Source organism: Vigna umbellata, chromosome 8 (assembly GCF_029865625.1).
Source record: "Vigna umbellata cultivar VRB3 chromosome 8, Vumbellata_1.0, whole genome shotgun sequence".
Taxonomy (NCBI): domain Eukaryota; kingdom Viridiplantae; phylum Streptophyta; class Magnoliopsida; order Fabales; family Fabaceae; genus Vigna; species Vigna umbellata.
Window position 1 is genome coordinate 23,172,359 of NC_142172.1, and position 55,553 is coordinate 23,227,911.

The 55,553-nt window shown below is 36.1% G+C and overlaps 4 protein-coding genes and 2 pseudogenes across 5 annotated transcripts; 3 read left to right on the top strand and 3 right to left on the bottom strand.

Moving 5' to 3' along the window:
* The first annotated feature begins 2,563 nt into the window (after positions 1 to 2,563).
* On the top strand, positions 2,564 to 2,914 carry LOC148194293 (uncharacterized). Its single transcript, XM_088097175.1, has one exon. It carries the CDS (start codon positions 2,564 to 2,566, stop codon positions 2,912 to 2,914), a length of 351 nt encoding a protein of 116 aa, XP_087953301.1.
* A 12,740-nt stretch (positions 2,915 to 15,654) lies between these two features.
* LOC148194294 (uncharacterized) lies at positions 15,655 to 18,245 on the bottom strand. The gene is made up of 7 exons (XM_088097913.1): positions 18,057 to 18,245; positions 17,727 to 17,977; positions 17,481 to 17,648; positions 17,297 to 17,404; positions 17,131 to 17,206; positions 15,819 to 15,914; positions 15,655 to 15,744 (listed from the first exon to the last, which is right to left on the bottom strand). The coding sequence occupies exons 1-7, from the start codon at positions 18,243 to 18,245 to the stop codon at positions 15,655 to 15,657; spliced, it is 978 nt and encodes a 325-aa protein (XP_087954039.1).
* Positions 16,233 to 16,742, top strand: LOC124841161 (caffeoyl-CoA O-methyltransferase pseudogene; annotated as a pseudogene). The gene is made up of 3 exons (XR_015781570.1): positions 16,233 to 16,322; positions 16,406 to 16,485; positions 16,607 to 16,742. The product of XR_015781570.1 is annotated as a caffeoyl-CoA O-methyltransferase pseudogene (transcript).
* A 68-nt stretch (positions 18,246 to 18,313) lies between the features above and the next one.
* On the bottom strand, positions 18,314 to 19,763 carry LOC148194295 (uncharacterized). Its single transcript, XM_088097176.1, has 4 exons — positions 19,512 to 19,763; positions 19,224 to 19,430; positions 18,906 to 19,148; positions 18,314 to 18,835 (listed from the first exon to the last, which is right to left on the bottom strand). The coding sequence occupies exons 1-4, from the start codon at positions 19,761 to 19,763 to the stop codon at positions 18,314 to 18,316; spliced, it is 1,224 nt and encodes a 407-aa protein (XP_087953302.1).
* Positions 19,764 to 19,906: 143 nt separating this feature from the next.
* Positions 19,907 to 26,087, bottom strand: LOC148194296 (uncharacterized; annotated as a pseudogene).
* A 12,553-nt stretch (positions 26,088 to 38,640) lies between these two features.
* On the top strand, positions 38,641 to 39,535 carry LOC124839765 (histone H1-like). The gene is made up of 2 exons (XM_047315680.2): positions 38,641 to 38,801; positions 38,869 to 39,535. The coding sequence occupies exons 1-2, from the start codon at positions 38,742 to 38,744 to the stop codon at positions 39,337 to 39,339; spliced, it is 531 nt and encodes a 176-aa protein (XP_047171636.2). The 5' UTR covers positions 38,641 to 38,741; the 3' UTR covers positions 39,340 to 39,535.
* The last annotated feature ends 16,018 nt before the right edge of the window (positions 39,536 to 55,553 follow it).

The window sequence follows — 55,553 nt, forward strand, 5'->3', positions numbered from 1 at the left end:
ATTGTTCAAAGAGGCCCAACCGGTGGCCCAAAAGAAGAGAAGACTAGGGGAAGAAAAGAGATCGGCAGTGGCAGTTGAGGTGAAAAAGTTGTTAGAAGCAGATTTCATCCGTGAACCCAAGTACACAACTTGGCTGGCGAACGTTGTGATGGTGAAGAAGCCGAGCGGGCAATGGAGAATGTGTACGGACTTCACGGATCTAAACAAAGCTTGCCCCAAGGACTCTTATCCGCTACCAAGTATTGATGCGTTAGTGGATGGGGCTTCGGGGTTCCATGTGCTAAGCTTCCTGGATGCATATTCAGGGTATAATCAGATTCCTATGTTCCCCCCGGACAACGATAAAATAGCTTTCATCACCGAGCGGGCTAACTATTGTTATGAGGTTACGCCGTTCGGGTTGAAGAATGCGGGGGCCACTTACCAACGGCTGATGGATAGGGTTTTTTCTGACCAGATAGGCAGATGCATGGAGGTTTACGTGGATGACATGGTGGTGAGGAGTCGTTCGGTAGAAGACCATGTGAGGGATCTTGCGGAGGTTTTCCATCAGGTTCGCAAGTACAACATGCGCCTTAATCCGGCCAAGTGCACTTTCTTGGTACCGGCGGGAAAGTTTCTAGGATTCCTGCTAACAACTAGAGGCATAGAGGTGAACCCCGACAAGTGCAGAACAATACTGGAAATGAGAAGTCCTCAGAAGCTGAAGGAAGGTCAGAGGTTGGTAGGGAGGCTGACTTCATTATCTCGCTTTATTCCAAAGCTAGCCGAGCGGATAAAGCCGATGGTGAGAATTATGAAGAAGAATGCGGGTACTGATTGGGACGACCAGTGTGACCAAGCCTTTAACGAAGTTAAACGCATACTGGTCAGCCCACCGGTCATGAGACGACTTGATTCGGGGCATGCGTTACAACTGTTCCTGGCGGTCTCGGAGGACACGGTCAGCTCGGCTTTGGTGCAAGAGCAACCTGAGTTTAAACTCGTGTACTTCGTCAGTCGAACGTTGCAGCCAGCGGAAACAAGATACAAACGAGTCGAGAAGATCGCTTTGGCACTGGTGATGGCAGCACGACGCCTAAGGCCGTCAAGTGCAGAACAATACTGGAAATGAGAAGTCCTCAGAAGCTGAAGGAAGTTCAGAGGTTGGTAGGGAGGCTGACTTCATTATCTCGCTTTATTCCAAAGCTAGCCGAGCGGATAAAGCCGATGGTGAGAATTATGAAGAAGAATGCGGGTACTGATTGGGACGACCAGTGTGAGCAAGCCTTTAACGAAGTTAAACGCATACTGGTCAGCCCACCGGTCATGACACGACCTGATTCGGGGCATGCGTTACAACTGTTCCTAGCGGTCTCGGAGGACACGGTCATCTCGGCTTTGGTGCAAGAGCAACCTGAGTTTAAACTCGTGTACTTCGTCAGTCGAACGTTGCAGCCAGCGGAAACAAGATACAAACGAGTCGAGAATATCGCTTTGGCATTGGTGATGGCAGCACGACGCCTAAGGCCGTCAAGTGCAGAACAATACTGGAAATGAGAAGTCCTCAGAAGCTGAAGGAAGTTCAGAGGTTGGTAGGGAGACTGACTTCATTATCTCGCTTTATTCCAAAGCTAGCCAAGCGGATAAAGCCGATGGTGAGAATTATGAAGAAGAATGCGGGTACTGATTGGGACGACTAGTGTGAGCAAGCCTTTAACGAAGTTAAATGCATACTGGTCAGCCCACCGGTCATGACACGACCTGATTCGGGGCATGCGTTACAACTGTTCCTAGCGGTCTCGGAGGACACGGTCATCTCGGCTTTGGTGCAAGAGCAACCTGAGTTTAAACTCGTGTACTTCGTCAGTCGAGCTTTGCAGCCAGCGGAAACAAGATACAAGCGAGTCGAGAAGATCGCTTTGGCACTGGTGATGGCAGCACGGCGCCTAAGGCCGTACTTCCAGAGTCATCAGGTGATAGTTCGAACAGATCACCCGATCGCGAAAATCCTGCACAAACCAGACCTGGCCGGGAGAATTGTAGGATGGTCCGTGGAGTTGTCTGAATTTGGGCTATAGTTTGAACTAAGAGGGTCAATCCGAGGGCAACATTTGGCCGACTTTGCGGTCGAGTTACCGTGGGAAGAAGAATGCCACCAAGAGTGGACCCTTTATGTGGATGGCTCTTCTGAGCGGTCCGGTGGTGGAGCAGGAATTGTGTTGGAGGGACTGGACGACTTTGTCGTGGAACAGGCAATCGTCTTTCGGTTCAAGATAAATAACAATCAGGACGAGTACGAAGCAGTAATAGCCGGGCTCGAACTGGCTAAGGACTTGGAGGCGGTTTCGATCAAATGCCGAACAGATTCCCAATTGGTAGTAGGGCAGTTGACTGAGAGCTTAAAGACCAAAGATGATCAGTCCTTCGTTATTTTCATAAAGTAAAGGAGTTGGTGAAACAATTCCGGACGGTGGAATTTAAGCATGTGCCGAGGGAGCAGAATGCGAGGCCTGATGTCTTATCTAAGCTCGCCAACAGTAAGGGGAAGGATCACTTGTCGTCGGTCATAAGGCAGGTTATGATGAACCCTTCGGTGGATTATCTGGCGGTCCACGAGGTCTCCGATCGACCTGATTGGAGGAAAGCCATAAGAGAAATTATTCAGAGGCAGGAGAGTGGCTTGCACGTCCGGGCAACTGAGGCAAAGAAGGTCGCTCGGTACTTATTAATAGGGGAGGATTTGTATAAGAGAGGATTCTCCTCACCCTTACTAAAATGTGTATCTTTGGAGGAAGCTGAGTATGTGATAAGGGAGCTGCACGAGGGGGCATGTGGAATGCATACAGGGCAACCAGCTTTGCGTGCTAAGGTGATAAGAGCGGGCTATTTCTGGCCGACGGTGAAAAAGGACTGCAAAGAGTTTGTGCAGTAATGTTTGAAGTGTCAGGAGCATGGCAAGAATCTCAATCTACCACCGGTAGAATTGCACAGCTTGATGTCCCCTTGGTCGTTCGCACAATGGGGAATAGATATTGTTGGACCCTTCCCAGTGGGCCGAGCTCAAAAGAAATTCCTACTAGTAGCGATTGATTATTTCACTAAGTGGGTGGAAGCAGAGCCGCTCGCAACGATCACGGCCGCGAGGGTTCAAAAGTTTGTATGGACGCTTATATGCAGATTTGGAATACCCAAAGTCATCATTACGAACAATGGGGGCAGTTCATTGATAAATGCTTCGGAGAATTCTACAAGAAATTGGGAATTAAGCATGTCACAAGCTCGGTAGAGCACCCATAGGCGAACGACCATGTAGAAGCGGCCAACAAAGTCATTGTTGCAGAGCTGAAGAAAAGGCTGGGAGATGCCAAAGGAGTCTAGGTAGATGAACTTCAGGAAGTCCTGTGGGGTACCGCTGCACACCGCACGGTACAACGGGGGAAACCCCGTTCAACCTTACATATGAAATGGACGCAATGTTACTGGTCGAAGTATGAGAACCCATCATACGAAGGGGAATTCAAAGTCTGCAAGATAACAATGATGAGCTTCGGGTGGAGCTAGACACTCTGGATGAACGAAGAGAGGTGGCAATGATCCGAACGGAGGCTCGAAAAAGGCTGCTTGCGAGGCGTTACAACACCAAGGTCAGGCCTCGATAATTTACTGAAGGATACCTCGTGTGGAGAAAAACGGCTGAAGCCCGACGAAACCGATCGGCGGGAAAATTAGCCGCAAACTGGGAAGGCCCCTTCAGGGTGGTGGAAAACTTACAAAATGGAGCATACCGCCTGGAGCATCCGACGGGAAAGGCTATACCCAATACATCTAACGCATCCCATTTAAAATTTTATTTCAGCTAAGAGCTTTGTACTTATTATTCCATATCAATAATATCATTATGTTTATCACATGAAATCTTCGTCATGTCTTAACAGCCGAGCGGGTGAGGCAGATTTCTTTTGTGAACTCTCACCTTGGTCTTAGGGCACACTTCTAGAGAGCTCCTAAAACCTAAACCGAGCGGGTGGGGCAGATTTCTTTTGTGAACTCTCACCTTGGTCTTAGGGCACGCTTCTAGAGAGCTCCTAAGACCTAAACCGAGCGGGTGAGGCAGATTTCTTTTGTGAACTCTCACCTTGGTCTTAGGGCACGCTTCTAGAGAGCTCCTAAAACCTAAATCGAGCAGGTGAGGAAGATTTCTTTTGTGAACTCTCACCTTGGTCATAGGGCCCGCTTCTAGAGAGCTCCTAAGACCTAAACTGAGCAGGTGAGACAGATTTCTTTTGTGAAATCTCACCTTGGTTTTAGGGCACGCTTCTAGAGAGCTCCTAAGACCTAAACCGAGCGGGTGAGGTAGATTTCTTTTGTGAACTCTCACCTTGGTCTTAGGGCACGCTTCTAGAGAGCTCCCAAGACCTAAACCGAGCGGGTGAGGCAGATTTCTTTTGTGAACTCTCACCTTGGTCTTAGGGCATGCTTCTAGAGAGCTCCTAAGACCTAAACCGAGTGGGTGAGGCATATTTCTTTTGTGAACTCTCACCTTGGTCTTAGGGCACGCTTCTAGAGAGCTCCTAAGACCTAAACCCAGCGGGTGAGGCAGATTTCTTTTGTGAACTCTCACCTTGGTCTTAGGGCACGCTTCTAGAGAGCTCCTAAGACCTAAACCCAGCGGGTGAGGCAGATTTCTTTTGTGAACTCTCACCTTGGTCTTAGGGCACGCTTCTAGAGAGCTCCTAAGACCTAAACCAAGCAGGTGAGACAGATTTCTCTTGTGAACTCTCACCTTGGTCTTAGGGCACGCTTCTAGAGAGCTCCTAAGACCTAAACCGAGCGGATGAGGCAAATTTCTTTTGTGAACTCTCACCTTGGTCTTAGGGCACGCTTCTAGAGACCTCCTAAGGCCTAAATCGAGCGGAACACCTTGGAGGTAAACCGACCACGAAGCGAAAGGCTATGCGCGAAAAGTTGATAAGTAAAACAGGAAAGTACAAGAGATGTGTAGGAAACAAAGTCTCAAAAGGCGTATATTCATTAAATTCAAAAGTCTGTTACAGGATAAAGTTGAAATACAAAAAGCAGTAAAATCCTATGTCTAAGACCTAGGCTTGGACATCAACTCCACCGTTCTCTTCAACCACTTCGACAGCAGCGTCGACATTTTGGATGGCCGGAGGAGAGGAGGGAGGCACATGGATCAGAACTAGCTTATTGTCCACCACCATCATACTTACATCAAGGCGGGGATCGTCGGTAGGCACTTGGAAAAGGAGATTGCACTGGGCGAGAGCTTTGTCAAACCCGAGCAGATGCTCGTTTACCACCTCATCGCCCAAAAGCTTGTTTTCTGCCTCCAACTTCGTCACCTGATCCTGGAGAGAATCCCGCTCGGCCATCACCTTCGTGTTGGAAGAGGTGGCTTTTTGGAGGTCGAGTTTAGCATCATCCAAAGACTGTTGCATACGACGCTGAGTAGCACGAGCCTCGACCAACAGAGTGCTGGCTTTCTTCTTGTCCTCTGCCGCTATTCGCTTAGTCTCGGCCAGGCGAAGGGTCAGGTCCTGGTTGGCCTCGAAGGTGGCATCGAACTTCTCTTGAAGAGCCTGAAGCTTTGAGGAAGTTGCAGCTCTCTTCTGGGAGGCATAGGCCAAGCACATGGCCGACCGAGCGGTTAACTCAGAGCCATGTTGGAGACCTCTTCCTTGGTCATCTCGCTAACCAAAGCCTTTTCCTCAGCGAAAAGGTCAAAGTGGATGTGTTTTGCCACCCATGAGTCTGGACTAAGTAGCCCAGAAAGAGGAGGCCCGACAGGCAGACTCCTCTTGGCATGCTTAGACTTCGCTGAAGCCTCTCGAACGGCCTTTCGTTTCCCCTTCTTCTTCGAAGCGGACTCTGGTGGGGGAGCCTGATCGGTCACAACCTCGACCGGGGGCGGGGGAATGGATGCCTTCGGGATTGGAAGGGATGTTGCTGGAGCGACGACAGTGGACGGGGCATGGGATGAGCTCCTGCCTGGTTTCCTTACTTCGCCCCCCCTCTGAGCGAACAGGCGGGCGAATGTGCTAGTCTTTGATGGATCCATTTTGGACAGATAATCTGCAGGGTGGAAGAAAATTTAGATAAGTTACAAATTGCTGCTCAACGAATGGCGGTCAAAAATAGCTTACCGAACACATTAGATGGAAGATTTTTGTTGCCCAGAAAATCGATCAGAACACGGCAAGAAGACTTAGGGGGCAGCTAACAGAGCTGATTTATCAAGTCCAGATCCTCGGGAGTCATCCGGGGTTTGGGCCAGGAAATGACCTTCTGAGGGTCCCTGGTCCAGTAGAAGGGGAACTTGGCCTCTCTGGTCGGGGAGCAGAAGCTCTGATACCCAGTTTCCGTGGGCACGACTTTAAAGAAGTGTCCTTTAAAGTCTTTGTACGAGCTATTGTAAAGGGTCAGCAGGTGCTTGTTCCCGATCGTACAAAGGGAAACCCAAGGCTTGGATGGATGTGGCTGAACATGGAAAAAATAAAGGAAAGCTGCAGGTGTCGGGTTAAGAGCTAGGCCAGAGCAGATGGTGGAGAACGCTTGCATGAAAGCCCAACCGTTCGGGTGAAGCTGCGTGGGAGCCACGTTGAGCGTTCTCAGGACGCCCATTTGGAAGTCAGAGAAGGGGAGAAGAACCTTCAAATCTTTGAACATAGTGGCATAAACGTAGAAGAAGTCGGTGGGGTAGTTACCTCGATCATGGCAGACACGCTCGGTCATCTGGCAGAGGGCTAGTTTGAAATGCCTAGCGTCGGCGGCCGCCTTGACCAAAGAGATGTGGTCGATTAAATCCTTGAATGGGCGGCGATGGTGAAAGGAGGAGGAAATTTGCCTAACCTCATGAGGAACCTAGTCGTAGCCGGGGACAATTGGCCAAACTCTGGGTTTCCCATCCCAGGTGCCGGTGGAGTCCACATGGATGGCAACTTCTTCAGGAGTGTTACTGTCTACTTAGAGATCGGAGGAATTCCCTGAAGGAGAAGCCCTAGCGTCGTGACCTGTAATGGCACCCAAGGAGGAGGATGGACTGTCAATGTCATTGTCGGCGTACCCCCTACCCTCGTCGCCGGAGAAGTCAGAAGACATGGTTACTTGAGAAGTTGAAGACGAGGACAAAAAGGAGGCAGTGAAATGGAAGATGATGGCGACGGCGAGGAGACTTTAGTAAGAAATTAGGGTAAAAGTATGGGTATTTATACAAAGATAAAAACCGACTCAACTGGCACATTTGAAGCGTCAAACGCCAAAAGATCTGACAGTCCAAGCGACTTGACGTTTCAGTGATAGAAAGATCTGACGACTCAAGCGATCTGACGTTTCGTTTTTTACATTTCTCGCCTAAAGTGTACAGTCAGGACTTTACGATTCTCGCCAGAGCAAGTGTCAACAGGTTAAAGGCTTCGACAAGGAAAGAGGAGAACCGAACGGAGACCACTTCAAAACCCTACGCAAAAAGGTACTTTTGCTAGGGCTTGGGGGACTTGTGTTACTACCGAGGGCGGAGTAACCGACCGGGAGTGTTCAGATAATACCGAGCAGGTAGAAACAAGCCTAATATGTCCGATCGGGCCTCTAAAACTGTTTGCTGGAGACAACGGTTGAATGCTCATGAATGCGTAGTTAATGAGGTAACGGTCGTTGTCGAGTATTTAAGATCAGCACTGAAAGCCATTAAGAGGTAAATTAATGGGTAATATTCTCTGAAATCATATAAATAACAATCGAAGGAGAAGGTAAATTCTCTGTTTTTTCCTACAATTATATAGACTTGCAAAGACCAATTCTGACTTGAGCGTCGGAGCGTTTCCTGCAGGTCACCCAATTTATACTGAGAACGAGCGTAAGGAAGACGAAAGGCGAAGGACCGATCGGTAGAGGAGGAGTGTTTCCGGGCGGAGGCAGCAAGAATTTTCCCCGGTCCCATTCACAAGAAAACATATATATATATATATATATATATATATATATATATATATATATATATATATATATATATATATATAATATATTAATATAATATAATACTTAACTACATTAATCTCTGCACCTAATCCAATTAAGATCGCTGTTTTTCTTCACAATACGGGACACCAGAAATATACTTTTGACCCTTTTTAATAAAAGAACAAAGCTTCCAATTTTCTTTACTTCAAAAGCTCTTGGACGTGTCTTCTCTCTTCCATGCAAAACATGAATTTTATTATTGCACGAAACTCGAGTCTATTCTATCCACTTTCTTCCTCTGTCCAATTACTTCCTCCTTCCCTTTAACAAAACAAAATATCAAAGCTCTCCCTTACTCACGCAGAACCACCCCTGTTGAGATTCTAAAACACTATACTTCCTCATCTTCCTTTCTTTTCTTAATACAAACTACCCAACACCCAAACCCTCATTTTTCATTCCTCTGTCTCACTAGCCATGAGCCTTCACGCCTATCCTTCCCTTCCAATATACTCACTCTCAAACCACACCTCATGCATTCCTCTACTTTCCAAACCCTAGATAGAATAAACTCTTCTCCATTCTCTTTTCTTACACAAAACATACTCCACTCCTCCTTTCTTCTTCACATTAAAACATCTCTGCATCAGAAAAACCACTACACCTTCCTTTATTCACGAACAACCCACTTCCTGGAACTCCTCCCAATTCTTTCTCTCTTTAATACTCACCACACCTATCTCTTCCTACTACTCCACACTCACTGTCATCTCCATTTAAAAAAGAAATGTGTAGAGTTATTTTTTTATTTAAAATCTTATTAAACAGAATCTTGTTTTATGCTGTTATTAAACAGATCTAGCTCTACTCTGTAAGTTTTTCTATACTTGGGAAAATTAACTAGGATTTGAAGGCTATGTTAGAGAAATTTCTTTTGTTCATGAAGCATAAATTAGCGTACAAGTGCACCATGATTCAGATAATGCTTAGATTGCTTTCTTTCAAGCATTCGCATGTAATCTTTAGGCATCTTGCCCTGCACAAGAACCCAACCTTTCATGCAAAGATTTATAGCAAAATTCTAAAAGATAGAAGGCAGATGGCCACTTGTTCAAAGAACTCAATTTAACTTTTATTTTCATTTTCATCTACTAAGCTGGTGGAGATGTTTCACAAACACCAAAATCATAAGATATATATCTCTGTAGTCAAATCAATGAAGTAATAGAAAAATAAAAAATTTAGTGTACCCAAATAACCGTAAGGTGCAGGCTCTGAGATAATGGTATGGCCGTAGAGCAGTTACAGTATAATGCAAAGCCATGCTAATTAATGACAACAGAGAATATGATGCTTTTGTCTAAAACCCTCATTAGAAATTGCACCTAATATACTATAAACTACTAAAAAATCCTGAACACGAAACCACAGAATGGATCCAGACCGAAGTATGAAACAAAAAGAAATGGACGTGATCTGATTGTAACACTCACTGCATTCTGTTCCAAAGGGAGCACCTCGAGGTACAAATCAAGGATGTCACTGTTCACAGAGTCGTTCACAAAACGTGAAAGCGCTCTAACCGCAAAAGTACGCACCACAGGGATCTTGTCTCGTACCCTCACCATCATCCACTCAATCACCTCATCCCATATCTCATTGCTCACTTCTGCGTCATCTATCCCATATCTCATTGCTCACTTCTGCGTCATCTGGAAGCCGCGATATTATCTAAAATTCAACAAATCCGAGATATTAGCTCTAATTTTAACAATCTTCCGTGCAATCATAAATCCTGTAAGCATTTTTCACCTCAGTATCACACTTCATAAAACTATTAATCGTTGTAAAAGAATTTATCTTTTTTATAATATTGTCATTATATCTTTTTTTATATCAGATAATTTTGAATTATATAAACAGTAGTTATAAAAAGTCTAATTTACATCAGTATAAAAATAAAAATTAAATCATACAAAATTGAAAATTAGACCAAATTTTCGAAATTTTCAAACTTTGAAGCCTAGAATTTTAGATAAATTTAAAAAAAAACAGCAATTTTATAACTTAACCTAATTAAAATCCAATGTTAGATTGTGAACCAAAAAAGATCAATATTAATAAACTATTAACCCTTCTTTTTAAGAGAACAATTCTCAATTCCCCTAAAAACATAATTCATGGTAATTAAAAACAATATAGGCTAGTATATGATTAGTATCTCATCTTTTATATAGGTTCATTTTATCATTTTCTCTTGGGAATAAAGAGAAAGGAACATAGATAATTGTAGGTGTTCACAAATGATGATCATAATGTAATCTTTGTTGATTATTTTTTCTTTTATTTTAATATTTTAATTTGGATCTTCACAAACTAAATTGTTACTTATAGTCTCCACACAATAAATCTTTATTGGCATATATATATATCCTTATTCAGAACTAATTAATCAAATCACTTTAATAAATTAATTAATAAAATACAATAATCTTAATTTATTTAATGATTTTTTTATGATCCAAATTATTAACAAACTTTTATTGAATACAAATATATATATATATATATATATATATATATATATATATATATGCCAAATTTGAGAAAAATTATATTCACTATACCCAGCTTTACATAAAAAAATCATTTCGTAAGCTTATATTTGGACCAAGTTCATTAAGTTATCAATGAAAAAAAAAAAAGCAGCATAGTATTGTAATTATATAAGTAAATTCAAGCCATGTGTAATTATAACTTGTGCACACACCATAAAAATAACATAGTTAATGAATGAGAGAAAATTGTATCTAAGGTTTGAAAAATTTAACCCAAAAATAAAAATCGAACCTCTTTCCTCCCAACTTGGACGTAAAAGTGATTTATTACATTTTTTTTATGAAAATTTATATTAAAAAAATTAGTAAAAATTCAATAACGATATTAATTTATGACATTTATTTAGTTTATATTAAGTCAATATTAAGATATAATAATGAAAATAAATTTAGGTGTGTAAGATATTATAAATGATTGCGGTAGAGGTTGATATAATCAACACAAATTTGTAAATTGTAGGGATTTATTTTTTATTAGACATGTGAGATTGATGTTAACAGTTTTCCAAACTTGGTTTGTCTAATTTCTTGTTCAAATAAGTGTTTGTCCTTTACTTCACTCAAGTTGTCATTCGGTTTCATTCGAGTCGTCGATTGAACAAAGAAATTATTTGTAGGAAAATACTTTGATATCAAATCATTCTTAATCTAAATTTTTATTTAAAGTTAACCATTCGGTTTATGTTACTTGATCGTCCGCTTCACTAGGTGTTCTTAGCTATTGGGATTATGATCCTTATTTGACCGGACAAACATACATTATGAATTACATTTTATTTCAATATTATTTTATTATTTTATTATTTTAACTTTTATTATTATTTCAAATAATAAATCATATCTCATTTTAATATAATTTACAGTTTTTATATTTTATTTTAATTACTTTTATAATAAAAGTAATATGATAATTTTCTAATTTTAACAATGTTTTAATTTATGAAACTTATCAAATTATTCATACATAAACTTTTATGAAGTTTAAATCCTTTCATTTCTTAGATATTTTACTTGACAACTCATCCTTTCATAAAAACTATGAATCATAGGATGAATACAAAAATCATCTTACTCAATTACGTATACAGCTGGCTAGCGATCGAGCAAGAGTTGCTGCAATAATTTAAACGTTTTTCTTTTTACAATATTCTCTAAAATTGCAAGCGATAAGAAAAAAGCGATGTATATGCATGCAACCAATAAACCTGTAAAAATATCTTACAAAAGCCAATGCATGTCATTCTCTGAGTTTTGTCCATCTCTTTTGTGTGAAAATGTGAAAAGATCACGACGAGACAATAGAAGATAAAACACCGACAAATGGTGCGGCCATCAACACAACCTCGTAAAAACCTTTCATTCTCTTTGTTCTTCTTCTCTTTATCCTTGTTTCTTCAGCTTCACTCCCTCTGAAACAAACCATTTCCAGCTCAACAACATGGCTCGTCTTCCTCTTCTCTTCTCCTTCTCCTCCATTATTTGTCTCCTATCATTAACTGCATCAGCCACCACCACCCAAACTACCTCAACGTTGGGAAAAGACCAAGTTCCAAGCATAATGTGCAATGAGTGCGAGCTTCCACCTCCACCCCCTGTCCGACCCCCAGAAAAAAAATGTCCACCGCCACCCTCACCTCCGCCGCCACCCTCACCTCCACCGCCACCCTCACCTCCACCGCCATCACCTCCACCACCTGTTGTTGAATGCCCACCACCGCCATTACCTTTACCACCGGTTGTTGAATGCCCACCGCCGCCACCGCCAAAGCCACCGTGTGGAGACGGAGTTATTCACTGCTTGCTACCTCCTGTACTGGGGACACCAGACGAACCGAACTACTTATTGCCGCCGCATATTCCGTACCCTCCGTTAACTTCAGATCTTGACTACATTGTCAACGGTGCAAAGATGATACGTTTTTCGAACCCTAATTATTTCTCTTTGCAATCCTTCATTTTTCTCATCCTTCTTTGCCTTCCCTATTACTTGTTTATCTGATTCATGCATTTGTGTTTCCATAATTCTTCTCCTCTCTCAGTGAATTATTTGCACGAGGAAAACAAACTGTGAAATGAAGAGGGTAGAAAATGAAAAACAAAACAAGTCTCTTCAGGCTGAAGCGTCAATTTGTTGTTTAGTTTAAGGTTTATGCATGTCTTTGATTACATTCGAATCATGTACAATTAAAAAAACCATTAGTGTAACTTGTTCAGAGGTTAATATGTATGTTAAATTCCAGAATTATTTCTCTTCCTCATATCTTCCATCCCCATTTATTGTTTGTCTTCTGACAGAAAAAACATCAATTAGCTATATAAGTTGTAAAACACAAATAAAGTTAGAAATTAATTATTAAATTAAATTTTGATATCAGGTAAATTATATAATTTTAATTTTAATAAATTTTTATTCTTTATAGTCTAATTTTTTATATAAATTAAATCTCAAGTAATATCTGTGTGAAAGTTTTTTTTTTATTATAGTTAAAAATATTTGTCATTTCTCAATAAAAAATATTTTTATTAAAAATAAAAAATAAAAATAATAATGATAAATCAGTGTACCACTTAATCAATAATTTAAAACAAATGTAAGGGTAAAACAATAATTTAAAAATAATCATAAATAATGTTTGGATATATGAGTTTTATTATGCTAAAATGATAAAATATAATTTTTATATGGATAAATTATTTTGAAGTGATAATATGAATAACTTGTTGAAATAAGTTAAAATTAAATAAAAAAATCATTTTGCTAAATATAAATTAAATGACCTTATCTAAATTTGATCTATCAATTTTATTTATAATTTAAAATAAATATTTTTCCATACATATTACAGTGTCTATGTTGTTTTCCAAAAAATATTTTAATTTATATCGGTTTTAAAAACTACCAATAACATATTAAGCGTGTGTTCACTTGGGGTGATTGGGGAGATTGAGGGTAATTTCTTTTTTTTTATTTGAGTGGATTTGAAGGTAATTGAGAGTGGATTTAGAGGTAAAGTTTGTGAGAATTAGTGTAGGATTTGATTGATGTGATAGTTTTAAAAAATTTGTTTAATTGGTAGAAATTAAAGATTACCAAAATGCCCCTAGGTATTAAAGTAATATAAAATGATATTTGTTAATGTTATATTTAATTCTAAAAATGTTTATTAAGAGTAAAAAATTAAAAATAATTTTTAAAAAGTAATTAGATTATAATTTAGTAAAATGAATTTATTTGAAAACGTAGTATTTGTTTGTAATATAATTTAGTTCCAAGTAGTATGAATTTATTTGTTATGGAAGTGAGATTTATTAATTTTGAATACAGCCGATAATTAAACGAGGTTATAATATTACATGTCATAATATAAAAACTGGGAACATAATAACATACAAATATATTTGTAATAGATCATGATGAAGTTGCTTCAGTGAGGTATGTAAGCAATCTATTGAAACGATATTGTGTTGGCATCCCTATTAGACGTCTTGTATGGGATGGATGTGAAGATAGAAAGTCGAAGCATTGTCTCAATAAATTGTCATCTTGAATGTTCATAGTCCGTAATAAGTTATGAATTTCTTCCGAAGTTGGGTTAGGTGATTGATTCCTAGCTGTTATCAGTGAATTTCGACGCTCCATGGCCTGTATTTGGCGTTCAAGAGCCACATATAGTCTTGTACTTTGAATAATTGTTTCTTTGCAGTTAATTTAGTTGACATAAATAGAAGTATGCAAAGTAACGTGATAGCAAGTACAATTCAAAAATATGTAATGTAAGAAATGTTAAAATCATAACTTTGGAACATCGAATAATAGTATATTGCCAAATATTAACATTTATGTATTAATAATATGTCAATATGTTCAGAATTAAAGTTGTTAGATATTTTATTTAGAACATGCAATATTGATCAACTAAAGTCCACATGCAAAAACAACATAGTAGTCACAGGTAACAATGAAACAAAAAAAAAATTATCTGTTAGTCACAGGTAACAATGAAACAAAAAAAAATTATCTGTTATAATTGTTGTGTGGACAGAATGAAGTTCACGATTGAAAGCTTGAATATATAGTTTGTATTTTTATGAGTATGATTCTATACCTTATACATTTCACTGGACGATGCCAAAATGCTTTGCAATGTCCATTTTTTATTATGAAAATGTTAAAAATATAAATTATACTAAATTTAAAAAAATAACTTTATTTACTAATTGATTTATATATATTAATTTAATAAATTTCATCATTGGTTATACAATGCTACATACTTTCAGTGACTAAGTTTATAAAAAACATTGCTTTAAAACAAAATTTATGAGAAAATATTCATGGCTGACATCTACTTTGAAGGAGATTTATAGCCACAATTATGAATTATATTTGACATGAATATTCCTTTTTTAAAAAGTTTTTCTAAGTTTGATCTTCCAAATTGTAATCAGGTTATGGACACAATCACACAACCAAGGTAGAAGAAGACTTGAGAAAAACACATTTATGATAAACAACCTTAAACACGTGGAAAGAAAAAAACAACCAACACTAGTACAAAAATGATTTTTTATACCTATTAAAAAAGGCTTTTTATACCTATTTTTTGGTAGGTATAGAAGCAAAGGATATAGAAAGTTTAGGATCTTTTATACTTATTCTTGAATCGGTGTAGAATGTTTTACTTTCCATACCTGTCTTATTCATAATAGGTATAAAAGTTTTATATTTACACTGAAAAAAAAAATTTCTTTTTATACCTACTAATGCTATAATAGGTGTAAAAAAGCAAGACTTTTTATACCTGATGTGGCTTTGACCGGTGTAAAAAGTGACGTTTTTTTCAAAATATTTTATTTGTATGAACTACTATCCATATTCAGACCTGCATAAGATTCAATCCCAGAATACAGTTTAAATAATCAATAACAAGTAAAATAATCAATATTGTTTTCATTAACACATCAAAATGTAATATTTACCTAACAAAGTCCCTAGCTATATTTACCTAACATAGTTACTTAACATATTACACATATAATAGTTCCTAAACTCAAAATGTAATTTTGAAGAATCCAATCATTTACAAATGGTTAAAAGAAATGCAGCCCATTGTTCCCGAACATCCTTTATGACATGTTGTTCCATTGGAGACGTGTCATCAAATATCTACACAATGAATAGTTTGAGTAAAGTTATAATATTAATGGCTTAAAATCTTAGTTATAAAATGTTCATGTTACCAATTTCCATGAGTCAACGACATTTACGGATATAATTTTCTGCATGTGTCTCATGACATAATATCCGCACTCAAAGCTTCCCGGTTGACGTGAGAACTACAAGTTAAATTTAGGGTTAAATATGTTTTTAGTCCCTAAACTATTGGCCGTTTTTAGTTTCGTCCCTCTTTCAAAATAAGGTACAATTTGGTCCTTATTCTTTTCGAAACTTTGGTTTTAGTCCTCTAAAACTAACACTGTTAAAAATTAGCTGACGTGGCTAACGGTAGACTGACACACGATTTTTTTTTCAAGTGTTTCTCACCTTTTCTCCCTTCTCTCTCTTCCTTCCGTCTTCCACCCAACTTCATCTTTCACAGCATCCCTGGTTACATCTCTAATGAAGCTTGAGCTAGTAAGAGATTCAGCAGAGACATGGCTAATGAAGATGAACCCAATAACCACCTCTTGGGCATCAGAAATCTCTCTCATAAGACTTTCCTTCATAGCGATGCACTCTATCAGGTCAATTCAACAACTCTTTTATTCTCTCTTTCAAATTGTAACCATATTTTCGCTTGAAACCAACATACATACTATTATTGCAGTACATACTTGAAACCAGTATTTATCCAAGAGAGCACGAGTGCTTGAAGGAGATCCGCGAGATGACAGAAAAACACCCTCGGTAAAATCATGGTCATTTTGCATTTCCTAATAAAAAATATGCAGTCTCTAAAATAAACCGTGCTTGTTCCAAATTCTTGGGAAATACTTGTTGAATAGTTTGGTAATGTTTTTTATAACAGGAACATAATGGCTACACCACCAGACGAAGGACAATTTCTGAGCATGCTTATTAAGCTCATTAATGCCAAGAACACCTTGGAAATTGGTGTATACACCGGTTACTCTTTAATATTGGGGAAAAAATTGCTTTGGTGATGGAGGAAACAAAGAAAGGGATTGCCATTTCCATGAGAAAGAAAGCTGGTTACGTTAGAGATGTAACCAGGGATGCTGTGAAAGATGAAGTTGGGTGGAAGATGGAAGGAAGAGAGAGAAGGGGAGAAAAGGTGAGAAACACTTGAAAAAAAAATCGTGTGTCAGTCTACCGTTAGCCACGTCAGCTAATTTTTAACGGTGTTAGTTTTAGAGGACTAAAACCAAAGTTTCAAAAAGAATGAGGACCAAATTGTACCTTATTTTGAAAGAGGGACGAAAACCAAAAACGGCCAATAGTTTAGGGACTAAAAACATATTTAACCCTTAAATTTATAAAGTATCATAAAATTTATAATTGTATTTATAGTTTGAAAGATTAACTACTTACAGTTGGTGCAATGAACTGCAACTTCTTTCTAGAGACGATATGTGTTCCCTGCAACCTTGAATATGCCTCAACCACTCTATAAAGTTAAATGTACATTGAAATGAGTCTTAAGGAACTTAGTAAAGTCAGATATGTCTACACTACAAATAAATTATTAAAAACTTACAATATTAGTGTATTTTTAATTGTCAAAGTGTGAGGTTTTTTGTGCAATGAACATAAGAGAACTACAAGAAATTGTTGAGGAAGAATTAGTAACAATTGCCAGTGACCCCTGTAGATTCAAACAATAATAGTGTTAAATAACATTTACGTAAATAAAATTTTATTAATAAAAATTATATACTTACTGTTGCAAATAAGGTGCTAAGTACACTTGCTTTTTTCCGTTTACAAAAGCCTCTAAGAGGTAGTTTTGGACCTCTTCACCTTTATTCCCAACTCCTTGAATGGCAACAGGGTCAATAAAACCATAAATGTGATCATTCTTCTTTTCAATGGTCAACCGATGTAAATACCTTAAACATTGAAAATGAATAATGTTAGAATAAAATATTGAATATATTTAAACTTCATAAATGTAGAAATTTACTTACAACAACCAAAGTTGTAGTATTGATATACATAACATATCAGTGCCAGAGAGAATTTCAAAAATATCCTTCTGACATATGAAGAAAGAGAGCGAAGATGTCCTGTTTGTGACTTCAGGAGGCATTTGTAACTCTATAGGAGAAAGGGAGATCTTCACTGCTAACACACCAAGTTGTTCTAGAATTATTTGTTGTGACGGCTGCGACTGTTGTTGCAGTGATTCATTCATATCTTCCTGCCCTTGTGCTTCAACCTGGTATACATATTTAAAAACTTACAAAATATTAATATTACTAATAAAAAACAACAAAGTGCCTAATTAAAACAATTACCTTCTTTACAATTGCTCTTGACAATCTAAGGGGCCAAAGGATAAAATTTCCAGGGGTCTGTCCCACTGTTTGAACATCCTCAGTGGGCACAGGGACTCGAGCTGTAGCATCTCGTACGTCTACAACCACCACTCTCATCATATCAGTTGTAATGGTTTCATGGTGCATGGTTGACCCCAATGTATACATTTTACCTAAGTTATCCAAATAATATTTGTAAAATATATCAAAGAATATGATTCAACAAACAAGTACATCTAGACAATATAATAAGATAAATTACCTAAGGCCACCAAGCACTGTAGGGCATCATCACTAAACAACTCGCACTCTGCATCAATAGTGGGAGAAGCGTTTTGAGGAGAAACATCACAACTCTCCTTTGTGCTTATACAAAGATGAGAAGGTTGAGGGAAATTCCTAGGTTGGCTTGAGGAGGAGGCGAATTCTGCTCGCACATCTGCTAACAATTGTGCCCGCATATCAGAGTACTCCTTCTTCAACTGTGCTCTCATATCACCGTACTCTTTCTTCATCTTGCTGATCTCCTCCCTCATCTCCTGTCTAATTTCTTCTCTTATACCCTTGAGGACCTCCTCACTGACATGGGCTTTACTGTGATGACTTGTTGGAGGACCAAAGAATTGACGGATGCCAATAAATTTACCAACACCTCGAACACGTCCAGAATGCTCTGGACGACCAATTGCAACTGCCAATATGTCCTCACGGCCCTCGGGAGTGAATGTACCTTGTGTGCTTTGCTCGACCAACTCATCCTACAACCAAATATTTAAAGTTAAGTTAATCACATATGGGAGATCATATGTTGTTATTATATGGACTTACAATGCGCCTAGCTATGCTCGCGGTTTCCTCAGATGTGTACTCCCTAGATGGTCTTTGACGAGCTCTCTTCCATGTAACATGGCGTGGAAGACGAGTTATGGCACTCGTATCGGAGGCCCCAATAGGATTAGAGGCAGATGCCTCTTTCATCATCTTCTGCTCCAATTTCTCATAACCCCCACGAGACAATATATGAGGGTGGACATTTTTCTTTGCGATCTCTTGTGCAGCTCTCCTCTTAGCCTAGTGTATATATAATTAATTATGTTAGCAATATGTTAACATAAATAGTTAAACTATGATATAAAATGAATTTACCTGAAAGGCAGGATCTAATCGCTTCAACTTAAAGGCTTGCCATGTTTCCTCATCAAGAAATTGATACTTTTCACAAGGGCTTTTATCAGTTTTGGAACCATAAATATAATGACTTGTAAGCATAGTCTTGAAATTCTTCCATCTTTCCCCGACATATGAAATCCATTTCGTCCTCAATAGATTAATGTTTGGGACGTCATATGTGACCTGTGCAATAAGAATGAATGACATGTTAAATATGAGTTATATATGTTAATGACACATTATATCAAAGTTAAGATTTCATACCAGGATGCTCTGCCATATCTGGTTCTTCACATTCTCTGGAACATGATCCCAATCATCACAAAGAATGGATGCCTTGCTTCTACCGAGCAAGGCCACATAACTAATGAATTTCGTGTTATTTTCTCCCAAGGGTTTACAGGTCTGCATATAAAAAAGAATGGGAAGCCTATGATCAGCGTTGCGGGTGGCTACCAACTCTCTCAACCTTGTCCCAGACCTACCTTTTTTTTCGGGTAGGCGTATGAATGTCATCCGCACCTTGTGAAGGTGGGAGGTCACCAGATGGTGCGTCACTAGACATTTCCCTACATAAATCATTAAGTGTTAATAATAATTAATAGATAAAATAACAAAGCAAAATATATAATACATCTAAAATTTTAGTTTATACATTATCAAGTTGCAATGTTCTCCCACAACCCTTCGTGATGATCATCACGTATGGCATGGACGTCGTCTACTTCATTATCGACATTCAAGGTTGGCATATTTGATGAGAAAGATGGAGTTTCACTAATATCAAGAACGACTTCATCATTGTCATCAGTATAATGCATTGTTCTACCTTTGAGCACCACTGACCATCTATTGTCTTCGGGATCAGTGACATAAAACACTTGTTTTGCCTGAGACGCCATGATAAATGGCTATTCAGTATAACCTTCCTTTTCTAGGTCAACCAATGTAAAACCTAGATCATCTGTCCTCACGCCAGTATTACCATCAACCCACTTACATTTAAAAACGGGTACTCTAAAACTTGTGTAATCTATCACCCAAATATCTTTAATTACACCAAAGTAGCACATGGATGCCATCACAGGATTTTTGTCCTTTGAACTCGAGAAATGCATTGACTCGGCCACAACCATTACTCCACTATTTTGAGTGGTGCTTTTTTCATCTTCTTTTTGTGTATGAAATGTGTAGTTATTTATATCATACCCACACCAACATATGACATCAAAGTTTGGCTCACTTGATAGCCAATTTAATGTATCAGAAGTTGTATGGTCAGCTTGAACTTGTTTTTTAAACCACTTTAAAAAGGTTCTGTTGTGTTCATTAATGACCCACTTTTGAGGCATTCATGGATTATTTCTCTTAACTATATCTTTATGAGCACTTAAGTAGGGGATGACTTCTTCAGTGTTATTCAATATATACATATGTGCTCGTAGAATTTCAGCTCTATTCAGGGTGACAACTTTTGCACTTCTAGTACCCTTACCAACACCTCTTCCATGGTAACGAGACCTAGGTACCCCTATAGCTTCAACATCTGATAAGTAGTCTTGTCGCAACCGATATCGCGACGGGATGACAATAAAAAAAAAGAAACGGGTTTTGAAAAGAGATTTGGAGTCGCCACCATAGTTTATTCTGGAAAACTACGGAAAAACCATAAAATGATAAGGCAAGGTCCGCGAAAACTGAATTTCGGGTTCGGGAGTCGGTTACGTGTAGGGAAGGTATTAGCACCCTACAATGCCTGCCCTAAGGCAGTACCTTTAATTAAATACGCGAATTTAATGTGGTTTGCTAAATGTTTAATTATCCCTCAAATAAAAAAATTAAAGAAACAAAAAATATATTTTTTAGTTTTTTTGGCCCGACAAGGATTGACCTTGCTCCTACGGATTCTCATTCAAAATGAGAAATCAGGGTTACGTAGTTCTGGTTGAAAGATTGTTTGTTTGTTTGAAAGTGTTGATGTTTTTAGCTTTTGAAGATTTTATATATTTATTGATATTTTCGAGAAAAAGAAAGTAATGAGTACTAGGCCGACGCGAACGGTCACACGAGTACTCATACTTTTAGAATGGTATTTAAATATTTTTAATTATTTTTTTTAAAAGAGAAATAACGATATTAAGCACTAGGACGATGCGAACGATCACACGAGCACTCATACCGTTATCTACTTATTTAGGAAGACTTAAGAGTATTGAGTGCTAGGCTGATGCGAACGATCACACGAGCACTCATACCATTATTTAATTTTTTAGATTGAAGATATTAAGTACTAGGCTGATGCGGACGATCGCACGAGTACTTATATCATTATTTAATTATAAGAGAAAAAGGTATTGAACACAAGGACGATGCGGATGATCTCACGAGTGTTCGACCTTTAAAACATATTTTTGTAAATTTATTTAAGAAAGAAGAAAAGATTTTTAGCACAAGAACGACGCGAGCGGTCACACGTGTGCTTAACCCTCGAAATGTATATTTTTTGTAATTTTATTTTTTTAAAAAAAAGAAGAAAAGGTTTCTAGCACAAGGACGACGCGAGCGGTCACACGTGTGCTTAACCTTTAAAACGTATATTTTTTGTAATTTTTTTTTTTAAAAAAAAGAAGAAAAGGTTTCTAGCACAAGGACGACACGAGCGGTCACACGTGTGCTTAACCTTTAAAACGTATTTTTTGTAAATTTTATATTTAAGCTATAAATATTGTATTATTAAATATATATATTTTAGGATAAGTAGATATCTAAAATAAATAGATAAAATAAAATAAAATAAGACAATAAAAAAAATAAAATAAAAATAAAACAAAAATAAAATAAATAAATGAAAATAAAGCAAATAATGGGGGTCTAAACTATTTTTTTCTTTTATAAAAAGATTGGGCCTAAACCCAAACTGGTATGGGGGTGCGCGGGTGAGAAGCGGGGGTACGGGAGAAAAGGTTTTCCACTATTCTTGGACTTGGCCCAGCACTGGCCTAGGGTGTGGTTTGCCTAACCTAGAATTTCCTAGGGGTTCAGGAGGCTCAAACTCATTCCCCACTCCCTCAGCTTACACGCCTTCTAGAGACCCAAAGTCTCTTGCTCTGTCCATAAGCTCACCGCCGCCTCTGCCAGTGCCGGCCACCGTCGCCTCAGCCAGAACACACCTTGGCCTCGCCGGCGACAACTTGCGCCACCAGAGCCACTGCCAGCCACGACGCCACCGTCTCCACTCTTCTCCCTTCGAAAACGGCGATCCCGAGGGAGGGTCCCGCCTCCGCCACACACACCGACGCTACCCTCCGTTCGCGGCCACCGCTGCCTCCGATGCCACACCGCCGCGTCCTATAGCTGGACCAAAGACATCACCGGCGGCAAACGCTAATGTTGGAAACGCCTTCGCTGCTCACAGGTCTCCTCACGGGTCTCCCTTTCACGCCTGGGATAGAAACGCCGCCACCGGCACCCCCCTTGTTCGACCCTAACTCACGCCGGCGTAACTCCCAGCCACCGTCGCCAGCGTAACTCCCAGCCACCGTCGCCAGCGTAACTCCCAGCCACCGTCGCCGGCGTGGCAGATGATTGTTCTACAAATTTCTTTTATCTCTGTGTTTAGGTTTTCCTCTTTTGGTGATTTGAATCTCTTTTGGTGTTGTTTGTTGCCAGAGCAATGAAGACAGATTTTGATTTTTTTTCTTTGCAGTTAATGGTGTAGTCAATGACGGGTGAAGATAGGTGGTGGCCGTGAGGTGTTAGTAGTGGCCGTGGGTGCCAAGATGGTTGTGACAGTGGGTGAATATGGATGATGGTTGATGATTGGATGAGGTAAAGGAGGATCGTGTGCTATAAGATTCTAGAATGGGGAATGTGGCAGACTCACCGTAGCATAAGTAAAATGGAATAAACATAAAAGGCAGTTGTGCAATAAGCATACATGACCACACAACATACATGACCACACAGGTGAGCAAGAGGCTTACCTCTCGGAGCTCTATGACTGATGTTAGCTGCGTGTATCCGGTGACCTCCTCTCCTTCCTCCTCTGGCCCTTGTCTTTCTTTGCCGGCGCCAAGCGTGAATACCCTTCTGTGAGTGGATTTGCCGGCGCCAAGCGTGGATGTCCTTCTGTGACTGGATGATGACCCAAGATGAAGGTCCCCCGCAGCAGTCTCCAATCCTCTTTTTTTCTTTCCCAAAATCTTGGAAATATTCCTCCTAACCACCTGGTCTCCCTCACCCCAGACACGCCTCCCATACACCACCTCCCCCACGTTTTCTATTTTCTTATTATATTTTTTATTTCAATTTTATTTTTTTATTTTATTTTTAATTTTATTTTTTATTTTATTTTTCAATTTTTCAGTTATTTTGATTAATTAACTCTATTAAAACAAAATGAATATAAGAAATAAAATAGAAATTGAATTAAAAGCAAAGATCTAAATACATTAAAATAGAAAAAAAAACAAAAAGGTAAAATAAAATAAAAGGAAAATAATAAAAACCAATAAAAACACATTTTTTACTACCCGGACAAAATTGAGTGTTGACAAGTCTGTACAAAACTCGATAGCTTCCTCAGCAATATATCTTTCAACTATTGATGCTTCAGGACGATATTGGTTCTTTACATAACCTTTTAATATCTTCAAGTATCGCTCAATAGGGTACATCCATCGTAAGAATACTGGACCACAAATTCTAACTTCTCTTACTAGATGAATAATTAAGTGCACCATAATATCAAAGAATGATGGAGGAAAGTACATCTCCAACTGACACAATATGACCACAACCTCATTTTCTAGTTGATCCAACTTCTCAATGTCAATAACTTTACTACATATTGCATTGAAAAAGAAGCACAATCTTGTTAATGTGTATCTAACATTCTTAGGCAATATGCCCCGAATAACCACTGGTAGTAGTTGTTGCATCAATACATGACAAAAATGAGATTTTAACCCAAGTAATTTATGATCTTTCATGGATACAACTCGTTTAAAATTAGAAGAGTAACCCAGTGGAACTTTCACACCTTGTAAAAATTCATAAAAACTCCTTTTTTCTTGTTTACACAATGTGTGACATGCTGGAGGCAAGTATGTCCTCTTACCATGTGATATTGGAGCTAATTGTTCTCTTATACCTATTTCAACCAGGTCCAAGCGAGCATTGAGTCCATCTTTCGTTTTCCCTTGAATATTGAGGAGCGTTCCGATAATACTATCCCAAACATTTTTCTCTACATGCATAACATCTAAACAATGTCTGACATCAAGCACCCTCCAATATGGGAGATCAAATAAAATTGACTTTTTCTTCCATATGTTGCTTGAAGTGCCTTTTTTTATGTCTTTCCAAGAACAACACCAATGTCCTTCACACGCTCATATACTTGTGATCCACTTAAAGCCATTGGAGCTAATTCATTTTCTTGACACCCATCAAATGCTTTCTTTAATTTACGATATGGATGGTTTGTACTAAGAAACCTTCGAAGTCCAAGGTATACTGTTTTCCTTCCATGCTGTAATTGACGATGACATGTGCCTTCTTCACATATAGGGCATGCTTTATGACCCTTAGTGCTATAGCCACTTAAATTACCATAAGCTGGAAAGCCGTTGATAGTACAAAATACCATGGCATGCAACTTGAATGAATCACCAGTGTATCCATCAAACATATCAACACCTTCCTCCCATAACATCTTTAAATCTTCAACTAATGGGGCTAAATAAACATCAATGTCGTTTCCTGGTTGTCTTGGACCCGAGATCATCAAGGATAACATCACATATTTGCGTTTCATACACAACCATGGAGGTAAATTGTAAATCACTAACATCACAGGCCACGAGCTATGTTTACTGCTCAAGTTTCCATATGGATTCATTCCATCTGTAGCAAGTCCAAACCTAATGTTTCTTGAATCAAGAAATTGGGGAACATGGAATCAAAATTCTTCCACTGCATTGCATCTGCTGGATGCCTCAAATTCCCATCTTTTATACGTCCATCTGCATGCCATCTCATGAGTTTTGCATCATTTGAGTTACTGAACAGGCGTTTCAATCGTGGAACAAGAGGAAGATACCACAAGACTTTTGCAGGAGGACCCTTCCTATCACATTCAAACTCACTCTCTTTTTGTTTGTATCGTGATACCCCACATTGTGGACATTGATGTAACTTGGCAAACTCGCTCTTGTACAAAATACAATCATTCGGGCATGCATGAATTTTTTTATACTCCATACCCATGGGACACAATATCTTCTTCGCATCATAATTGCGTGTTGGCAATGTGTTACCTTTAGGAAGCATGTCACTCAACAACTCAAGCAACTCTGTGAAGCTTTTATCAGTCCACCCATTTCTTGCTTTCACATTGAACAATTTTAACACAGCTGACAATCGAGTAAACTTACTGCATTCTGGATATAAAGGTTTTTCTGCGTCACTGCACAAGCTGTCATACATATGAGCACGTTGGAAGGAATCATGTCCGACATCACATATCATGTCCTCTAACCGATCACCCATCTCTAAATCAACTTCTTCTACTTCTACTTGAGAGTCACTTACACTTGGCATGTCTATTAATTCACCATGCCATGTCCACTTTGTGTAGCTCTTTAGGAATCCATCACATAGAACATGCTCTCGAATAACTTCAGTTGGTAGTTTTCGCTCATTCAAACAATTAACACACAGACAATAGAATCTTCCGTTATTGTCTGGAACATTCATCTTTGCAAATTCAAGAAATTGTTCTACTCCACTCTCATATTCATTTGTTGTGCGTATCAAATTTATCCAACTCCGATCCATGGTTATCTGTGAAAGCAACCACCTTTACAACAATCAAAAGTATAAATATGACTTTTACAACAAGAGCAAGAGAAATGAGATTTTTTTATTGGGATGAGTTATCCCAAATGATTTTTTCTTTGAAACTTTCTAGGTGGTATGGTGGCTGGTGGTATTACTATTCTCTTGTTATTTTCTCTTTCCATCACACAAGAGTTCAAGCTAATTAACTTTTACCAATTTCCTTTATCACCACATCATAATAACGAACAGGTAATATAATAAAATAGTAAAATTTCATTAGAAATTTATGAAAAAAAAAATCAACTATATCTAAAAGGAGAGTCACATTTGTGACAATCTGTCTTAACCCTTTGTAAAACAAAGTACATTTGTGACAATCTGTCTTAAATTAAGATAACCAATTGATGGGAATGTTTAACTATTGATTTAGGTCTTTATTTGCAATTGACAAATTGAGATTTTAATTTATTATTAAGATATTTTTAATCTTCTGACGTGTGACTATTCTTTTATATCAGTTTTAATTTTCTCTTTTTGTGACATCATGTTATCCATAGCATCTGTCATTTCTCTCTCTAGTTGCAGAGTTTTGAATGTACACAAAACATTTCCCCATCACTGTTTTTCTAGCTCTCATTATTGGCTAATGTGTAACTCGAGTCCTTTTTGCAAGTAAAATAAACCATTGTAAGAGTTTGTATAAACATGCCCAAACATTATTCATTCTAGTCAATTTACTTAATATATATGCGTAAATCTTCCCTAATATATATGTTTTGTTATGATATTTTAGTGTATCCAAATTGGATGATTTTATAAAATTGGGTTAGATTTAAAAATAATTTTTTAAGAGTTTTATTTAATTTTATTATTAAAATTTGTTAATTTTAATGTAAATATTTAAAAAATTATTAAAATGGTAAATAAAGAAGAAAAAGTTAATATTTCATAGATATTAAAAAATGCCTAATAAAAAAACCATCAATTTCTTCATAAATATAAGTTATATTAAGGACTAGAGAGAGTGTAATATTTATGTATGTAATATAGTTAAATACATTAAGTTTAAGTTATACAGTTTAGACCGATTAAATTGAAATAGTCTCCGATGGGATAATTTATATCTTTTGTATTTCTTATTCTTGACCCTTTAGTAATGTTTAAAGTTAATAATAGAAAGGTTTTTTTACTCAGACTCACAGCACTTCACACTTTGACACGTAATAAGTTAGTTTAATGATTAGTTATCATTACTGTAATCTCCCAAAATTATCTTTATTTCACTAGTTCTCATTTCTGGTACACAATATGTGCACCAATTTTCTAATCAGACCTTGTCCAACCAATTTCCACACAACCAAAGGTTCATATCATATGAAGTAAGCACCCAACTTCCACCAAACCGAACACACAAATCACAAAACGACACCTACAACCCAAATTGAAGGCAAGAAATAAACCTATTTTTGTGGTACCATTTTCAAGCCTTCGCCATATGTTTCGAAATGCAGAGAAACAAGATCAAATCTTCTAGCTTCAATTAAAAAACTGCATAATCTTTGCTGGCCTAAAAACATGCACAAATAACCACAATCTTTACCCACGCACGACCTTCACAATCAACCTTCACGCTTGACGTTCACCACTTTCATAACACCTCCAACAGCTCCACTGAACACCTGCATCACAAACAAACGGTTAAAGGGTGCTCATATTTGAACCACCTCCGCCAGGTCCTACACTCTTCTCTGCATCCTCTTGAGTGGGCATCCTCCACCTTCGTCCACTACTTCAATGGCCATGCCTTCCTCGGTGCATCCTCCACCATGACAGACACCCCCGTAGCTGCTTCAACGACCATCACATGCTCGCTCCATCCTCCAAGGACACCTTCGTCCACTACTTCAACCACCATGGGATGCGCGCTACATCCTCCACCATCATGGATCATGCCGCTTCCACCACTAACGTCCGGACCAAATGCACGCCTCTGCAACCACCACCTTCGTCGCATGGGTACTGCAACGTCCACCTTCTTCAACCATCAACGCGCCATAACAAGTTGCAACCATCAAGCTTCGTCCTCCAAGGGAACCGAATAAGCCCTCTGGAACCGGATATGCCCTGCAATGTCCCCAACACAGCACCTCCTAACCGAATACAGTCGCTCCAATCCAAGAACATATGGTGGAACCGAATACGCAGCATGGGAATCGAATACGGTTTCCCATGTTTTTCTTCGAAACCGTGTAACCGAATACAGCATGAAGGAACCGAATACGGTATCATGTTCTTCGTCTTCTCCAACTTCTCAGAGTCGTTTTCTTCATCAACCACTTTCTTCTTCATCTCCTCCAGCCATCAAGCTTTTCTTCTTCATCAACCACCAACCCTACAACGTCAACAAATAACAAAAACTTGTGTAAACAACTACAATCATACCTGACCTTAGCTTTCCCTCTTCGCCCGCACTGAACGCATCAAACAATACTTGTATAAACACACTTGCAGACAATGCTCCTTCGTTCACTTGCACATGACAATGCTCTTCTGGCTCAATTAAGACAACAACAACCACAAACCAAGCACATATTAATGGTTGTTCGACATGGTCAAAAGTTATTCAAAATAATATTGTGTATATGTGACTAATGCATGCGGGAATCTCTCCTGTTCAATGCCTGTATGAAGCAAAAGGCTCAAGAATCTCTCTGCAACTTTCCTTTCAATAACTCAGTAAACTCGTGAGTGCACAGTGTACCCAAGTTCGAATTAATAATGCTTGGAATCAATGCTTAGTAGTTAGAATCAATAATAATAAAGATGCAAAACTGGAAGTGGAATTACAAAAAATGCAGAGGGCACATCTGACTTTTGCATTGTGATCCCTCCAAATCGCGTCTTCCTAACGAGTGACCAAAAAGCGGTGAATCCCGCAATTCACTTTAATTCCTTCCGCGCAATTGCCTCCAAGCGAACACGACTTTCTCTTGTAATCGTCACTCGTTGTTATGCGTGAACAGGGAATCACCCCAAGTGAAAACAGCATAAGTGTTTAGTAAAATTATTTTATATATTGTAAACTTCAACCCTCTTATAAACCAAAGACGAAATGAAATTGCATAAAAGTAAGAAAGTAATTTTAAAAAAAAGAAGCTAAAATTTTATTTTGGTTTCTATATTTTCGTCTAGTTTATTTGATGTGGTTTTTATTTTATTTTATTTTTATACATTCAACTAGGTTTAAATTGGTATCAAAAAAGTGTAGAGAGAGATATTCTTTGCACCTCTTTTTGCTTAGGTGGTCTGTTATGTATTTTTTAATTGCAGGCTTAATTAAAGTGAGTGACAATCGCTTTTAGGATTTGAGATTGAAAAAAATCATCTATGATAACTAGGGTTTTCAAATTTTGACAATATTGTGTTTCGGGGAGAATGGTGTGATAGAGAATGACAAATTCGCTATTCCCAATTATTACAACAAAAAAGGAAGAACTATACAAATCATACATACCTCACAAAGCAACTAAGACGATTTCAGGAACAGGAATTTGCAAAATCACTTTTCAGACCACGAAAAAACTCATATCTAGTTTGTTGTTAGACTCAACTTTTGGTTTTAGACCGTTCAGTCTCTTTCTGTACATTCGGTCTTATTGTGTGTGACCGTTCGGGCTTTAGCTAGTGCTCGACCTGTGTTGGCCTCCTATTGTTAATAATTGTTCGGTCATCTGTTGTGTTTGTTACAGTTGCTTTGACTAGCTATATATTGTAGCCTGTCTTTGCGGTTTGTAAGGTTTTTTCAATCTCGAAATATTATTCAGATCATTTTTCTCTCTGTCTTTTAATCTCTTGTTCTTGCTTCTTTGCATTTGGGTTTTCTGTTCTCTGTTTCATGTGAACCCAACAATTGACGCCCACCTTGGGGTTGTGAATCAAGAAATTCCAGAAACGATGACAACCAAGTTCGACGTAGAGAAATTCAATGGATCAAATGACTTCGGGCTGTGGAAGATCAAGATGGAGGGTATCTTGATACATCAGGGTTTTGATGATGCATTGAAAGGGGAGTTGAACATGGGTGTTACTCTGACGCAAGAAGAGAAGAAAAGAATGGTAGATAGGGCAAGAAGTGCAATCATACTGTGTCTTGGTGATAAGGCGTTGAGGGATGTTGTAAAGGAGAAGATTACGGTTGGAATATGGGCAAAGTTGGAGTCATTGTACATGACAAAGTTGTTGGCTCATAGGTTGTGTCTGAAGCAACAACTCTATTCGTTCAAGATGACAGAATCAAGAACCATAGAGGAGCAACTTGCAGAATTCAGCAAGATTGTTGATGATCTGGAGAATATTGACATGAGGTTGGAAGATGAAGATAATGTTGTTATTCTTCTGAATGCACTTCCAAGAACGTTCGAGCATTTCAGGGATGTCTTGCTCTATGGTAAGGATCAGGTGATTACTTTAGAGGAGGTTGTGACATCAATTCGAACCAAGGAGTTCCAAAAACTTCAAGATTTGAAGGCAACCAAGGTGGAGGCATCTGGGCACGTTGCAGTGAAATGCAAAGGGAAGAAGCAGGGGGAAAATTGGAAGAAGCCAAAACCAGAAGGTATGAAACAGGTGAGATGTTTCAAGTGCCAGAAGATTGGAAATATCAAGAAGTTCTGTCCAGAGAAGGGCAAAGCCATTCGGTCACAGGAAACTGCTGATGTGGTAGAGGCGTCCGAGGGATATGAATCTGTTGGTGTTCTGGTGGCTTCATTTGAAGATTCTCAAAGGAGCTGGGTCATGGATTCTGGTTGTACCTATCACATGTCCCTGGTGAAGGAATTCTTTGAGAGTCTGGAGCAAAAGGAGCATGGAAATGTGTTGCTCGGTAATAACAAGGCTTGCCGAGTGCAAGGATTGGGTCGGTAAGGCTGAAGATGTTTGACAACCAAGAGATGGTGATGCAGGATGTGAGATATGTGCCTAAACTAAAGAGAAATTTGATTTCTATCAGTTCGTTTGATCTTAGGGGTTACTCCACTGGAGATTGTGTGATTGTCAAAGGCAAAAGAATTGGAGAAGCAATGTTTACTTGAGGATGAGACATATTAGTGAAGTCAGAGAATACCGCTCGGCTTTGGCACTTGAGGATGAGACATATTAGTGAAGGACCTTAAAGAATTGGAGAAGCAATGTTTACTTTTGGGAGATAAGCTGCAAAAGCTAGATTTCTGTGACCACTGTGTCTTGGGGAAATCATACAAAATATCGTTCGGCAAAGGGAAACACTTAACCGAACGTCCATTCGAGTATGCTCATGCTGATTGGTGGGGGCCTGCAAGAACTCAAACTCATGGTGGAGGAGCATATTTCCTTAGTATAATTGATGATTTTTCAAGAAGAGTGTGGATCTACGTTCTGAAAAATAAGTCTAAAACGTTTCAAAGGTTCAAGGAGTGGAATACACAGACCGAGAATCAATTGGGGTGTAAGTTGAAATGCTTGAGAACTGACAATGGTCTGGAGTTTGTTTTAAAGGAATTTAATGAGTTCTGCAAGGTTAAAGGGATCAGGAGGCATAAGACTGTGGTGGAAACTCCTCAGCAAAAAGGTTTGGCTGAAAGGATGAATAGAACAATTCTAGAGAGGGTTCAGTGCATGTTGCTTGGATCGGGATTGTCAAAAGCTTTCTGGGGAGAGGCGGCCAATACGGCAGTATACCTGATCAACAGGAGTTCGTCTTCAGCTCTCAATCATAAAACGCCAATGGAAGTTTGGAGTGGACAGCCAACAAATTACTCAAACTTAAGGGTGTTTGGTTCTTTGGCGTTTGCACATGTCAAAGGGGACAAACTGGAGGCCCGAGCGGTGAAAAGTGTATTCCTTGGATATGCTGAAGGAGTTAAGGGATACAGGTTGTGGAGGTTGGATAATAAACCTTCAAAATTTATCATTAGTAGAGATGTCATTTTTTATGAGACAAGAATGGTAATGCCTGCTAAAAATCCTGAGAAGAAAACTCTCATTAAGGTGGAGCAGACTACTGATGAAGTCGTTCGGTCGTTGATTGAGAAAGATCGAACGGGTGAAGTTCAAAATGAAGTCGTTCGGTCATTAGCTAAGAACCGAACGGTTGGAGTTCAAAGAGAGTCTATCATAGATCTTGGTGATGATACAGATGGAATGTCTGGTGATGTGAGTCACTAAAGAGAGGCTGGTGTTGAATTGAGAAATTATCAGCTTGTACGTGATAAGGTAAGGAGAATCTCTAAGCCAACCAAACAATTTGGAAAGGTAGATCTAATTTGCTATGCCTTGAATGTTGCTGAAGATCTTGAAAGCTCGGGTGAACCGAGAAGTTACAAGGAGGCTCTTGACAGCAGCGATCGGCATCTTTGGCATGGTGCTATGGAGGAAGAGCTTGAGGCGTTAAGGAAGAATAGCACCTGGAGATTGGTGGATCTGCTGATAACAGTTGAAAAACTGTTATTTTCATGCTTAAAATTGACACAAAAAGCAACCTTTACACTTAGAAACTAGCTTGAAATCATGCTTTTATCCATATTTTCATAAATAAGAGAGCTGGACAGGTTTATGCTTGATTTCAGTGTTTTTGTGCAGGTTTTAAGGTGAATTTAGTGAAAGAAGTGAAGAAGGAGAGAAATGGAATCAGAAAAGTCAACCAGAAACCAAAAAAGTCAACCAGTCAACTAGAAAAGTCAACCAGTCAACCAAAAAGTCAACCAGAATACGAAAAAAGTCAACCAGACGAGTTTTGGGCCAGTTTTATGCGATTTTATGATCTGTTTGGGCCTGGACCCGTTTTCTATTATTTTTATGTCCTATTTAAAGACCTAGATGTCTTAGGGTTTGGTATCTTTGGCAGAAACAAAGCAAACACTCTATCTTCCACCCCTTTGAAGGAGGATCTTGGATGGTCAGGCTACCTCTTCACCTTTCTAGGGTTTTATCTTTCATTCTTTCATTATTGTTCATCGAGGTTCACCATGAATATGGTGAACTAAACCTTGTATGTTTGTTGGGGAATCAATGTAATCTTTTGAAGCTCTCATATATGGAATTTGTGCTTGCATCTTAATCTAAGATTTATGCTTTCTTCCATCATTAGTTAGGGTTTTTCCTCTTTGCTTAATGATTGCTTTGTTTAACTCATTCAATGCATGATTATTGATTTTGTCGATACGGGAACGTACGGGGAAGTCTAGATCCGGGGAATCTCTCCCAATATTATATTGGTTGTCGTTAAGCTCCTGTGCTAAGAAAACTAATTATTAGGAATGCTAGGAATTGTATGAACTCGTAATTAGGGAGAAGCCTTCTTGAAAGGTAATTTAGAGAGTGACATTAACAATGATGACTTGAATGTGAATTCCTAAAATATATGAGAGTGGATAAGATGAAATTGACCCCCAACAACATATTCATCAATATATTTCATTGAAAGTGCTTGTCTTTTGTTTTAGCCATTGATCAACCTCATGCATACATGTTTATTTTCGTCTTTTGCATATTAAACTCCACTTATTTTGTTCTTAAGTCTTAGCTAATCAACAAATCACATAACTAAACTAGGCCGTGAGTCCTTTGGGAGAACGATACTTGGTCTTACCGAGTTTATTACTTGAAACGATTCGGTCATACTTGCCGATTGTTCAACAAGTTTGTGACATCATATTTTGGTGATCATAAATTTGTCCATCATTTGCCAAAGGGTAAGAAGGTCATAGGTTCTAAATGGATCTTCAAGAAAAAAGAAGCTATACCAGGGGGTGAGAAAGCAAGGTACAAAGCGAGACTTGTTGCAAAAGGCTTCACCCAGATTGAAGGTATAAATTATCATGAGATTTTTTCTCCTGTGGTAAAGCACTATTCGGTCAGTGTTCTAATGGCTATAGTTACTCATCAAAATTTGCATTTGGAACAATTGGATGTGAGAACTGCGTTTCTACATGGAGATTTGGAGGAAACCATTTATATGAAGCAGCCGGAGGGATTTGCTTTGGATGATAGGGTGTGTCTGTTGCAGAAGTCGTTATACGGCTTGAAGCAAAGTCCAAGACAATGGTATAGGAAATTTGATGATTTCCTAATAAAGATGAACTTTAAGCGGTGCAATTATGATGACTGTGTGTATACTCTGAACCGTGATAGTGAGGTATTGTATCTTCTACTATACGTGGATGATATTCTCATTGCCAGTAGTGACGGGTGCATGATTCATGAGTTGAAAGCAAAATTGAGTGGTGCTTTTGAGATGAAGGAGTTAGGGGAAGCAAGGAAGATCTTGAGCATTGATATAAAGAGAGATAAACTAGGGGAAACTTGTTTTTATCTCCAAAGAATTACTTGCAGAAGGTGGTTTCAAGGTATCAGATGTCTCAATCCAAACCTGTTGGCACACCGATCGGTCAACACTTGAAACTCACCAAAGAGAAATGCCCGAAGACCGAGAATGAGGGGAGGAAGATGAAGTCTGTTCCATTTTCTAATGGGATTGGGAGCATCATGTATGGCACGGTCTGCACTAGACCTGACCAGGCGCATGGAGTAAGTATTCTCAATCTGTTTATGGTTGATCTTGGACAAATCCACTAGGAAGCTTTGAAGTGGATGCCTAGATACATAAGGGGGTCTCTGGATACTAGATTACTTTTTCAAAATAACTCTCAAGGTGGAGGTTTTATTGAAGGATTTGTAGATTCAGATTTTGCCGGGTGTATGGACACAAGAAAGTCCCGTTCGGAATATGTGTTTACTCTGTTCGGAACTGCTGTTAGTTGAAGCACTGAAGCAGAATATTGTGCGCTTGGTGAAGGGGTAAAGGAGGCACTTTGGTTAAAAGGCTTGATTCAGGAATTGGGGATTGATCAAAAGTTTGTTTGTGTTTATTGTGACAGCCAAAGCGCCATACATTTGGCCAACCATCAAATATACCATTCAAGAACAAAGCATATTGATGTCAAACTGCACTTTGTCAGGAGCATTGTAGAATCTAGTACTGTCCAAATCTGCAAAATTGCATCTGAAGGCAACCCTGTAGATATGCTAACTAAGCCGTCACAAAGGAGAAATTTTTGAAGTTTTTGTCCAGGATTGGTTCTGTACCGTTCGGTTTGTAATTGTTTATCGTTCGGTTTGTTTTTCTTGTAATAGTCGAGTCTAGGTAGAGATTTGTTGTTAGACTCAACTTTTGGTTTTAAACCATTTGGTCTCTTTCTGTACGTTCGGTCTTATTGTGTGTGACCGTTCGAGCTTTAGCTAGTGTTCAGCCTGTGTTGGCCTCCTACTGTTAATAATCGTTCGGTCATTCTATTGTGTTTGTTACAGTTGCTTGGACTGACTATATATTGTAGCCTGTCTTTGCGGTTTGTAAGGTTTTTTCAATCTCGAAGTATTATTCAGATCATTTTTCTCTCTGTCTTTTACTATCTTGTTCCTACTTCTTTGCATCTGGGTTTTCTATCCTCCGTTTCACGCGAACCCAACATAGTTCATTCTCAAACCCTATCCTTTTTTATCTTTAATTTGGATTTCAAAAATACAATAAAAATACCCTATTTCTCATACCACTTTCAATTAATGGGTCACAAAAAAAACACAGGTCATGGACACAATGTCACCTTGTACACTTTTTGTTAACCATTTAAACATTATCAAAATAGAACAAAATTAACCAAAACTGGAACCTAATTGAATGTAAAAAAATTGAGAACCACACTAAACAAACTAGACAAAAATAAAAACTAAAATAGTATTTAAGTAAAAAAAAATTAGCCCAAAAATATTAATGAATTCGAGTCAATTTTTTATTTTTTTGTCTTAAATTAAATTTAACCATTGGAAAGGAAACAAAGTTTTATTTTTATTTAACTTTGGGATGCGGAGAAAAATTATCCAAAAAATAATATTTCAAAATAAATTTTATTTATTTATAAGGTAAAAGTAATGTATACGAATTATAAAGTATTTTGAATGAAGTAGAAAATAAATTTAACGAAAGTAATCTATGTTTTACTAATTCAAGCTTGTTCCATTTTACATTAGTTTTGTTATTAACTCTGTAAATAGAGTCGTTTTCTTTTTTTTTTAAGCCGTTTGTATATAAGAGGTATATTCAATTCATATTTGAGAGTGACTTTCTTTTCTCACTTCTTTATCGGCTATCATACGGAGGGAATAGAAAAAAAAACTTTTAAAAATATTATAAATGGAGTGGTCATTATAATTTATTAAGAAAGACTATAGAAAACATAAAAGTAGTAGTCTTATAACCAAATTTAAATTCGAGAATGGATTATATGTGGAGAAGGGGTTAATAGTCATAACATTGAAGACAATTTCCTAAGCGTGTAAAATTAGTGTAATTTCCTAAAATATTTATTTTTCCCAAATCATCCAATAAAACATACAAATATGCAATGATAAAAAAAAGTAATTTTTAAAATAATTTTGGCCAATGAACCTTAATTTTATATATTTTAAAAAATTGAGAAATCAAAATTAGATAATTTTTTTAAAAAACCTTATTTGAGGAAATATTGATCTGAATAACATTCTTTTATTTAAAATAATATCAAATGAATCTAGGATTTAATATGATAAAAAAACTTATCAAGCAAATCCACAAAGTATTCACATGATGATTTTGAAAATTATAATTATTAAATAGTTCAAGACTTAAATGATACAAATTTATTTTTTAATTATATAGCAAATTCAAAATTTGAAATAATAATCAATAACTTAAAAACTTAACATAATAAAAATTATCAAGTAAATTCAAAACTTAACATAATAAAAATTTGTTTTTTAATTATCAAACAAATTCAAAATTTGACATAAAAACTAATAATTTTGAAAATTATAATTATCAAGTAAGTTCAAAAGTTAATATGATAAAAATTTATTAAAAACGAAAATAATTTCTTTCTATTAAATGGGAGGAGTTTTGTTATTATATGTAAAATTATAATCAAATAAATTAATCTTTGCTAAACTAGGTAAGCATATAGTATATTTGATTTATAAATTCGATATCATAAGACGAAGTTATGATTTTTTCGAGTCTTAAATTTTGGAGTAATTTCTTAAAGAACGTATAAAGGTAAGAAAACTTGTTGAATTAGATAAAAAAGGATCAAATGCTTTATTAACTGATATTGTTAACATTTTTACTTTAAAGAAATAAGTGGTAGCTTTGTTGTTATTGACTTGAAACATAATGTTAGATTTTTAACGTTTAGAAAGTTTAAAGATCAAAACGTATGAAAATTTAAAATAGATTAATTCTAATTTCATGATGAGAGACAACAAATATATTTAATTTTAATAAATATTTATAATAATTCTTAAGATTTATAAAATGATTTTTATTATAATAAATATATGCATAATATTTTATTATAATAAATATATGCGTAATATTTGTATAATAACACATAAAATATTGTTTATTTTCATTGTACAATTATGAATTAAATATAATTTTTATATAGTTGTTTGAATTCTCAAATTTAAAATATGTGAATTTATTACCCAATCTAATTTTAATTGGACACACACTAAAATTCAACTCCACCACAAGCAAAGATATAATGAAGTTTGATTGTGATTTACTTGCCTCCTCTTCTTCATGAGAATTTAATTTTAAAAAAAAACTACATATTTCAATTCACAAATATTAAAAATTGTAAACAAAAAGAAAATGAAAAAAAACACTGAAAAGTTAGGAATGAATGAAGAAACATCCATTCCTGATAGCCTGACACCTAAGTTGTTTTCACTTCAAACTTTTACATTCAGATATTTCTCTGGCCTTTTATTTTTATTAGATGTTTTTATTATTTATTTTCTATAATATTAATTCTGATATTTTATTTATTTTCTATAATATTAATTCTGATCTTTTATTTATTTTTTGAATTCGTGGTGACTGTCATCCTTCCAAAACCATTATCATTTTCTTTGGAGCATATTTTAAAATCTGTTTCAACTATTCAAGATACAAAACTTATCTCACTAAAATGATTTACACAAAAAAAGATATAAAACTTAATTAAGTTCGAACTACAAAAATCATGAATGTGAATTCACAAACATTCAATTACTTTCAAGATTTAATTTACAGTGTAATTTGAATCATGGTATTTTATTCAGATATTAGTTGATTGTATAATAGCAGGAAAACATTTATATTTTGAATTAGTAAAAAATATATTACTTTAAATCGTGTCCTATATTAAAAGAGGGCCATTATTTTCGAAAATAATATTATAAAAATATGGAAAAACCAGAAAATTACTCGCACTTTCAGCCAGCACGGGTTGCAAGTTCAACAAAAACTTGGAAAAACAAACTGCCCACGACCCACGGCCCACTTTAATGCTGTTTTTATTTCTATGGCGGCCCAGTGGTACCAACAATGGTAAGCCGCCAAATTCTGATTGAAAATTGAAATTCAAACTAAGAATTTTTTCAGGCACTGACACGTAGCAGTTAAAGTTATCTTTCCACCGCTTCCAGTTCCAACTCCTAACCCAACCTGTGTCAAAACAGTAACACCGTTAACTTTACATAGTAACATGTTTTGTTCTCTCCTCTCTCACACAACACAACGACAGAAAAAATAAATTAAAAATGACAAAAGCCAATGCGAAGAACAAATCCGCCGTCGCGCTCCACCCTCCTTACTTCCAGGTATCACCCTCTCTCCTATTCCAGAATTTCATAAAAGCGTTTTCATTTTGTTGCGGTTTTCTTTCAGATGATTGCCGACGCCATAACGTCGTTGAAGGAACGCACGGGTTCGAGTCAGCCTGCGATAGTCAAGTTTGTCGAGGACAAGCACAGCAAAGGGCTTCCTCCCAACTTCCGGAAACTTCTGTCCGTTCAGTTAAAAAGTTTGGTCAAATTGGAGAAGCTCTACAAGGTCAAGAACTCCTACAAACTATCTTCTCCACATACTGAGAAACCAAAAACCGCTCCGAAAGAGAAGAAAGTGACGGAGAAGACGAAGAGGCTGAGTCAGGTGAAGACGCCCGAAACTCTGAAAAAGAAGAAAGCCCCCAGCACGAAGAAATATGTGGCGGCAGCGGCAGCCTCTGGAGCAGGTAAAGTGAAACGTTTGAGTCAGGTGAAGACTCCCGAGACCATGAAGAAGAAGCCCAATATAACACCTGCCAAACGCAAGGGCACTCCCAAACCCTCCAGGGTCAACAAGAAAGCTAGGAAATGAAACCGCTTTTTGTGCTTGTTTATGGCAGATAGCCTGTTCAAAACATTTATGTGCATACAATGCTTGGATTGTGTGTTAGTTTTTTGTTTTCTTTTTGTTGCTTTGCAGTGGATTGTTGTTATGATCAGCTTATGATTGTTGACGAACCCAATGTGATAGTTTAATTTAAGGCTTTAGCTATCTTCATTTTCTTTTATGTTTGCGATTATTTCAGTTTTAGCATAGAATATGTTCCTGAAATTGGCTGTAACGATCTCGGTTTACATGCTTATCAATTTTGAATGGTCTTGGTCTGTTGGTTGTCTAAGATTGAATATTTGGATAATGATATGCTCCTTACATTCTGCAGGTGTGTACTATTTTTCTCAGTGTTCTTATAAAATTTGATGCTGCCTTACTTTCTATGTCTACTTGTTATGGCAAAGTAGCCTAATCATCGTGGTTGTTTGGGATGATGCAGAAAATGGTTAACATAACCATGTCTCTATCCTTGTGTTTGGATTTTGGTTTAAAACAACGTTGGAGCCAAATCACTCCATGGAAATGTTAAACTAACACACGTTGTCTTGTAGCTTCAACTCTCTTAAAAGTAGAATAGGACTACAAATGCCATCAAAGGATAATTTATGGTGCAAGTCACGAAACAATTTATGGTGCAAGTCACGAAACGAATCACGGCTCGATCCAAGGATAACACATAAAATAGTTTGTTGCTAAGCTTCCAAAACAAGAAAAACCACTCGCATCCAACGTGAAAATTGTATGTCGACAGATCGTTTGGCAAGAAGGGCGAAGGAGTCATCAGTATTATACTAGAAGGGACGAACGATATAGTCATTGAGCACTTGTTAATGTTCAAGTTTAGAGTTTCTAATAACTAGGCTGAATATGAGGCCTAAGTTTCAGGTCTTACCTTGGCCAAGGATGTGGGACCACATCGAGTAGATTTTCCAACAAACTCTTAGTTGGTGGTTGGGCACGTTCCAGATTAAGGATAACCAACTCCTTCGATACTTCCACAAAGCTATGGAGCTGATTAAGGGATTTGAAGCCATGGACGTAAAGCTTATCCCTCGAATAGAGAATGTATGGGAAAATATACTGTCCAAGATTGTGAGTGATAAAGAGAAGGCGTAATTTTCCACGGTCATAAGGCAAGTGTTGACGAAACCAACGGTGGAGTGCAGGTTCACAACAGTAGCTGAATGAAAGGATTGAAGGGAGGATATTAAAGTCTTAGGCTTTCTTCTTTGGGTGTATTTGAGGGAGATGATTTGGGGAAGATGATTTGAATGGATTTGAGTGGATTTGAGGGTAAGCTTTGAGTTGTTTTTTTGAGTGGATTTGTGGGTAATTGAGAGTGAATTTGGAAGTAAAGTTTGTAAGAATTAGTGTAGGATTTGATTCATGTGATAGATTTAAAAATTTTGTTTAATTGATAGAAATTGAAGATTACCAAAATGTTCCTAGTTTTTAATGTAATATAAAATAATAATTGCTAATGTTATATTTAATTGTAAAAATATTTATAAAGAGTAAAAAATTAATTTTAATATTTTAAAAAAAAATATTTTAATAAAATGATAATAATAATAATAATTATTATTATAATAATATTAATAATAATATTAATAACAATAATAATAATGATAATTATTATTATTAATTCATCCTTTCTAAATATTACGTTCCAACATTTTTATATAAGGGTAAAACTGACAATGCGAGTAAATTTGTGCAAATCTTCGCATACGAGAGAAGATTGAAAAATTCTTTCATCCTGCAAATCAGTTGTTTCTCTCGCTTGCAAATCCTTCAAACGAACATACATATAATTTCAAATCTGTCTTCGCTAATCAATGATAACAGTGAATTCCATCAAAACGAACACAACAATAATGAGGAAATAGAATGAAGGCGAAGCCATCAGCCCGACTAATGCTAAGAAGATTACCCAATTTGCTTTCATTGGGAAAGATTTGTAAAGAGGAGGGTTCTCTACCCCTATTGAAGTATCTCTCAGAAGAAGACGCTCAATACGTGTTGAGTGGGCTGCATAATGGCGTGTGCGGTCTCCATATTAGGCAATGAATACTTAAGATGAGAACCTTGCTAGTAGGGTACTACTAGCTGACCATGGAGGAGGATTGCAAAGTCTTTTTTAAAAAATGCAAGAGTTGTTAGGAGTACAACAACAACGTCAAAGTGTCATCATCCGAGTTGCACAATATATCCTCCCTTAGTCGTTCGCCTAGTGAAAGATGAACATCATTGGTCCCTTCCCAATCGGTCAAGCTTAGAAGTTCCTAATGGTCGTAATTGACTACTTCATCAAGTGGGTGGAGGCAGAACCATTGACGAGCATCATGGCTCAGTAAGTACATAAAGGTCATATGCCGCTTTTGTCTCTCTCGCACAGTCATTACATACAACAACCGAGAATTCATTAACAAGAAATTGGTTGAGTTTTACAATAACTTTGCCATTAAACATGTAAGCAGCTTAGTGGAGCATCTCTAAACGAATGACCAAGCTAAGATGGTCAACAAAACCACAATTGTCGAGCTCAAGTAACGCTTGGGAGAAGCGAAAAGATCATGGGTTGACGAGTTGTCTCACATCTTGTTGGTTTATCGCTGCTCACCGGATGACACCACTATGGAAACACCTTTCAATCACGTTTGGTATTGACACCATGCTGCCAGTGAAGGTCAGCTAGCCTTCACTTAGAAGAAAAGTACACGACATGGATCTCAATGATGCAAAACTTAGAGTAGATTTGGACACTATACAGGAAAAAAAAAGCAATAGTCATACAAACAAAAGCCTAAAAGGGTGATGACGTGAAGGTACAACACCAAAGTTCGATTGATAACCTTCAAAAGAGACATGGTATAAAGGAAGACTTACAAAGCACGAAAAGTTAACTTACATATCACTCACACTTTAGTGTATAAGTTTATAACAAACAAAACTTAAACCAACAAAAACTAAATTTAAACCACTTGTCTAGAGTTTAAACTTTGACAATATTCAATACTTTTGCTTATTAAAAAAAAAGTTGAACAACGTTCATGATCTAAAAAACCTTATTAGTTTTTCTGGATAAAAATAAGAAAAACTCATACTTTACAATTTTCTTTTATTACATATGTAAAAACTTTATTATTGAATAAGTATATAATTTTTTGTTTTGTTTTGTATTTAAGAGAAAGCTATAATGAACTCTTAAAATTGATTAGATGCAACAATGATCTATAAAAAGATAGAATTAAAACTTTGTAAAATCATTCTAACAATACCGGTTACCAGCTTTTATTATTTTGTAGACTTACTTTTTATTCTTTTTATGTAATTTAAATTAAAAAACAAGATTTCATATTATAAGTTGAAGTAACAAATGTTTAATTAGATTGTGCTATATGAAAATTAGATATAATAAAAGTTGTAAAAAAATAAATCTAACATACCACTAATTTAAATTAATAAATGAAAAAGTTTTCAAAAAAAAATTAAATTTGATTAATACTCATTAGGTCAAGTCATCATATAAAATGCAATTAAAAAACATGTACAAATTTCAAAAAATAAATATAAGCACCAAATTTTTTCAATAAGAATTTGATTATTTTAAAAAAAATTAAATAATAATATATTTTTGCTTAGAGATACAAATTTCATTTACATAATAAAATTTATATAATTATATCCTGTATCTTACATTTATCAATTATAGTTTATCATCTAGTTTATTAAACATCTGTATTCCAATAAGGTAGAGTTTTTCGGCTTAGAACTTACAAGTTAGAAACTTATCATTAATCAACCATAAACTAATCGACAAATAATAAGCTTCTAAGAAAAATATGTCATGGTTATTCTATGAAGTTTTAATCTAAATTTTGTAATTATAAGAATTTTTTACAACTTTTATTCTTATACAATGATATTATAAGACTCACAATCTAACACGGGCTCTCTCCTCATTACAGCAACACCCACAAACCACCAACATCATCAGTTTCGAATCAAACTCGCAAGGGTAAAATTGAAATTTCAAAATTCAGAAGGTGCAGGTAGACATTGATGGAGGGTAGGAAGAAATTACCCTAAAATCCATCATGCAAACTCAACTTGTTTGTTTTCATGAATTTGGTTTTTTGTTTATTTAAAATTAAAATTCTTATTCGATGTTTAAAATTAAAATAAATGTTTTCTAGATTTAAGTTAATATTGATTTATTTTTTAATTTTAAATTCATGTTGTAAATGGACTGTAATTTAGAAAATAAAAGAAGTAAGCTATAACGAAGAAAAAAGTGATTTAATACAGTTGTCATTAATTTTTAATAATAATATTTTTAAAAAATGTAAACACATGTATATTTGTTAACTAAATATGGACAAATATTTATTTGTTAGACTTGGTCGCGTAAATTTGTAGTTAGATATTATTATTAGTTTTATATTTGTTTTTTTCCACTAACCAAAATATATTCAAATTATAACTTATATATTACTAAATTTTCTTCATATCTACAATAATTATTTATAGTAGGTAGTCTTGTTCATACAAATAAAAGACATCAGTAATTCTTTTATTAAATAGATGTTTTGACTTTTTGACAAACACACCGTTATTTATTGTCATTAGTTTTAAGAGTGTTAAATCTACATTGACTTGAAATACTAAAAGTTACACTAAATTTATACTAGTAGACATAATATATGATATTAATATCTATGGATTAAATTCCATCACATCACTCTCTTATTTCATTGAGCTTAAAAATATTTATTTGTTTTTTTATTTTTTATTGTCATCAATCTTTATGGTGAAAAATTTATACTTCAATCTTAGTGCAAACTCCAAAAATATATGCTATTAAATTACAATTTATGGTTAACTTAATAAAATAAATTCATATTGAATTCAAGAATTTAAATATGATCATTAAGTCATTCGTCATTCCTAGACAAATAAACAAATTATTTATTGGTTATCTTATCTTAAGTTAATAACTCATTGATTTTATAACCTCTTTTAAATCAATTAATTTATAGTTAAAGCCACAATAAACAATAAATATAAAAATTAACATCAATAGAGAAAAGTGATATAACATTGTATATAAATATATAAATAAAATACAAGTGAGTTTAGGGATTGTATATAATCCTAAAAAAATATTATTTAACTACTCATGGAATTAAATAGCATAAAATCTAATAAAATCATTTTTCTACGCCATCAATATTAAATTAAATTTAAAAACCATTTGTATTAATTTTTAACTTTAAATAATTATTTACATTTTTAAATAAATAAAAAGCAAAAATCTCCCAATAAAAAAAATTGAAATAGTGATCAGATCTATATGATTTCAAAGCCGATTCAAAAAATATGTCAAACCTGAATTTTTGTTTGCGTCCACGATTTCACGGAACAAAATTTAAAAAAAAATAACAATAAAATCGTGCTCCAGACCACGATTTCATAACAAAGAAATGGTCTTCAGAGAATAAAAATAAAAAATCTCATTCTAAAAATGATTTTAAAATAAGAAAAAAAAGGTGTTGCTCATTTCACCACACCAAGTGCTCCTGCATCCTTCTCACTATTTTCTTTTATTTCAAAAATACTTTACACCTTCCCACTATTTTCTTTTATTCCAAAAATACCCTACACTTCCCCACTATATTCAACCATCTTTCTCTTTCTCTCTCCACATTAATAGAGCATTCACATGACTCAGATTTAAACTTTTGATATATTACAAAATTTTATTTACACTTACCCTTAAATAAGTTTGATTCAATCTTATTTTCACTGTTCAATATATATTTTTTTCTTCAAATTACTTAATAAATGGTAAAATTTTGTTCTAAATTTCTAGAAAAATATTTACATATATGTGTGTTTTTTTTTACATTTAATATCTATCATTTTTAACATTATATTATGTTTTAACTTACTGACATGTTTGACTCAAATAACTTGAATAAAGTATTTAATTTATTAGATAAATAATATAAAAATATTATTAAATACTTAAAATATAAAAGAAAAGTTATTTGTTAAAGATTTGGAATTTATTTAGTTCTTTCGTCGTTATAAAGTTAGTATATAATAATAATAATAATATATTATTTACTATTGTCAGACCTCGTTAAACGCACCCAAAACCCCTCCTGTCAGAATCATTAAAACGCACCCAAAACCCCTCAGCGGACGCCAGGTGTCAAGCAACGAGGATTCGAAAATCAGATAGTGAAAGGCAGGTGTCCGCAGATGAGCGGACGCTTGTTTTGACGTGGGAAGAAAATGATTTTTCTGAAACTTCCGTCCCACTCTCTTCTGTGTGCACCATTCTTCCCAAAACTCTGAACTTCTCATCTTCTCCTCCTTCTCACTAAAAGTTCTCTCTTCTCTCTAAGAAATCTTACCTTTCTCTTCTCCGATCTCCATTCAGGCACCGTAGGAGCACTTCCGGCGTCCCAAGCTTTAGTTTGATCCGATTGGTTTCAAATTCTGAACGGGTAAGTTTTTCTTGTCTTTAACCGTTCGTTCTTGTAAACATGCAAACCAAGTTCTGGTTGCATGGGTCCTTAGTTTCATTCTGAACGAGTTTGGACTGTTGTGTTATTTTGGTTCGAAGAGTCGTTGAGCGTTGAGGGTAGAAAGGATCGTAGTTCGGTGAACTGAGTCTCAGTCTGTAGGACGTACGTTCACGCACTGAGGTAAGGGAAGCTTATTTAATTTAATTTTGTGTGTTTTACTGTGCTGCATGGACGTTCTTTGAGTTGCATGAAGTATGATTTTTTGGTGATATTTGATTATTTGATATATGATAATTATTATGAGCTGATGTATGAGGAATATGAAATGTGCTATGATATGAATGTATGAAATTATGAAGTTATATGCTAAGAAATGAGTTTGAATATAAATGAATTCTGAATATGAACTTTCTCTATGATAATGTACGTTCGTCATTGAATGGTCCTTGACCGTTCGGTGTTTCTAGTAATCTTGTTTGAAACTTGATTCTTTCATTTGGAGAGAATCCTAGTTGAGGACGAGCGTCTTCTTGTGATAATACTGTACTTGAGCGTTCGGTCAAGCGTAGTTGCATATGAGTATTCAGTGATAAACTCCATTAATGTAAATATATGTATTTGTATATTTAGTTATTCTTAAACACTATCGCCATCGTATCTTATTATATTTATTATTATTAATGTTTCTATTATAAGTTTAATTAGTGCTCGGTCTCACACCAAGCACTCGTAATGAGTGATGCTCGGTCTTATACCAAGCGCTTGTACTCGTTTATAGTTGATCAATCTTGATGAAATAACGTTCGTCCAACTTCAGTAGAATTCCCTTTTTATAGTGTTCGGTCATTGACTGACATTGGGTTTCTGTATATGAATTATTCTAAGTATGGTTCTTTAACGTCTTGACGTGTCTACATTCATTGTCTCCGGCCTAGAGCCTTCTTACTTGATATATTCTTTGAGTGTTGGTTTGAACTCACGAGAGTCAGTTCATTTAATTGATTCATGTTGTAAGTAACGTTCGTCATATATTCCATAATTGTATTCGATTTATTCCTAAATCTAACAGTAACCCTCTCGGTCTTATTCTATTCTGGAACGGGAGACTTCTCAGTCTCGTTCCTAGTGTTCATCCTCGTTCTGAGTAAGGATTGAACGTTCGATATTTGATGTTCTTGGAATTGGTGATAAAGATGAAATTAAAATGATGGATAATAAAAGATGAAGAGTATATGAGATGGATGAAATGTTGTGGATTATGAACGAGCGTTCCGGGGAGGAACGACTCATGAATGAATATTGAAATTGTAAAGTATGAATGTGGTAATGCTTAGCTGGCGGTTCATCCTGATGTTCCGTGAGTACTCGTCCTCACGTAGAGGAGGGTAAGTCATGTGTGGGAACGGTAGGAGGTCCTAGTCCTTAGGGGTACTTTGGACAGATAGGACTAACCTCGGGTGGCAGCTGATGAGAGTATTCTAGTTACTACATCACCCGGGTGCACGAACGTCGTAGCTACACAGATTTCATACAGTCCGGACAGTTAGTCTAGTGATAGGCCTTGTTTAAAACGTATGTTGAAAAGTATTTGATGTGTTTGAATATGCGAAATGTATGTGTATACTTGAATTAAATTACATAAGCTTACCCTACATTTCCTGTGTTGTCTGTTTTGTACGTCCGTCCTTGTCATTGCAATGATCATCCGTGTGGATGTGAGCAGAAGGAGACGAGCTGCTGGAAGAGGCGCTGGAAGAAGAGAATTTGGTAGAAGTAGAAGTTAAGACCGAACAATAGAATGCTCGGTTATTAGTTTAGTTTTCGTAGTAAGGTGGTCGTTCGATCACCTTCTCTTTTATTTATATTTGACCGTTCGGTAGTTCCTTTTGTAAACCGTTCGGTCAGTTTTGCTTGTCCGGTACAGTTTAAATTGTAACTCTTTATGTAAGGTCTACGCCCTTTTTAATTTTAAGACTGATCTGAATTATTATTAAATGTAATCATTCTATCATATAGTTTATCTGTATTTTTGGAATGTTACAACTATTAATATTATTATGTTTATTATTTTGTATTCACATCTAACTTTTAAGTTTATAAAATGGAAGTGGTAGAAGCACTAATATTGAAGTTTCCTCTGAATTTTATATTTTGCAATATATCACAAGTTTAAATCTAAACCATATCAATGCTCCATTAATACAGAGAGAGAAAGAAAAAGATTGTTGAAGATAATGGAGAAGTGTAGGGTATTTTTGGAATAAAAAAAATAATGAAGAGATATAGAGTATTTTTGAAATAAAAGAAAATAGTGGAGAGTGAGAGAGCAACACCCAACAAAAAAAATCGACAATTTGAGGAAAAAGGGCTGAAAACGTGCTTCTAAGATTTTAAAACAAAAACAAAAGATAGCCCATGAAAATCGTGCTACGTAGGCTGCTTTCATACAAAAATAGAAAAAATGCTTCAAAGAACGATTATTTTTTTTTCCGTTTTGAAATCATGTTTTGAAACACGATTTATTCATTTTTATAACTTTTACTACACCAATGTGATAACAAAAATTCTTTTTATAACAAGATACAAATCTAAGGTTTTACTTTAGAAACTTTAGTCAAAATCAATTTAACATAAGGTGGTATGTTAAAATACATAATTTTTCATATTTAAGTTGAAGATAAAAAATTTAAATATTAAATATATTTGTTGTTTTATCAGTAATGTTATGGACATGAGATATTCAGCAATTTTATAAATGAATTATTTTCTTAATAAAGTTATTTTTGTTATCGATACCTCTTTCCATCACATTTTTTTTATTCTTAATTATCGAAGCTAAAGTCTTATTATAAGTTTTTTTTAAGTTAAACCGATTGAATCACTAGCTCACTTAATTATAAGTTTTTTTTAAGATAAAAAAGAATTATAATTTTTTTAATTTAAATCTAAATAAATTTCACCCTAAAATGATGTTAAACTTCAAAGACAATTCAAAATAAAAAAAATCATATAATCCAAGTGTAATCCAAAAACAAGCACAAAAGACGAACAAATAAGTTTTTAATATTGATAATTTTTGTATCACTTGTCCATTATAATATTAGAGTCTTGAATAAATAAATCTATAATATTTTTCTCTCTTCAAACATTTTTTTATCCCTACAATATAATAAAAAAATGCTAACTAATAATATTGAAACACAAAATAATAAATAATTAAATTAAATTACGTGGGTTGTTAAGCCAACTTGACTCACCATGGGTTCAACCCTGATGAGCCAGATTCTAAGTGAACTGGATTGAAAACTAACTCGACTCAAACCCGTGGTGGACCGGGTTGACTCACGGGTTACAACCCATTTTGACAGCACTAGTTTTCGTAATAAATGACCACAAATAATATTAGAATTTCTATCTTCTCACTACAACTCTTTCTGGTTGTAGCTGTTGAAGATAGTGAAAATTATGTATGGAATTAATTTCCCTTGTTTTGAAATATAGAATTTCTATCTTCTCATTACAACTCTTTCTGCTAAGTGTTATAAGAAAAGAAAGGATGAAAATTGTGTATAGGCTTAATTACCTACTTAGTCCCCATGTTCGGAGGTAATTTGCTGTTTAGTACCCGGTTTTAAAAATGTAGGCATTTGATACCTATGTTTTGAAATTTGTATCAATTGAATCCTACCCACTTAACGCCGTTATAAATCTAACGTTTTTCTGACTGTGTATGTGATTTGTGGACGAGCGTTTGTGGACGAGCGACGAGGACGATCGTCCAGCGAAGAGGACGCTCGTCCAGCGAGGCAGAAGAGGACGCTCGTCCAGCGAAGCGAACGCCCAGTCAGGCAGAAGAGGACGCTCGTCCAGCGAAGCGAACGCCCAGTCAGGCAGAAGAGGACGCTCGTCCAACGAAGCGAACGCTCGTCCATAACCGCTCGTCCACAAATCACATACACAGTCAGAAAAAACGTTAGATTTATAACGGCGTTAAGTGGGTAGGATTCAATTGATACAAATTTCAAAACATAGGTATCAAATGCCTACATTTTTAAAACCGGGTACTAAACAGCAAATTACCTCCGAACATGGGGACTAAGTAGGTAATTAAGCCTTGTGTATATTATTCTATTATAAGGAAAGAGTACAATTAATATATATAGCTTTTTAAAATAATATAAAAACGGAATATAAATATATGAACATAAATACACAAATATGAACGAAAAATAAATTAAATCTAATATCTCCCTCAAGCTGCAACATATATATTCTTAATGCTCAGCTTGGACAACAAAGATTGAAATTGTGCTGGATGTAAAGCTTTAGTATGAATGTCTGTAAGTTGGGCTGAAGTAGAAATGGGCAGGAGCTTAATTACACCAGCTTGAACTTTATCCCTTATGAGATGACAATCAATTTCAATATGCTTTGTCCTCTTATGCATGGCTGGATTTTGTGCAATTTGTATAGCAGATTGATTGTCACAAAATAGAGGAACTAGTTATGGTAGAGGTTGTTTCAAATCATGGAGCAAATACAAAAGCCATTGAATTTCACATGTTGTGGAAGCTAAGGCTCTATTTTCTGCTTCGGTTGATGATCTAGATATAGTACCTTACTTCTTGGATTTCCAGCTGATTAAGGATGCACCATAGAACACATTAAAACCAATCACCAACCTTCTAGTGTTAGGGCGAGCAGCCCAATCAGAATCACTAAAATCCTGTAGAGCATGTTCTATGTTGGAGGGAAAGAATAATCCTTGTCCTGGATTATTCTTGATATATCTCACGATCCTTATTGCTGCTGCATAGTGATCTTCAAAAGGATTGGAAAGAAATTGACTCAGAGTACTAACAACAAAACATAAATCTGGTCTTGTGTTGGTTAGATATAATAACCTGCCAAGAAGTTTTTTATAGGCATGCACATCTGAATAGGGTTTCCCTTCTGTCTTGGAAAATTTTGTGCCTGGCTGTATGGGAGTAGAAATAGGTTGACATCCCAACAATCCCGCATCTTCTAGTAACTCTAAAGCATACTTCCTTTGTGACAAATTAATGCCCTATTGAGATCTTGTAGTTTCTAAGCCCAGAAAATACTTGAGTTGGCCTAGGTATTTAATCTTGAAGTTTGCATTCAATAGAGTCTTCACAGTCTGAATTTCCTGGATGTCATCACCTGCCAAGACTATATCATCTACATAAACAAGTAAGATGGTGATATGAGCAGAATCACTTTTGACAAAAAGTGAATAATATGATTTTGATTGTATGTAGCCCAAAGAAAGTAAAGTAGTTGTCAACTTGTAATTCCATTGTCTAGAGGCTTGCTTGAGTCCATATAAAGACTTCAATAACTTGTAAACTTGACCTGGTCTTTTTGTTTTGTAGCCAAAAGGAAGAGACATGTATACTTCTTCATCTAGATCCCCATGTAAAAAAGCATTATTTACATCTAGTTGATGTAAATACCAATGTTTGGAAGCTACTAAAGCCAGAACCAATCTTATTGTGGTGAGTTTGACAACAGGTGAAAAAGTTCAAAGTAATCTAAGCCTTGTTGTTGTGTGTAGCCTTTGGCTACTAACCTTGCCTTGTATCGTTCAATACTCCCATCAACATGCCTCTTTATTTTGTATACCCATTTACATCCGATAGGTTGCTTTCCATAAGGTAGATCAGTCAAAACCCAAGTTTTGGAATTTTCTAAAGCTGCAATTTCTTGATCCATGGAATTTCTCCAACAATCATGTTTGATGGCTTGGTTATAGGTTTGAGGTTCACTAACTTGGGAAATATTAAGGGCATGATTTATGAAGAGATGATAATGCATCATATGAGAGATATGAAGAGATAGGATATAAGGTACCTTGGATGACTGAGTGGCAGAAGAAGTAGATAACATGTCGCAATGATAGTCCTACAGATGAGATGGTTTATGTTTTGGCCTGGTTGATTTCCTTTGTGGAGTAGCAGTGGCAGGTTCAACAAAAACAAGTTGAGAAGAAAAAATAACAGGGTCTGGAACAATGGAAGGAGGAGATGTAGGTGATAAAGAGGGTTGATCAGTAACTTCTGAGAAAAGAGGTGATGGAGAGGAAATGATTTTGGTGACAAAATCCAAGGAATTTTGTGTATCAATAGGTGAGTGCTTGTCACTAGTAAGAAAAGGAAATATGTTTTCATAAAATATTACATTCCTTGATAAAAAAATTTTCCTAGAGTTGAAATCTAACAAAAGGTATCCTTTCACTCTTTTTTTAAAACCAAGTAAAATACATTTTCTTGCACGACGTTGAAATTTTGTTCTATGAGCTTAAAGAGTTGAAGCATATCAAAGTGAGCCAAAAACTCGTAAGTAAGTAATGTCAGGTTTAACATTGTGTAGCAGTTGAGATGGAGAAAAATATGTCAAAACTTTGGAAGGTAAAATATTAATGAGTTGCACAGCATAACGAACAACAAAAGACCAAAAAATTATGGGCAAATGGGATTGAAACATTAAAGATCTAGCAACATTGAGAATGTGTTGATGTTTTCTCTCAACAACTCCATTTTGTTGAGGTGTTTCAACACAAGATAATTGATGTTGTATCCTTTTTAGTTTATAAAAATATGCCATTGCAAACTCATTACCATTATCTGATCTAACAACTTTTACATCAATGCCAAATTGTGTTTTGATATAAGAAACAAAGCCAATAAGTTGTGATCTTGTATCTGACTTACTTGCCATCAATTTAATCAATGTGTATCTAGACATATCATCCACTATAGTTAAGAAATATTTGAAACCATCAACAAAAGAAGTACAATAGGGCCCCCAAATATCAACATGAATTAAATCAAAAGGAGCTTTTGAAACAATATTACTTAATTGAAAAGGAAATTTCCTTTGCTTAGAATAGTGACAAGTATCACAATGAATGTATTTTGTATTAGGTAAAGTGGCATACATGGTGCGTAATTTGATATAACAAGGAGAAGAAGGATGCCCTAGTCTAGAGTGCCAAATATTTATAGAGTGAGGTCTTATTGTAGAACAAGCAATAGAATTATCAGAAGTAATAGAAGCTGGTGAACCAAGGGGTGTGGATGCAGGAACTATCATGATATACAAGCCATCTTTTTCTTCAGCTTTCCCAATCATCTGCAGGGTTGACTTGTCCTGTATTTCACATGAAAATTCAGAAATGGTAATTTTGTAAGATAGAGATTTAGTTATCTTTGTGACCGAAATAATATTGACTGAAAAATTAGGAACAAACAAGACATTATGTAAAGTAAGGTGTGAGCTAAGAGAAATTGTGCCAGAATAATGAGTAAATGAAGAGTTCTTGTTGGGTAGTGATACTGTAATTGGTAAGATTCTATGATAAGAAATAAAATAAGACAAAGAACTGGATATATGATCAGTAGCACCTATGTCTAGAATCCATTGTGAATAAATATTACCTTGATCTTGAGAAGAAGTGGAAACATTATGAGAACTCACTAGATCGGTAGAATGTATGGTTGTGGGATTAGATTGAGGAAGAAGTGTCAATAGACCATGAATTTGCTCTTGAGAAAGTCCCAAAGTTGAGGAATGTGACTGCGCCTGAGAATTAGTAGAAGAAGGAACAACTGCAAAAGCCATTGAATTTCACAACCCGAATCTCCAGAAATCCTCCAAATTCCTCAAAAATCAATCTAGGGCTACGAGTGATTAAAACACTCAATTGTTTCTCATTGAAAACCCTAGAAAGCAAAGTCAAAACATAAAACATAATGATGCGAGAGTAACAGAGGGATTAGCCATAGAAGGAGAAGAAATTGTAGGAAAGCCAAGAACGAAAGGCAGAAGATGAAGATCTTGGCAGTAACAGAATTGGCTGCGGAAGAACGTGATCAAGAATTAATTTTCTTCTGATACCATGTTATGAAAAAAGAAAGGATGAAAATTGTGTATATTATTCTATTATAAGGAGAGAGTACAATTGATATATATAGTTGTTTAAAATAATATAAAAACGGAATATAAATATATGAACATAAATACACAGATATGAACGAAAAATAAATTAAATCCAATACTAAGCCCAAAATATAAATAAGAAATAACAGAAAACTAACTAAAGATAGAAGATAAATATAAAATAAAGATAATATATCTAACACTCCCCCTCAAGCTCGTACATACATATGTACCAAGCTTGTTACTAATATAATTCATCAAGTCTTAGTGAAAATATCTGCTTGTACTCGAGTGACATCAAATTGCTAATGATTTGCACGACGACATATAACACGAAATACCAACCAAAAGACTCCCCTGAGCAACAAATTTGAGATTGCTCCATGTAAATCACTTATTGCAAATCGTTGTTGAGGACTGCATTGTTGACATCTAGTGGATAAAGAGGTCATTGTTGGAGAGCCAACACGACTATAAGTAAACTAAAAAAGTCATCTTTTCCATGAGAGAAAAATATATATGAACGGGTCAAACACAATAGTGACAAAATGTGGATAAGAAGAGACGATAGTGGAAGAAGCCATGGATGAATAGGAGAGAGAAACTATAAAAATCCAAGATTCTTCAATCAAGGCACTTGAAAAAGGGAAAATAGCAACCTCGATGCTCTGAATAGCTGTTTGAAAGGAGACGGGACATGCAACAACACACGATGAACCTAAAAGCAGAAAACGAGCGACCTCGACACTTTGAATTACTACCAGACATGCCACCATGCACAACGAAAAAAGGGAGCAAATTCATAACTTCAAAAGGCGTTGAGAGCACGTGAGAGCTCCAACGAAGGCGTCGTTAATGGCAGGATGGTCGCCTGACCGAGACAATCAAAATCATGTGATTGTCGGTCGAAACTAGAACTCCGGTAGTGACAACGATAGACGATGGCACCGTTAGTAGCGGTAGATGGCACTGCCGCTAGCAGCGATGAGTGTAGTGGTAAAGACAACAAGAATTTTTTCCTCAAAAGATCCTTAAGCTCTAGATACCATGTTGAAGATAGTAAAAATTATATATGGAATTAATCTCCCTTGTGTTGAATATACACATAAGATCCTCTATTTATAATAGAAGAAATATAGGCTAAACCCAAAATACAAATAAGAAATAATAACAAACTAACTAAAGATAAAAGATAAATATAAAAGAAAGATAATATATTTAACAGTAGCAAACCTAAAAGTGGGTTTGGAGGTGATGGTGGACTCGATGTGATATGATTGGTGATAGTGGACTAGAGGTGATATGCTTGATATAATGGACTTTGCCTCGTTACTTAGGTGAAGTTCCCTTTGACACAAGTTTAGGATGAGACTTAACTCTCTTAAACCCTTACATAACTTATGTCACAAAAGGAACAACTTAATTTTCTTCAAAATGCATTCCATTATCACTTACCTTATCAAATCCATCTCCTACACCACCTCCACCTATCTTGTCACCTCCATTTCTTATGCTACCTCCACCTTCACTTACGTCGTCTTCCATATTCACTAAAGTCTCCTTTAACTACTATACCAACCTTCGTAATCACCATTGTTTCTCTTGTAACCACCACCACTAGATCCACCACCACTAAGTTCATCACCTGTAAACCCACTTTTTATACAATTTTCAAAATTATGAACGAAATAC

What these genes read in the sequence shown, in the direction of transcription:
- LOC148194293 (XM_088097175.1), top strand. Translation starts at nt 2,564, where the DNA reads ATGAACCCTTCGGTGGATTATCTGGCGGTCCACGAGGTCTCCGATCGA.
- LOC148194294 (XM_088097913.1), bottom strand. Translation starts at nt 18,245, where the DNA reads ATGTATACATTGGGGTCAACCATGCACCATGAAACCATTACAACTGAT. An exon ending in TTAGCACCTTATTTGCAACA is followed by an intron (nt 17,405 to 17,480) that starts GTAAGTATATAA and finishes TTGAATCTACAG; the next exon opens with GGGTCACTGGCAATTGTTAC. An exon ending in TGCAGTTCATTGCACCAACT is followed by an intron (nt 15,915 to 17,130) that starts GTAAGTAGTTAA and finishes TTTAACTTGTAG; the next exon opens with TTCTCACGTCAACCGGGAAG.
- LOC148194295 (XM_088097176.1), bottom strand. Translation starts at nt 19,763, where the DNA reads ATGACATTCATACGCCTACCCGAAAAAAAAGGTAGGTCTGGGACAAGG. An exon ending in AGATATGGCAGAGCATCCTG is followed by an intron (nt 19,431 to 19,511) that starts GTATGAAATCTT and finishes CTTATTGCACAG; the next exon opens with GTCACATATGACGTCCCAAA. An exon ending in CGAGCATAGCTAGGCGCATT is followed by an intron (nt 18,836 to 18,905) that starts GTAAGTCCATAT and finishes ATTTGGTTGTAG; the next exon opens with GATGAGTTGGTCGAGCAAAG.
- LOC124839765 (XM_047315680.2), top strand. Translation starts at nt 38,742, where the DNA reads ATGACAAAAGCCAATGCGAAGAACAAATCCGCCGTCGCGCTCCACCCT. An exon ending in TCCACCCTCCTTACTTCCAG is followed by an intron (nt 38,802 to 38,868) that starts GTATCACCCTCT and finishes GTTTTCTTTCAG; the next exon opens with ATGATTGCCGACGCCATAAC.